Source organism: Vipera berus (genome assembly GCF_964194415.1).
Source record: "Vipera berus genome assembly, chromosome: 10".
NCBI classification, from domain to species: Eukaryota; Metazoa; Chordata; class Lepidosauria; order Squamata; family Viperidae; genus Vipera; species Vipera berus.
This window is the reverse complement of record NC_138213.1, coordinates 17,363,915-17,424,862: the sequence shown is the minus strand read 5'-3', so window position 1 is coordinate 17,424,862 and position 60,948 is coordinate 17,363,915. Positions and strand designations below refer to the sequence as shown.

General features: G+C 42.2%; 1 protein-coding gene across 4 annotated transcripts; it reads right to left on the bottom strand.

The window, feature by feature from the left end:
• Nucleotides 1-2,695: 2,695 nt before the first annotated feature.
• Nucleotides 2,696-47,706, bottom strand: CBFB (core-binding factor subunit beta). Of its 4 annotated transcripts, none has more exons than XM_081336202.1 (6): nt 47,391-47,706; nt 42,309-42,395; nt 37,447-37,563; nt 18,795-18,911; nt 14,446-14,572; nt 2,696-5,414 (listed from the first exon to the last, which is right to left on the bottom strand). In XM_081336202.1, the coding sequence occupies exons 1-6, from the start codon at nt 47,466-47,468 to the stop codon at nt 5,392-5,394; spliced, it is 549 nt and encodes a 182-aa protein (XP_081192328.1). In that variant the 5' UTR covers nt 47,469-47,706; the 3' UTR covers nt 2,696-5,391. The 4 variants fall into 4 exon arrangements, with proteins under 4 accessions (XP_081192328.1, XP_081192326.1, XP_081192329.1 ...); XM_081336200.1 differs by having other exon boundaries at nt 14,477-14,572; XM_081336203.1 differs by having other exon boundaries at nt 14,446-14,569.
• Nucleotides 47,707-60,948: the final 13,242 nt, after the last annotated feature.

Sequence of the window (60,948 nt, the reverse complement as noted above, 5' to 3'; positions counted from 1 at the left end):
CACAACATTGAAAACCTGGGACAGGAGGAAGAGCACCACCGGGCATGCAGGCTGGTGTCTTGCTCGGCTGTGGCTTGGGGGGCTCTTTTTTCAGTGCCATTGTAACTTCGAACAGTCACTAAGCGAACTGTTGTAAGTTGAGGACTACCTGTACTTCATCACTTTTTTCCTTTTTCCTTTTTTTTGGTCATCAAATTTTTGACACCTTGGTAGGCGATTGGTGGTACTTAGATGTTGCCATATCCTAAAAGTGGTACAATGGGTGAAAAGGTTGAAAAGTCCTGTCTTAGTTTATATTTAGTATCCTAGTAAGATTTATGCTGCTTAGCTAGCATCCTGTGACTAGGTTGCATGATTTATGGTGTGTTGTATCTTATGATGAATGTATTTTTATGTAATGATCATGATTTATCAGTATTGCTTGTGTGTACCCTGAGAGCTTATGCACCAGAGACCATTTCCTTGTGTGTCCAACCACACTTGGCCAATAAAGAATTCTATTCTATTCTGTTGTTTTTCTTCTGTTCTGTTCTGTTCTACTCTACTCTATTCTATTCCTTTCCGTCCTGTATTTCTATTCCATTCCATTCCATTCCATTTTATTCTGTTGTTCTGTTCTGTTCTATTCTATTCTAATTCTAAAAAAGTTAAGTGAATAATTGGTTTTTCATGCTGGTCTACTTATAAGACCATTTTGACTTTATACAAGTGGCCAATTCACCCCAATTGATCCATACACCCCATCAAATCTTTGGTCATCTCCGACTTTTTCCAGAAGAAGGAAACAAAACAGGTCCAGCCATGTTTTTCAGCTGCAACCTTCATATTGGAAGGTCACCATTATCCTTTCTCTGCCTCAGTGTATTTTTTTTAATCTTTTCATTACTTAATTAATTGCTGATATTCTTGATAGAGAATAGGCTGGTAGAACATGCAAGCAATAAATAAATAAATAGTTTTGATCTGTGGAGAGAAGGAAAACAGATTGGTTGGCGAGATTGCCAGCAACGTTACTGCACATCAGTACACATGACCACAATTGGGCCCTTCAATTTCCATTGCTAAGCAAGGCAGTTGTGAAATGAATTCTGCCCCATTTTGCCATCTTTCTCGTCACAAGTTTGCACGTGAATCACTGCAGTTGTTAAGTAACATGGTTGTTAAGTGAATCTGGCTTTCCCATTGACTTTTGCTTGTCAGGTCGCAAAAAGGGATCACATAACTCCGGGACTCTGTAATGGTCACAAATACATGCTAGTTGGTCTAACAGTTGTAAAGTCTGAAAAATGATCATAAGTCTCTCTTTTTTTTCCAGCGCTCTTACGTTTGGTCGGTAAACAAATAGCTGTAACTTGAGGACTATCCAAGTTTCTTTTTCACTAAGCAGGCCTTACGTCGGCAATACCCCTCCGCGCCCCCCCCCAGAGGAGAGAGGCGGTCCTAGAACATTTTTTTTCTCTGCAGCTCTGTGAAGATTGATAAAAGTTTGGTCCTTTGCTCTCACTAAATTCATTTTTAAATACGTGCTTGCCTGCTCTCGGCTGGTTTTGACGGTTGCTGTCATTAAAAAATAGCAGAGATGACATGAATGGTAGAACAGTTTACATTATTCAGATGTAAATTGTATTACATTGCAAGGAATTTTTTTTTAAAAAAAAGCAGCTGTGTTTACAACTCTCCAAGGACGTTTCTGCCCGTCCAAAAACCTTTCCGCGAGGTTTTTGTGAAAACTGAGTAATAAAAAAAATACCTCTGCACCTGCTTCCTCCTTGCAATCCACTCCACCTGCTTCCATTGTTCCCAACGTATCCCCGATTCCCCACCCTGACCCCTCACCAGCCATTTTGGAAGGGCGTCTACGCGACCTGCTTGTTGAAATCGTTCAAACCCCAAATGTAAAAAAAACAGCAAGGCAAAGCTAGCATCCTTTGCTGTGTGGTAGAACGGATACATCTAGCGCTGTGTCACAACCCAGGAGAGAATCGCAGGTGTATCTGTGGTCTGTTCTTGGCGTGCACCACAGCTGCAATTACCTTTGATGAAACCAGACAGTTGAGTAGTTCCATCATTGTTAGTTTAGCTGGGAATTCATTAGGTAGCCTTTGAACCCGCTCTGGAACGATTGGGACAAACTTGGAGCCTCTTCTGTTTGCGATTTTGCATATCCTGTGCCAAGTCCGAGCAGCTGGAAGTGGGCTTTTTCAGTAATTGTGTGTCACACCCACTGTTTGCATTCTTCTGTCCTGTTTTAACAATAGCTTTTTTACTGAGGTTGCAAAAGAAGCAATTTAATTAAACTTAAAGAGACCCAATAGTTCAAACTGCATTACATTTAAAAAAATTTAAATAGTAGGCATTGCAAACTTTTCTAGGAAAGCATGCACTGGAAAAGTTTCAGTAAACTGACATTTAGTTCTGAAAATAAAGTTCAGAACTAAATTCTCTATATTCCAGAAACCAATGAAAAATATATGAAATGTTACGGATGACTGAAGCAAAAATCTGAAATTTCTAATTTTACAACTGTATACTGAGAATCTGTTACATTACACTTCAGGAATATGGCTTAGAAAAGGTCAATAATTTGCCAAATGTTTCTTTTTTAAAAAGTCAGTACTTCTGATCCTAAATGTTATGATTGCCTGCATTGCTTCAGAATATCGTTATAAAGAAATAAACAGCCACTTGGTTTCACTATACAGAAGTTTATTATGAACATGACAGAGAAAAAAGACAGCAAAAGCAATGTTGATGCTTTAAGGCAACTCTTAAAAGATGTTCTATGAAGATGATGCAACTTCTGTTTAAATAGAAATTATGAAAATATCAAATTGCATCAATAACTTAATGTTTAAGTTGAACAGGTTTGCACTAAATAGTGAAGGAAAACACTTGTTGATCTTAATGCCAGCATTAAGATATAGTGGCCTCTTCTGACAATCATATCTTGCATCACAAGCCATTAAATCAGGAAATTCCTCATTAACCATAGTTTCATGTGTAATCCAAACCAAAATGAACTTCCGGTCAAGAGGAAACTAGATTGCAAAATTGTGATGTCTTTCATATTCCGCTTTATTCTCTAAATAATTGGAAATTGAAAACCATGATCAATTTTGGGTGTCTTGATTTAACTGATTCTACTGTGAACTGCCGGGAAATATGGGCAAAGCCCCTTTATCCCACCTTATTAAACCAAGCTGTGATCAATGGAATTGACCATAAGTAGCATAGTTTTAAGGAATAGGATAAAAATATTTACACACAAAGGTCAATATGCAATAATATAGTTTGCATACTTAAGGTTTTTTCCTCCCTCAAATCATATTGGAAACAACCAGATAACATCATGCTATTTGTGAGTAAAAGGGAACAGAACATTATGGATGATAACAGCAGCTAGAAATTCTTTGAAGCATTATTTCTTAAGGAAAATGTAAAAAATACACTGAAAAAAAGAGTATCAAAATTAATAAAATGAAGTGTGACAGTGATAACTCTCTGTTTGGACATCTGTCTGAGAATAGTACCAACAATCAATCGCTACAGTAAAGATAAAATCCAGGGTTGTCATGGGAAATTTCACCAGCTATTAACATAATTCTGTAGTTGTTTCATTCAGCTCCCATTATTAAAAAAATAATGCATCATAGTTATTCTACTTGGATCAGTAGAATATTTTTGGGGAAGAGGAGTATATACAAAACCGTAAAAATATAAATGCAAAAAATAACCGATAGGAAACAATTAGATGAGATGATTGCAGTTATACCATTATTACATCCTCAAAGTTAGTATGCAGAACTTTAAACTCCTGAGGTTCAAATGATGTGCAGCCTTAATTACCAGCTTTAAGGTCTCTCCTTGACCTTCCTCAATGAGAGAGGTATTCCTATGCTGGGTTACTGGTTTGTTTAACCCATAGCTGGTCATCGCTTTCATCTGCCACACCAACATACACGATTTGGAACGGTGCCGTGTCAATTTTTAAAAAGCCTAAAGACCTGAAGTAGGAAAACCTCACATTCCTGGTTTGCTGCCAGTGCTCATCTTGGCTAGCCACCTTCTTGCCCACTCACCCTCACACTAAAGTCCTTGGTGGTGTTTTGATGGTCAACTGCTGCATTACCCAATTATCAACAAACAAGCCCTTTATTTGTTGACTAAAAATACTGGAAGACCAAGGAGGTATGTTAATTTTGCAAAATATAGGCAGACCGAATCCTGCCCTGGCATTTGGCCTCTTGCCTTGGGTTTTACAGGGATGGCAGACTATTTTAAAACTGGGGGGAAAAAACCCACTGAAAATTCAGACAACTGTGATTCAACCTAAAAGGAGTATCCACACTTTTGCCAATGACCGTTATCTGCTCACTCTAACATCTAAATGAATATTGTAGACAGGTATTTCAAGTGGATTGCTTAGATAATCAGAGCAAAACTACTAGATGCAACACAAAGCACAGAATACTTCTTGAATAATAAATGGAAGAAAACAGGGCGGGGTGAATAGTGATTAAGGTTACCCAAAATCTTAACCCTATTGGAAAATATTGAATCAATGCGAAGTAAGCACACACACAAACAAAGGAATCTTGTAACCAGTATGAGATTTTGTGCATACTGAACCATTATTCCAATGTCTTGATTTCATTTAGAGAAAAACATAGTTTTAGGAGAACAATTTCAGAATTCAATTTACAGCAGAATGTGCTGACAGGTTAAGATTCCCTTAAACATTTTGCCACTGGAAATGTAAACTAAAGTTAATAGGCCACCACGGCACTTCTAAAAATAAAAACCATGTAATTCAGTAAATCAATAGACAACACTTGTGTTACTTGGTTCAGGTTGCATGATGCAAGAAGGGTGAAGTCTTTTGCAAGTTGATAAAAAAGTGCAAAAAGAGACAACCGCAAAGGGTGTGTGTCACAAGCAAGAACACTACAACAAACTTCCAACATCTCATATAAAATTAGTTTAGAAAGTTTTGGTTTCTTAAGAACTCACAAAAATTTATTTGGACCCATTCTGAAATGAACACGTGTCGGCTGAGGAACGTTTTTATGGCTGCGTAAAATTCTCTCTTTGCTAAAATAGTGCCAAGAAATCATCAGCTTGCATAGAAAAACAAGAATCTCAAATTCCCACTGGTGACATGCTTAAAGAACAGAAATACAGGTAATGCAACACAAACATAGTGCAAACCATGGCAGGCCATGATAGTTTGGCTGCCGCAGATCAGGGAAAAGGTTATATATCCTTATATATATATATCCAGTCATCACAGTTTCTGGTCTTTGAATTCCATCATTTGCCATGTTTAAAAAGCACAGCACTGCTTCTCAACGCAATTTGAGATCATCGCCACTTCCCAAGTTTGATCCAGGACTAGGGTCTTGTTGTCTTCTTGCCTGGATGAGACAAAGAGGACAGAAAGAGGGGACGGAACACAAATTAGAGATAATAGAATTTTGCAAATCAAATCAAAATGTTTTACGATGACATTTGAAACCACCACCAGGACAACTAACCACCTGAAAATGGAACGGCAGACGGTCTTGGGCTCAGAATGCTGTGTCAGTGCCCAAATTGGAAGGTTTTAAAATATCCAGTTTTAGATTTAGATGTTTATCTAGGCAACTCTTCTCTTCTTTTGCAGAGCTTGTTCCTATATTTTTACAGAGTTAGATACCCCAGGCAAGAAAACTTTAGTGCCAGAGTTCTGCTTTTTCACTTTCACCCTGATTTAGTCTCCACTAATTCCAGTTTTTCCTCACATTGGAATTTTCCATTTCACAGCTTCCATCTTTTTTGCGTTACCATTATGAAAAGCTAAAGTCATCTTGTTTTATTACCACCTTTGAAAAAAAAGGATATTTAGTGACAAGACTTTACAACCATTCATTGAGTGGCTGTTCAAAGTTACAACGGCACTGGAAAAAGTGACTGATGACCATTGCGTTGTCATGTGATCAAAATTCAGATGCTTGGCAACTGGCTCATAATCGACCATTGCCATGTCCTGAGGTCATGTGATCACTTTTTGAGATTCTTCTAACAAGCAAAGTCAATGGGGAAGCCAGATTCACTTAATAACCCGTTACTGCAGTGATTCACTTAACAACTGTGGCAAGAAAAATCGTAAAATGGAGCAAAACCCACTTAACAACTGTCTTGCTTAACCACAGAAATTTTGGGCTCAGTTGTGATCATAAGTCAAGGACTACCTGTACTACAAAGTTTGTATCTTTATGTTCAAGAAAAGTTCACTGCCATCACCATTATTCGTTATACTGGAAATCATTTTATGAGAGAAGTTAAGCTCAAATTTTCTAATTGTACAGTTACGTTAAAAATTAAACAACATGACTAACAACCTCTTGCAAGAGCTTCATACCATATACATTTAAATCAAATCTTTGCATGACAGACACAACATGAAAGCCATTACAGAAAATGTATAAGCTCATTAAAATAGAATGATAAGGCAGAAATAATAAAAAATGCACATTCACTCTTAAGTATCTCCCGGAGCAAACAAAATATCACTGTAGATATTGCTTCGTTTATTGGAACCCCACAAAACTGTCAAATCTATTGTTTGTTAAAGCAGCTCAGATAATTTCTATAAATTAAATATTGAAACATATAAATAAATCAACATAATGTGCATATACCTACACACATAAATATGACATTATTAAACTTAGCTGCATAAGGGTTTTATTTTCTTTCAATTGTTTTGAAGTTTTATTTTTTATTTAGCATTCTTAACATACACAATTAACAAAACAAGCTTTAAACTTAAAAAAAGTAGAAGAGACAACTCCAAAAGAATTAAAAAATACAAGTTAAGAAAGAAAAATAAGAAAATCCACATTTTATTTTATAAGGAACAATAGTTACTGGTTACTAATAAATTCACTAGTGTAATATGAATAATATAGAATATTATTGCAAGGCATTACAAAATATCGGCCATAATAACCCATGTTGTTACGTTCTTTGATATAAGTTATTGTCTTTTCCAAAAAAGCTTAGACCACACATTTCTGACAACCATTCCTTCATATTTTGAATAATATCACATTTGTAATTTCTTGATATGATTCTTTTACTTGCTCCCCATGCTTGATACTACCATAACTCTTGATAAACAGATTCCGGATTTATTTCATTTCAGGACTTTTGGGAAGAATTAGTGGCCTCTTTATTTAGCCATACAATAAGATTTAATCTTTGGGAGTAATTTTAACCAGCCCCAAGGCTGAAAAGAGACCTATTCATATACCAAAGGTTTTCTTTCAGATAGACAGCTGTGGTCCAATACAGAATTTCAGGTATTTAAATATATTTTACACAACTTTGGAATATTACAATTTTGCAAATCCAAAAATTGAGTGAGGTTAAGGAGATATGGTGCTGAGAAGACTCCTGTGAGTCCCTTGATCAACCCTGACTGCTCTTTAGAAGGCCAGATCCTGAAGCTGAAACTCAAATACTTTGGCCACCTAAGGAGAAGGAAGGACTCACTGGAGAAGAGCCTAATGCTGGGAAAGGTTGGGGGCAAGAGAAGAAGGGGATGACAGAGAATGAGGTGGCTGGATGGAGTCACTGAAGCAGGAGGCATGAGCTTAAATGGACTCCAGAAGATGGTAGAGGAGAGGAAGGCCTGGAGGAACGTTGTCCAAGGGGTTGCGAGGGGTCGGACATGACTTCGCAACTAACAAAGTAGAAAATCCAAATACAATATCTATGTCCGTCTGTCTATCTATGAACATCAATTAAAGTGAACCTAGGCCTATCTATTATATCAGCTTTAATGGTAAAGTCAATTACAAGCCTGTATGTTAAAGCATAGTTTAAAAAAGAAGTTATCGTGTCATTATTATCATTATTGTTGTTGTTGTTATTATTGAACCTCAACTTATATACAGCTGCTTAGTTACTTATGAACACCCTGAAAAATGCCAATAGTTCCTCATTTCCAATTAGCAAAATTGATCGCTAAGGAGCCATCCCATAATAATCTTTCCAGACAATGTTTCTCTCATGTATGGCTTCTTTCTGAAGAAGAGGCTGGACTGCTTTCTTTTTGCCTAGAATTTGCACTGAATGTAGCGCAGAGCAGATAATCTTTGCAAGTCAAGCCATCCTGTAATACATGCTTGTCTTTCAGTCAATACAGGCTAAAAAGGGCTGAGCAACAGTGAAACACTGACCGACAGTGATCAATAATAATTATATATTTATGGCATCACTATTAACATGAAAGTTCTTTTTCAAATAAAAGCATATTTTTTTTCCTAATGGAAAAAATACCGAAGAAGCTAAGACCTGCAATGGACTTTCAAAAGGCATATAAAGATTTGTCCAGCTGAGAAAAATGAATTAATGTGCCAAAGATTCAGTTTTCAGCTGAGAAATTGCCCATAGCTTACAGTTTCATGTTACTTTTTCAAGGAAAAGCTTTTGGTTTTTACTGTAATTGTATTTTCTTATGTTTTATAATCTTACAAGCTTCTTTGGTAAGACTTGTGTGTCCTGAAAAACAGGCTAAACATCTCTTAAATAAACAAAGGCTATCACAGCCTCAATTAAATGAATTGAGTTCAGTATTTCAAAACATGCAAAGCAATTTTTCCATGACCATATAGCCTGATATTAAATGTCACTTCCCCTTCTCTGTTTTCTATAGAAACCCATCTACCAAAGGGTAAGACATAATAATTTTCTTATACCGGTATTTATACTCAAGGCAACTTTTTTCTTGCCTCTAGACTACACATTTTAAAAGCTTGCTTCAATACAGAACTGCTTGAACTACGCAGAATTCTAATTTCTACAGTGTAGTCAAAGGGTTATATCATTATATAAAGATACATGTATGCTTTGGAAGTTTAATGCAAGTATATTTACTGTCTTCCCACAAGGCAAAACGGCATCTTTTGTAAAATCCCCATCATGTGGTAGGACTTGTGGTGAGACAAAGCTACCACAAGAAAAGCAGCAACAACAGCATACTGGCAATCTCCTGTCTGTGGCATTAAAGTGTATCCAGCAAACAAAATCCTTGCAATGGTTCTTGTTTGAACTGATTTATATATCAGGTTACATTGTACAAAAGGGATAAGCAAAGTAGCTAGCTTGGCCTATCTATCTTAGCTTCTGCAGCTCGTGCTGCTGCCCAAGAGGAGATAACAACACATACTACTACAAGGACTGGCATTACGATGATATATGCTTGTTTTGCTTCTCTGGTCAATGAGGAAGAGTAATCAACTAGGGAGAGCGTTTTTAAAATTATAATAACGATGTTGGGTTCCAAGTTGCATGAAAATTTAACCCCTGTAAAAGGCCTTCATTAAACGTTACACTGCATGCGCTTCTTTACTCTGAAACATCACTAAGACTTTAAAATAGTCAAGGCAGGAAGATAGATACACTTTACTTTCCATACATAAAAAGAAATTTTGTGAGTAATATTTTCCAGATGTTGCCACATGGTATGCAGCATCAATCCACATGAATCTTTTGTCTCCTGGCTGTGACTGCAAGTCTGGGTCCTGACTTCCCAGTGCTGCCGTCCTTTTAATTTCAAAATCTGCTACTGCTTGTGTTGTAGCTTTAAAACTTTCTCTCATTTGCTTTAAATATCACTGCAATTCTGATTTATTAAGGGTGATTTCCAGGAGACGGCTTCTCTTAAAATTCTCTGGTACATTTAATTGCAAGTTCTTGTGCTAAAAAAATAGCACCTCTTCTTTTCCTCCCCCCTAAAAAAAATGTTATAGAGGTTTCCATAAGATGTAGATCATTTACCTTTCCGATAAAACTGTTTTAATTGCTAAGCCGAAATTAGAAATATTTTTTTCAAATTATGTTTAAAGTGGTTAAATATTCTCATTCTGTAGTTTATATCTTCTTCCCTAACTTGACTTTGCCAAAAAAGATGCATTGGATGCATACAAATGTTGCTTGTGGGAGTATTAATGAAGCCTTCCATTGAAGCGAGTGTCACTCTGGGGCAGCTAGGACGTGTCTGAGAACGATATCCATGCCCGGCCTTCAAAACTGCCAGAGGCTAATCTAAAATAAGACCCCTGTGGAAGAGTTCTTCTAAGTTTTTGCACATGCAGAAGACTAAAGCAAATAAAAAAATCCTTTATGGGAAAGGAATTGTATAAATAAAGAATACAATCTGTGATCATTTTCATATGCTGCTAGGAGTTGGATGAATACTTCCGAAGAGCTGGCGCCTCTTTTGAGGAGTGGCAGACCAAGGAGTATAGGGATTTCCCTTTTTATTGAGCTCAAATGTGGTATCTATTAAAGTAATTTAAACTACGCAGGATTTTTTTTATATATATAAAAGAAACTTTTATGCAGACTTCGCAGCAACCCTATATGTCCATTTGTAACAATGAGACTTTTAATCTTTAAGCATTCTAATTGTACGGGTTCAGGAACCTCACAATCTGAAAAGAAGTCAGCTTCAACTTCAGCTTTATACAGCAGCCCAATTTTTCTCCGTTATCCCTGAGAACAGAGCTGAAATTCAAGGCAGCAATTTTGAATCTTTTCAAATATTCTAGAATTGTGGAATTTGAAATGTATAAACTAAGGAAAATCAAGGAAAATGTAAACAATAAAATTGCTAGCGAGCCTTACTTTCTAAACGGTGGGTTTTAATCCTGGAACAAACCAAACGGTATCTAGTGTGGAGCTGCCACTCGTGGTGTACAGACGGCCGTTGCCAACATGCGTCTCTCTTCTTTAAATTAGCATACCCCCCAAAAATCAGAAAGACGAGCAAAGCCTCCACCCAAAAAAATAATTCAGATATGGGGGCGATCCCTAAGACTGTGTAAGGGGGCAGAGGGAATAATCTGGAGGAACAGAAGGAAGAGCTGCAAGCAAGATGATAGATAGCATCTATCCAGAACATCCAGATTCAGCCATAGTTCCATTCCATACGGCATTAACCTTGTGAACTCACAAGCTTCCTCCTTCGGTTATATATTCAAGATGGACAGTGTTTAATATTTATTTGTTATGTACATGTAGGGGGTGTGGGTCTATACATATGTTGCATACAGTATGTTCAGGTGCGTGTCACGTATGTGTTCACTTTAAGAGTGGGCGACTGAATTTCATTTTTGATGTTTGCCGTTGCGCCCACAGCAAAACAAAAAAAAAAAAACAATAAAGGTTATCTTATCTCATCTCATCTCATCTCATCTTATAAAAGAAGTCTGAGTCTGGAACAGAGATGTAATTTGAGGAAGCTCTCAAGGATGACTGTCTCTAGAGATAAAAGGGGTGTGTGTGGGGGAAGAGGCACAGATTTGCAAGATGCTCTTATTATACTGGTAGTGTCCTTGGGTTATGACAGCAGTCACAACCAGGACTTCCATCACTTAGTCGTAAAGCGTGACAACAAGGGCTGCGTGGGTTGTTAATCGAGGACCGCACATGACTATGACCTGGGAAGAGACAGGAACTCAGCAGGTGAGAGTGGTGGGCAGGTAGGAGCCGCGGAGTGCAGATGGGAGGTAAACCCGGGAGCTGCTACGCAGTGTGCAGCAGTGAGGAGTGGGAGTGACTTGCGGGAACGACCTGGGACCTCCTGGCAGCTTCGCCACTGACTTTGCCTGTGAGAGGCCAGAGGAGAAGTTGCAAATGGAAATCACGGGACCCTGGGACGCTGCAACTTTGGTAACTGCACTTGAATCACGGTCATGTGGCCCTAGGGGCAGGCCATAGAATGGAATGGAATGCAATAGAATAGAACAGAATATAGAGTAGAGTAGAGGCTGATACTTGGGAAAAGAATAGAATAGACAATAGACTAGAGAATAGAATAGAATAGAATAGAACAGAAGAGAATATAGACTAGACTAGACTAGGATGGGATGGGATGGGATAGGATAGGATATATCCTGGAATGGAATACAATACAGTAGATAAAATAATGAATAGAATAGAATAGAATAGAATAGAATAGAATAGAATAGAATAGAATAGAATAGAAGCTGGAAGGGACCTTGGAGGTCATCCAGTCCAGTCCCCCACTCAAGCAGGAGACCCTATACCACCTCAGACAAGTGATTGTCCATCCTCTTCTTAAAAACCTCCAGTGATGGAGCGCTCACAACATCTGGAGGCAATGTCTTGGTCATATGACAGTTGCCACTTCCAGGCCTGGGCACAAGACCCCTTTTGTTCCGTGTCATTGTAACTCTGAATGATCTCCGACCAAGCGGTCATAACCCCATGACTACCTGTACCCTCACGATGAAAGTAACATAGGTAGCCCTCAATTTACAGCCAGTCACTTAGTGATTGTTCAAAGTTACAATGGACCTTCCTGGGGTACTTAGGATCTGGATTTGTAGTTTCAACAGCTCCCCCTAGCCCCCCATTTCCACCACCCCCAGTAGAAGCACCTGACTGTGCTCTGGTGCTCAGCAAGTAGGCCACATTTAGGGCCTTTTGCACCATCCCAGTCATAATAACTGCATCTTTCGATGTTTTTGTTCAAAATTGGCATTTACTTCCAGCTTTCGGCAAAACCCTTAGCGAACTACTGGTTTGCTTAATGATGGCAGTGTTTGCTTAACAACTATTGTGATTCACTTAACAACAGCCACGAAAAAGGCTATAAAATCAGTTCCGTTATGTGGAGGACCCCGTTTAAGATTGGGATGGGCAAGATTCATTAGAGTAATAAAGCGAGAACTACCCGTACAGGTAGTTGACCTACAACATTTCATTTAGCGACTGTTCAAAGTTACAACGGCACTGAAAAAAAAAATGAGCGTTTTTCGCACCACGGTTGTAGCATCCCCAGGGTCACGTGATCAAAATTTGGATGCCTGGCAACTGGCGGTATTTATGACTGTTGCTGTGTCCCAAGGTCACGTGATCCCCTTTTGCAACCTTCAGATGAGCAAAGCCAGATTCACTTAACAACCATGTCACTAACTTAACAATTGCAGTGGTTCACTTAACAACTGTGGCAAGAAAAGTCGTAAAATGGAGCAAAATTCCCTTAACAAATGTTTCCACTTAGCAACAGAAATTTGGGGCTCAATTGTGGTGATAAGTTGAGGACTACCTGTAGTCGTACTGAGAAAATGGGGATTGGGGTGACGGAAGGAATCGTGCTGGGAGCAGGAAGTGAGAAGAGTGAAGATAAAATGCAGTAGTCTTCCTCTGCTTCCCCATCTAGAAACCCGGAGGAAGCAAAGCATTTGGGGCCCTAGTACTATCCTAAATCTAGAGCACAACAATTTTATTCTGGGGTTGAAACAAAATTTCTCCCATTTTATGCCTACCCCTATCTCAGGGGCAGGCAACCTCGGCTCTTTTACGACTCGTGGACTTCAACTCCCAGAATTCCTGAGCCAGCGTGGCTCAGCTTGGAAACCTCTCCCTTTCCCCTCAGCATGGCTGGCTCAGGAATTCTGGGAGTTGAAGTCCACGAGTCATAAAAGAGTCAAGGTTGCCTGCCCCTGCCCTATCTTACATGTTTCTCTTATATACTCTGCTTACTTCAAATGTAAACCCACATTCCATCTGCCTTTTTAACTTGCATGTGCCAGCTGAAAAATCAAAGAAATATAAATACAGGCAGCCCTTGACTTACGGCAATTCGTTTAGTGACCGTTTCAAAATTACAAGGGCACTGGGAAAAGTGACATGTGACTGTTTTCCACCCTTACGACCATGGCAGCATCCCCATGGGCTTGGCAACTGGTTCATCTTTATGACGGTCGCAGAGTCCCGGGGCCACGTGATCACCTTTTGCATCCTTCTGACAAGCAAAGTCAACGGGGAAGGCGGTCTCACTTAACCACCGTGTTCCTAACTTAACTGCAGTGATTCACTTCACAACTGTGGCAAGAAAGATCGTAAAGTGGGGGAACATTCCCTTAAGAAACGTTTCATTTAGCAACAGGATTTTGGGGTTCAATTGTGGTCGCTAAGTCGAGGACTAACCTGCACAGCATAATACTTCTTGTTTGCTCAAATGTCATCAAATATCGTTTTGACATTAAATGATGGGAGATAATATAATTCAATGGAAAATTCCACAGGATGCTTGCTGCCCCTTCTGCGTCACAAGACTATTATATAGCACACTACCTTAGCAGACCACGGAAATTAACCGGGCAACAATTAATTCAAAATAGATGGAATTCAAACAATTAGCTAACCTAGGGACTCTTTGAGGCCAGTAACATTCCACATTTTAAAAAAAAAACACAACTCGCTTTAATAGACGGATTGACATTTGTTACAAACGTACGGGCTAAAATCCTCAAGTCTTCAACGAGAGTTCTCAAAAATCACAAAACTGAAATATCAAATATGGTAAAATAAATAAATAAATAAATAAATAAATAAAAAAATCTAGAGGTTTGGTAGAGTACTAACCAGTCACTGACAGCAGGTGTGAGACTCTCACCTCCATTTCTTCCCGATGAGACCGGTCTCTGTCTTCAAATTCTCGAGTTCTTCTCCGGGCTTCTTCGAAAGCCTGCTGTGCTAATGCATCTTCCTGCTACCAACCAGAAAGCAGAGTCAGGAGAAAAGCAGTCTTACTTGCCTTGGGATCAAACGTTTGCTGGGGCTGAAGCTGTTACATGTTTTGTGCCAGCCATGGCAGTTCCCCAAATAGGTCATCAGATGGAGCAAAGAGGCTTCTTTGCTCCCCTGCAGCAGCCCCATTGGCGAGAGAGTTTTATGGCTAGGGAGGGGCCGAGACCCCCCATAAATACCTCTGCCCAGGGGCTGCTTCTTTGTTCTGCTCCTCTTTTTCGATTTTCTCTCTTGCATGCATTCTCTATCATACAAGCATGGATGCTTCCATGCCATATAGCTCTTTTTATATAACCTATCGATGAATAAAGCTTCATAATGACTGCATCTCTGCATCCTGCCTCTTTTACTTGGAAGCACCTTAACGACCCATCGATCTCTTGTTAGAGCTGCTTCACAGAAGCCGTCACCTGGCCTAGCTCTACCCTTTGTGGGAGAAATATGCACGATGCATCGCGAAACAAGAGCGTGCCACAGAGAGTGAGATACTGCTAATGCAGATCCGTGGCCGTATGCAGCCTCGGGGTTGCGCCTCTGTTGTCTTGAGGAACAACAAATGCGGCATTTTTAAGATGGTGCACTCCCCCTCCACCCTGCCTTCAGTCATTCTGTTTCTTCTCAAGTTCAAACTGGGTGTTTTGTCAGATGGCATGGGCACAGCTCAGTTCAGTCTGAGTTGGTCAGTGGGACCAGAGGCCGGTTCTTCCAAGCCCATCCTCAGAAATTCTCGAGACAGAACTGCCCAGTGAACACATCCTGGACACCGAGAGGTTCCTTGAGGATGGGCCCCAGAATGAGTCCGAAAGCTTGGAAGAACAATCCTCTCTCCCGCTGACCCGACTCACATCGGTGGCTGCAACGTTATCCTTGGACGTGTACATTTGCCTTCGTGCACGACAGCTTAATTCCTCTACTGCAGACATGTCAAACACAAGGCCCGGGAGCCGGAGCCGGCCCGCGAAGTGGTTTCATGCGGCCCGCGAAGCCATCCTGGAAACAGTGAGGGAACGGCCCCCATTGCCTTGGCCCTGGCCCAGAGACCCTCCTTCTGCCAGAGACCCTCAGATCTGTCCCACTCCTGCCCAGGCCCCCATAGGCACCCTTGATGCGAACGATGTAGAGCTGGCCACGCCCACCCAGTAGGCCATATGCACTCTAGCCACGCCCACCATGGCCATGCCCACCCGGCCCCCTGAGGGCAACCGCAATGCTGATGCGGCCCTCAATGAAATTGAGTTTGACACCCCTGCTCTACTGTTATCGTGGCCTTGTGCGGATTCTCACAGGGTGCTTGTCCCTGCCATGCAGGCAATGAAGAACTGAAATGATTTGCAACCTGTATGTGAGAGAATCACTGTGATTTGCACCTCAGCAAAATTAAGAAATTAGGCTTGCTCTAAGTCTTGATATGACAGTTGAAAAGGTGTTATCTTGGCATCATCTCTTTATAATGTTAACCCTTGTGTAGTGCACCAGATAATACAGTAATAAACCTGGCTGTTATCAGAAGAAAAATGTCATACGGCTGGGTAAAATTGTTGATATTATTCAATCGCCAGAGGCTTTATTGATTATCACTGTCTATAATTTCAGTCTGACATTTTCAAACCAAACATGAGAATCTTCCACCGTAAGTTTTATAATCTGGAAAGCTTTTTGTTGCATAAGTCTAGTATATTTATTTTTAAAAAATATTATCAGGTTTCTGCTAACATTTCTCAATTAACTATTCTATGCTGAGGAATTACATATCCAACCATACACGACAACATGTAGTTCTGACGCTATTTTTTAAAAATATATTTATCTTTTTAGTATTACCCTGCTAATAATCAAAAGCTGCCTGTATAATTGTTGATATAAACATATTACATTTGCTCATATTCCATTAGTAATCAGATTTTCCAAACATTTACAGCTGATAATTGCTTTGGCTCCAGAAAATCCAACTATATTTTAATATGCTCTGAGTACATTAAAATTTAAATCTAAAAATTAAATGACTATATCAAAAAAAACCATTAAATTGCCTTTTATGCCTAAGGCATTTTGTGAGCCCTTAAGCTATTTTGAGAAATGATGTAAAAGAGCATCTGAGGGCCTTTGCCTAATTTAATACCAACTTCTATTAATCAATAAACATCATTGAAGGCCTCAGCAATCTGCACCGAAAGGCAACATACACACTGGATACTGGATTCTACTTTCATGTAGATCGGGCCCTTTTGGTCAATTTTTATCTGGGTACAAAACAATGCAATCCCTTTTCAATGTGCCAAGATGGAACATAACACTAACTGCCATCTGGGAATCTTGTTCCTGGCCATGGTCTCAGCAGCTGCCATTTCATGATGTAAAAAGGGATGGAGAGGACCAAAGTCGTACAGAGGTCCCAAAGTTCTCTGTAGCCATGCAGATCCCAGTATTCAGTTTTACAAATAAGAATTTTTAGTCTTTTTACAAAGTATCACCTACCACAAGAAAAATACTTAACATCCAGTAAAGCATACACTGTAACAATCTAGCAGTATTCACCAGCCCAAACCCAAATGAAATTTGTATCATTCAAACAGATATGAGCAAACTTCTACTTGCCTTCTCTTGAGCTACAAAGTCAGTACATAAGCCCCCTGCTGAAATGGTATAGGTCACAGGTCGGCAACCTGCGGCTCCGGAGCCGCATGCGGCTCTTTGAGCCGTCTCTTGCGGCTCCCAGCCGCCCGGTGCGCGCGCACCTCTTCCAACGGGCAGTGGTGCGCGCGCACCTCTCCAAATGGAGAGTGGCACCGCCCGTTTGGAGAGGTGCACGCGCACCTCCCCGAATGGGCGGAGGTGCGCGCGCACCTCCCCAAACCTTTGGGGAGGTGCGCGCGTACCTCCGCGCGAATGGGCAGCGGTGCCGCTCTTTCAGGAAGCTGCCGCGGCCCGTCTGTGAAGCTGCCGAAAGCGGCAGCTTAGCAGACGGGCCGCAGCAGCTTCCTGAAAGAGCGGCGCCCCTGCCCATTCCGAGAGGTGCGCGCGCACCTCTCCGAACGACCGGAGTTGCGCGCGCACCTCCCCAAACCTTTGGGGAGGTGCGCGCGTACCTCCGCGCGAATGGGCAGCGGTGCCGCTCTTTCAGGAAGCTGCCGCTTTCGGCAGCTTCACAAGACGGGCCGCGGCAGCTTCCTCAAAGAGCGGCACCGCTGCCCATTCGCGCGGAGGTACGCGCGCACCTCCGGTCGTTCGGAGAGGTGCGCGCGCACCTCTCGGAATGGGCAGGGGCGCCGCTCTTTGAGGAAGCTGCCACGGGCCCGTCTGCAAAGCTGCCGAAAGCGGCAGCTTTGCAGACGGGCCGTCGCCGTCGGGCAACCGGGAACCGGTTCCATCTCATTTTTAAAAAAATGGCAGCCGCGTGCGTCCGCGCATGCGCAAAAAACCTTTTTGCGCATGCGCGTGCATGGACACACGCATGCGGCTCCCTCTTTTTTTAATTTGTGATGGAACCGGTTCCCAGTGGCTCTTTTTCTTTTTTAGGTTGCCGACCCCTGGTATAGGTTCTCCTCCATGAGCAGGGGCTGGACTAGAAGACCTCTAAGGTTCTGTCCTATTCCTATTCCTACATTCTATTCTATTCTATTCTGTTCTGTTCTGTTCTATTCTATTCTATTCTATTCTATTCTATTCTATTCTATTCTATTCTATTCTATTCTACTCTACTCTACTCTACTCTATTCTACTCTACTCTACTCTACTCTACTCTACTCTAATTCTACTCTACTCTAATGACACATAAGCCAGAAAACTGTGGACCTATAATTATGAGCAATGACTGCTAAAGAAAGAAGTGAAAAAAAAAAAACCAACCTAAAGTCAAAAGAAAAAAGAATCAGGCAGATCCAAAGGTTTTGAACCTACGTCTTTACCGTAACTCCGCTGATGTTTTCAATGCATTATATCAGAGGTCTCCCAACCTGGCCACTGTTAGACTTGTGGACTTCAACTCCCAGAATTCCCCAGCTAGCGTGGGTGGCTGAGGAATTCTGCAGCTGAAATCCCCAAGTCTTAAATTGGCCAAGTTGGGAGACCCCCGCCCCCCTTTATTATATGACTCCTTCACCCTCAAGTTATAAACATATATCAAAATGCACCAAGTTTTGAAACCACAAAATAGCACGTGAGAAGCCTGTGGCTGTCTTCTTTACCTGTGCCCGTTCCTCATCAAATTCTAGGCAGCCCATGCCGTCCAGCCTTTGGAGATCTATCCAGCCTTTCCAAATAACACAAACCCCATTAAGGATCATGGGTGCTTTTAAGTAGACCTGGAAAGTGAGAAAAACAAATGCTGATAAGTGAGGAAGATGAAGCTAGGCAGAGATTTTAAACACATCACCCCATTATCTCTTTCTGTATCTTCAATTGTAATGGGTCCTACAATGGGCTTACAACATCCTCTTCTCAAAAAAATAAAAAGGCAAGATTCCAACTTTTAATACTAAAAGTCATTAGGATAAATCCTACAAAAATGGGCAAAATGTAATAATAAATTCAAACACACACAGAATCTTTTCAACACCAGGGTTCTCCAACCTTGGCAACTTTTAAGACCTGTGGATTTCCTCTCCTAGAATTCCTCAGCCAGCCAAGGTTGAAGTATTGGTACTAAGTTCTCAGATAATAGGAAATTACCTCAAGACAACAAGAAACATAACCAACAGGAATCTGAGTTTTGTTTTAAAGTTGGAACAAGGTGTTTTTCAGCTGTTTTGAACTGCCTCTACTTTTGTGCAGACCACCACAGCAATCAGACTGATAACACAAACAAAGCTTCAGCTACCACCGGTATATTAATTGAGATTCTAATTAGGAAAATAGCAGGACACAGGCAAAAAATATAAAAAAAATCAACCTTTAAAATATTCAAGCCATAGGTTTACTTTCAAATATGTACAATATGGTAACAGGAAAAACAGACATTCAAATACATTTTGTGATCTGTATTTTCCCCACATCTTAAGTCCTGCATAAAAAAACAAAAATCCGTATTATTTTGCACAATTGTTGTTGTTGTTAGCTGCGAAGTCGTGTCCGACCCATCACGACCCCCATGGACAATGTTCCTCCAGGCCTTCCTGTCCTCTACCATCTTCTGGAGTCCATTTAAGCTCATGCCTGCTGCTTCAGTGACTCCATCCAGCCACCTCCTTCTCTGTCGTCCCCTTCTTCTATTGCCCTCAATCTTTCCCAGCATTAGGCTCTTCTCCAGTGAGTCCTTCCTTCTCCTTAGGTGGCCAAAGTATTTTGAGTTTCAACTTCAGGATCTGGCCTTCTAAAGAGCAGTCAGGGTTGATCTCCTCTAGGACTGACCGGTTTGATCACCTTGGAGTCCAAGGGACTCGCAGGAGTCTTCTCCAGCACCATAGTTCAAAGGCCTCCATTCTTTGGCGCTCAGCCTTTCTTATGGTCCAACTTTCACTGCCATACATTGAAACTGGAAAGACCATAGCCTTGACTATACGCACTTTTGTTGACAGGGTGATGTCTCTGCTTTTTAGTGTGCTGTCCAGATTTGCCGTGGCTTTCCTCTCCAGGAGCAAGCGTCTTTTAATTTCTTGGCTACAGTCCCCATCTGCAGTGATCTTGGAGCCCAGGAAAATAAAATCTGTCACTACCTCCATTTCTTCCCCATCTATTTGCCAGGAATTGAGAGGGCCGGATGCCATGATCTTGGTTTTCTTAATGTTAAGTTTCAACCCAACTTTTGCACTCTCCTTCTTCACCCGCAAAAAGAGGCTCTTTAGTTCTTCATTTTGCACAATACATTTAATTAAGAAAGAACCCACCAAGAGTGAAAAACTATTAAATAAGAACAGACTGGTCAGCGTTTATAGCAGTAACAGCTTTTATAAAGTGTTTAGATCATAACAATTGTATTGAAAAAAGTGTATCCTTTTAAAAGTGCTGGCACAATAAATATTGTTCCTGGAAACAGTTTTGTAAAAAAAAAAGTTGTTAAGAGCTCTTCACCATGAGACCTTTCTGGAACTGAATTAAATTACCCCAGGTTTCATTTGAGAAGAAAATTCTGAGTCACTCAATATAAGTGCCCCTTGTTTAATAATCACTTCAATAAGTGCTGAGTGAGTGAGAGTTACAACAGGTTTGGCTGTAGCAGTGTCCTGTAGTCAAGTGATTGTGATTCTTGCCAGCTTCCCACAAGCAAAGTCAATGGGGAAGCCAGCAGGAAATCACAATCATGTGAGTTCCTTGCTTAAAGACAATAACCAGGGATTACTGGAACTGATGTCACTAAGCAGTACAGTCGTGTGATGTCATGCTTCAAAATGCATTGCTTTAAAGGCATACATTCTGATCCTAATTATCAAGCAAGATTACCCGTAAAATCTATTGGAATCATGAAAGATTTTTTGGTCTTTAGTTTAGTTTTTTTTTAAAATAATTCATCGGATATAGGCATACTTCCTCAGGGCTTGGTGATACAAGAAGATTCTTTTTTGCAAGTTGTATTTCATTTGGCTGATTCAGAATGAAAATAACCAGTATTAATTCTCATCCCCCCACCCCTGCAACTCATTTTATGATTGCCAAAATTTAGGGAGAAACTGAGCAAAGAGCTATAGAAGCGAGATATCTGCTCAGTTTTACTTAACTCCATTTAAATGCTTGTTTTTCCAAAAACAACCTAGACGGCTCACGTTTCTTTCTTTCTTCAGAATTTTGTTTTTCAGACCACCCCCAGCAAAAAAATTCAAGAGCTATCTATCTAGAGCCTGTGGGTGTCACATCAGATCCATCCCTGTGATAGCAACTGCACTACCAATAACTAGAATTTTATCATGGGGGAAAAAAACATGATGAAAATCCGGAGATTGCAAACAGGTTATCTTAAGACAGGTTATCTTAAACAGGATGCAGGGCTGAGAGGAGCTCTATCAGAGACCCACATCAAAATCAGGTTAACAAATCCAAGTCCTCCTTTAACCCATTAATGCCTTTGAAACAGCACAAGAATTATTGCACGAATCTGAATTAAGAGGGGTATGGTATTGCACTGATTACAGCTTATTTGTTGTGGGCGGAAATAAAAGTCCCTGTTTCCCATTAAGTTGTTTCCCAACAGTTGCAAACAAACAGTTTGCAGAATGAATTGTGCTTGGTTTTTTTTTTTTGGTGTTTTTTTGTCTGTTTGAAACTGAACCTACTAGTAGGAGCTTCTGTCTTCAATAATGAGATTCCAGTACAGTTTTCCATTTTAAAAATGCCTCTCTCCAGAGGGCGCTTATTAAAGAAAGCTGAAGATGACACTATGACTAAAGAACTTTTGCACTCCGCATCAGCAAGGCTTTTTAAGGGGAATGGGGTGGAGGAAGGAACAAACAGTGAAGCCGCAAAATGATAACGCTTCTGGGACAACAGTGTCTTTTTAAAAGTAGGAGTCTCAAAATCAACCCAACCTCATAATGTTTTGACTGAAATGAGTGTTCAGAGCTTAGAACAGACATGTCAAACACAAGGCCCGGGGGCTGGATCCGGCCCATGAAGTGGTTTCATGCGGCCCGCGAAGCCATCCTGGGAAAAAGTGAGGTAACGGCCCCCTCTGCCTTGGCCCTGGCCCAGAGACCCTCCTTCTGCCAGAGACCCTCAGATCTGTCCCACTCCTGCCCAGGCCCCCATAGGCACCCTTGATGCCAACGATGTAGAGCTGGCCACGCCCACCCAGTAGGCCATACACACTCTGGCCACGCCCACCCAGTAGGCCATGCCCACCCTGGCCATACCCACCCGGCCCCTTGAGGGCAACCTCAACACTGATGCGGCCCTCAATGAAATTGAGTTTGACACCCCTGGCTTAGAACCAAACGGTGGTCTGGAGTTTTGTTCCCAATGTGGAATAAAATAAGGCATTCGTCTTCCTTTTTCTTTTTTTCCAAAAATCTTTCAAGATGAAAAATCATTAGTATTAGCATTAGCCTATAAAACAGCAGACACAGGTTTCATCCACATCTTATTGTCAGAAAGTATTTGAGGAGAATTGGAGGTGAAGGAAGATCAGTTAAAAGTTTTAAAAAGTTAGAACCATTTGAGACTTGGGGTGGTGGTGGTGAAGATCACTGCTCACTTGGCAGGTGACTTTGCCGCTGCTTTAAATTGTTTACAGTAAGAAAGTTATTCGTGAGTAAGCAGTGCAATGATGTCTCATGAATTGGGCTCTTTTTTAGAGGGAGACTGCCAAATGTAAATTGTGCAATCAGCGTGTCCGTTAGAAAGCAAGAATATGGGGAGAACAGGGGCGTGCAGAATGGGTGAGAAATATGTGTGATGACAATTCTGCTCCAGCCTCAGAACTAAACTTGGTTGGTTCAAGTAGTTTTGTTCCAAGTCACAGAACATAAAACCCCCAACAAGCAAATTTGATTCAAACAAACATTCTGCCACCCTCACTTATATTCTGTAGCAAAACACCGAATCTGTCAAAAGTGCTGCTCTGAGCAAAAACAATTTCTTTCCTATTTCATGCACACACTGCCAGGGAAGTCTGTTTCTGCCATTCTATTTTATAGGCTGAATCTGTCACATCTTTTCTGTATTCAGCTCAATGGATATTTGTGCAGTAAGGCTCTAAAAACATGTTTTATCACTTTATTACTGCTTGAATCTTCTGCTACAGGACTTTTAAAAGCATTTCTCTTGCTATTTTTTTTCTAGTTTTGGATATGTACATTTACAGGTAGTCTTCACTTAAGAACAGGTTGCTTAATGACCATTGGAAATTACCACAGTACACCCCCCCCAAAAAAAATACTTTTGACTACACTTAAAGTTACAATTATTGTACACCCTGCAGTCACATGATCACATTTCAGGTGCTTGGCTTGCATTTATGTTGGACTGCAGAGCCCTGCCATCACGTGACCATAATTTGCAATGCTTTTGCCCAGTTTCTGGCACTTTTCGCTGGTTTCTGGCAAAAGGTACCCATGCGGGAGAATGGATTGGCTTAACAACCTTGTGTTCCATTGAACAACTGCAGTAACCATTTTACAACTGTCATAAAAATGGTTATAAATGCAGTTTAGTGACAGCAATTCCAGGTTCAGTTTTGTTCATTTTTAACATGAGGGCTTCCCTGTAGTGTGGACTCCCACACAACTTTTGTGACTGCATGATGAAATTTCCCCCTATTTCATGTACATTCATGTCTATAAGCCAAGACACTTGGTACAAATAACCATTACCTGTAATACTTTTTACACATTTTTGTGGGATTTAAACTATTAAATGAGAGTTTATCTCACTTTTCAACATAACCCAGGCCGGCAAAACTGAATTACAATGATAAAAAAAGCCCGCAAATATGCTTGGTACTCCAGCAGTTGGGCATTATGCATTATTTATTTACCAAATTCATACGTGACCAATTTCACTGAACTTACAAAGCATTACAGCAATGGAAATATCCCTAGCACGTGCAGCACTCTCAACAGTAAAGCATCCCACACAAATATAAAATTTCGAACAATCAAGAGTAAATCACGAAAACACCTACAGAATAATGAAACAAGCAGAGTAACACCTTACTATCGTCAACACACTAATAATCTCTATTACACAATTCGGTGACGGTTACACCATATCCTGCTGATCAGTTAACAAGGTAGCAATAGACAATCTTCAGCTCTTAAAATGCTTCTAAAATTATGTTTCCAATATTTTCCAGAAGCCACCACAGTAAGGGCATATTTAATACTCAAATGGAAGCTGTTCCATAATGCTGGTGGTATCTGGCTCCCTGCTGTAATCCTGAATTTATTTTAGAATAGGCTTTTTAAAAAAAATTCCCTTCCAACCAAACTGTTTCCCAATGTACAGGCAAGTCCCACAGCCCCGTGTTCTGACATTTTTCTTCCAAGTATGTAAATGAATATTCCCCCCCCCCCCCCCCCCCCGGTCAGAGAAAGAAGCCTACGTTTGCAGCTTGGAAGAAACTGCTGCTATTGCTGAAGCCGTTTGACCACATTTCCTTTTTAGAGATAAAATTGGTTTCCTCTTCATTGCTAGCTCTCTTTGGGTTTTATAGCTGTCATATCCTCTTTACAATCAGTTCCAACTTTTAAAATAAACCAGTGACCAAGTAAAATTACCTAAGTGGAGACCAAAGTCTTTTGAATGATTCGAACACTTTAGCCAGGAATCTTGATCAAGGAATATGCTGCTTTTCACTCATGCCACCTGCAAGTGGCACCAGGAAACCAAGATGCCTCTATTGACCGAGTTGTTACTTTACGCCCAAATAATGATGTTTGTTTTCTTCTCTCCTAAATTGCTTGAAGCCTTGGATCCTAGTGGAGGAGATGCTAAACAAATCTACACCAGCTGGGAGGAAGATCCAAGGACAAATTGCTCACGTCTGATAGCTCAGAATTCCGAAGAACTCCGATTAAGGCTATGTATAAACAATGCGTGCTATTTCACAGTCAGGCAAAGTAGCAGCCGAAATTTTATCTCATGAAAATTCATCTTGGGAACATTATTAACGCTAGGCTATATACAGAAATAACGTTTATATTTCAAGCTGCATCTGTTTTAAAAACGATACCTGTGATACACACATATACATTTTTTTCTAGTAAAATACAAAGAAAGTTCAAATGCAAAACTGCTTAAAATGAGCTTAGTACGTACATAAAATCTGAAATCCATTTTCAGCTGGAGCCTCCTGTTGCACCTTTAGTCAAGATTTACAAGGAAGGTTCCACTTGCCTTACTTTAAGTTAACACTACTACGAATCTGTGTAATATTAAATGCACGTGTACTGGAGAGCTAGAGCAGAAATTTGGGACAAGGGCCTACAAAATCTTCTCTCTCTGCCTTTTCCCAGGTAAAAGGGAGCTAGAATGGGCTACAGCAAATTATTCTTTCCTGGAAGCCTGGCATTCAAATATACAATAGCTGATCTTTTTTTCTAGTATTCAAATTGTTAAGAGGGAAAGCTATTTTAGCTTTGAGGTGACATAAAAAACCCTCATTATTTATCAACTTGTTTTCCATCATTAATGCAAATTTACATATAAGCAGTAAAGTAAAGTAAAGGTTCCCCCGCACATGCGTGCTAGTCGTTTCCGACTCTACGGGCCGGTGCTCATCTCCGTTTCAAAGCCGAAGAGCCAGCGCTTGTCCGAGGACGTCTCCGTGGTCATGTGGCCAGCATGACCAGATGCCAAAGGCGCATGGAACGCTGTTACCTTCCCACCGTAGTGGTCCCTATTCTTCTACTTGCATTTTTTACGTGCTTTCGAAGTGCTAGGTTGGCAGAAGCTGGGACGAGTAACAGGCGCTCACTCTGTTACGCGGCACTCAGGATTCGACCCGCCGAACTGCCGACCTTCTGATCGACAAAGTTCAGCATCCTAATCCACTGAGCCACCGCGTCCCATATAAGTAGTACAGACACTAATTTTAGACGTACGAGTTTAATACACAACTTTTCACTGGGACTCTTTACAAAAGTATCTTGAAAGAAACATCATGACTCAATGCCCGACAGTGAGCAGTCAATAGTGATGGTTAGAAGCTTATGCGTTAACAAGCAGCTGCTTTGAACAGAAGTGAAAGTCTACTGCAAGCCAAGTCAGCAATTTGAAATTGTAGCACCTTGGATAACACATCAATTTCGCTAACTATCTGCTGGAGCCTATTTTCGGTGGTAAGATATTAAAATGTATAAAGGAAATGTTATGAATTACAGAAGTTTTAACTCCAATAATGATTTTCACAATATCCAAGAATATGAACTGTATCTTTATTGATGCTCCTGATTTCTGAGGAAACGAGCATGTTTTAGTGTCACAAAAGCATCCTAATGTTTCTCAGATGGCAACTTTCTATCTTTGAGCTGCCCACCACCAATGGACTCTCAAATCCATGAAACACATATCCTATGACACTCTATCAACTGCATTTTATGGTATGAAGCTTACACACAAATGCACAAGAACATTTACATCCTGATATGTAATTTAGCACTCGGGCCCAGTATTAAAGGTAAAGGTAAAGGTTCCCCTGCACACATGTGCTAGTCGTTTCCGACTCTAGGGGCCGGTGCTCATCTCCGTTTCAAAGCCGAAGAGCCAGCGCTTGTCCGAGGACGTCTCCGTGGTCATGTGGCCGGCATGACTAGACGCCAAAGGCGCACAGAACGCTGTTACCTTCCCACCGTAGTTGTCCCTATTTTTCTACTTGCATTTTTACGTGCTTTCGAACTGCTAGGTTGGCAGAAGCTGGGATGAGTAACAGGCGCTCACTCTGCTACGCGGCACTCGGGATTCGACCCGCCAAACTGCCGACCTTCTGATTGACAAGCTCAGCGTCCTAACCCACTGAGCCACCGCCTCCCTTATTACTAAGGGACTAAGTATTACTAAGCTACTATTACTAATGTAAGCTTCTATAGAAAGCCAGTTCAGACTATATGTATTCTAAAGTTGTCAAAAATCTTTTTTTTTCTCCTTTTTAAAAAGACAACTGAATCATTCCTAACTCAACTGAATGCATGTAACTGACCAACTGCCAGCCATCAGTTAGTGAGTCAGCACTGTCACAGCCACCACATGGAAACCGTAAAATAGTAAGAACATCCCACTGCATTGGAATTTGTTTTCAGTCATATTCCCAGCAACTATATCTATCATGCATTCTTACAGAATAGACTCAGGTGAGTCACTGCTCAAATATCATCCTATACACTTCTCCTATTCACAGAACTACAGTTAACAGTCTGTCTGCTTATTAGATACGGCAACGAAGCCTGAATGTTTATCTCAACTGACTCTGAATCATCTTACTAAACTAGACAAATGAAATGGCATTCTCATGTTGTAGTTTTACTAAGCACCATTAAGTAGAACAAAATAGTGCTGCAGTGGCAACAAAGAACGGCTTGTATTTTATCAGCTTCTCTGAAAACTTTGCTGCAATCTGACCGACGTGCTTAGGAGAAATCTTTCAAATGGCTGACAAGTATTCTTTGTGATAATAAACAGCAACTTTAGAAAAAATAAATAACAGTTTATCCTTATAATTACAACAGCAGCAGTGTTAAGGGTAATATATATTCCACGTCTACCTAGAAGTCACACCTGGAAATCTTTGCCAAGCAACAGCATACTGGATCACTTTGATCTGTGACTGGCCAAACGGTGTTCTCTACTGTTTACATCACAAACATTCCAAAGCAAAACCCAACATCAATTACGCAGAAGGGCAACCTGCCACCACTGTTTTAAAAGGGACAGACATACCCTTCGAAAACCTACCAGGTCTCTAATTACAAACACTCCTTTCTCAAGCTGTCTAGCCTTTAAAATATAAACACTGCAACTGAGGTGATAAAATACCTCAAAAGAATAGGGGGCTAATTACCGTGGTCCTGTCCGGTGACTTACAAGCAGCAAAGTAGCTCTTAAACACACTTTTCGGAATAGGTTGGCCTTCAGTTTAACACGTTTAAACTTAAAACGGGCCAAGTGTTCGAAGAATTTGTGTGTGTGTGTGTATCCATGATAGGAAACAAACCTGTCTAGCTTGACTACCTGTCTCCCATAGCATCTGCCTGAGCAGTTCAATATGGCAGGCCTTGTACTCCAGTTTCCATCAGTGAAACCATGAATGAAACTGAGCTTTAATTATGCTCTAGGACAGGGGTCCCCAACCCTCAGTCCGTGGACCAATACCGGGCCACGGCACGCCAGCAACCGGTCGGCACAAACAAGCAAAAGCCCCATCTGCAGGATGCAGGCAGCACACGAAACCACGCACCCTCCGGTCCGCGGAAAAACCTCTCTCCACGGAACCGGTCCCTGGTGCCCAAAAGGTTGGGGACCTCTGCTCTAGTAGTCCCTTCACTCAGCATGAAAACGTTAAGAACTATATTGCTAGTTGTGCAAAGCCAAATACCTACCTTGTCCATAACTTGGTTGCTTCCAAGGTGGAAATCCAAAGCTATAACCTAGGTACAACATATACCTAACATTTTCCTTAATACTTGGCTTTTCAGAGGTATACTTCTCCTGGTATATGTATCGTGTGACCATGATGATTAGTAGCACCCACCAGTACTAGTGCCTTCCTCTATGAATCTACCTAAGCGGTTCTTAATGTCGCTTTTACGGTTAAGCTGTGTAAAGAGGAACGAGAGCTGCCCAGCAAACTACAGAAATTCAAGTCTCTTATGCCTCCGTTTGTAATACACGTAAGTCCTCAACGTACGACCACAACTGAGCCCATCATTTTTGTTAAGTGAGACGCTTGTTAAGTGAGTTTTGCCATTTTATGACTTTCTTGCCACAGTTGTTAAGTGAATCACTGCAGTTGTTAAGTAACACGGTTGTTAAGTGAATCTCGCTTCCCCATTGACTTTGCTCATCAGAAGGTCCTAAAAAGGATGCTGCAACCGTCATAAGTATGAACCAGTTGCCAAGCATCTGAATTTTTGATCATGTGACCATGGCCATAAGTCACTTTAGTCAGTGCCACTGCAACTTTGAACGGTCACTACATGAACTGTTGTAAGTCGAGGACTACCTGTAATGAACCCAAGGAAAGGTGTGGTTCTTGTTTCTGTGTAAAATGTTCTCCCAAATGTAGTGGGAGATCTTGCTTTTTGGGGGTTTTGTAATGCCAAAGGCAACAACTTCTCTTCAACCTTATTGCCACCAAGCCCTGTCACTACTGCCGTTTTGCAAGAGCACAAATATTATCATTCCTATTTCCCTTTCCCCTGTAATTTTTCTCTTCCTCATTGTTTTTAAGCTGTAATTTGCTTCCTTTTGTCTCTTTTTCAAATGCTTATTTATTTATTCGCTCTGATTTGTATGGTCGCCCGTCTCATCTAAGCAACTCCGGATGGCTTAGGATTGCCGGCGGGTGATCCCCAGGGGGACGGCGTTCTCTGTGGGCGCGCCTGCCCTATGGAATCAACTGCCAACGGAACTTCGGACTGCCCCTGACCTTCGTTCGTTTCGCCGGGACCTAAAAACCTGGCTCTTTGAGCTATCTGGCCTGGACTGAGGGGTTTTAATGATTTTAATTTGTGATTTTGACTTTTTGGGGCTATACTTAATTTAATTTTATTTTAATTTTATATTGTATTGTTTTTAAATTCTGCCCTGTAAACCGCCCTGAGTCCTTCGGGAATAGGGCGGTATATAAACCAAACAAACAAACAAACAAACAAACAAACAAACAAACAAACAAACAAACAAATAAATAAATAAATGGCTCCTAACAGGTTAGAAACAATCCAGTAGAACAGGTTCAAACTCAATAGACTGTACAAATGTATTAAAATGGTCTGTTTCATACTAATTCATACTTGTAATTCAATGTATTCTGCCTCGTATTAGGTAAGATTACATATTTTTGCACCATCTAATTTTCTGCTCCTTGATGTCTTTTAGAGGTGGCCTAAAGATATGACTTTTGAAGTGAAATATAAAGACAGTTAAGTACATATGGACACATTAGCATAGAGGAATCAATGGGGCCCTTGGTACTCTCTGAGCTTGGTTGTTCTCTTGTAGACATTTCATTACTGTACTAGGTAACATCATGAGTGCATCAGTAGAAGGGTCACTACTGTAAGGTGAATCACAGTCTAGAATGAGATGAGGGAAATTTGGCCATCACTAATTATGGATCATTAACAAAAAATTAAACACAGTATGGTTCCTCTTGTGCCAAAGCAAGCTCAAAGTAGGAAGTCTATGTTCAAAGTAGTTTAGCAGGAACAATAAAAAGAAATTAAGACGAAGTTAGGTTCAATTTTCATTCATTTCTATTCATCAGACATGTTGAATTAGGCTCAAGATTTAAGATTAGGAATTTGGGTAACTTCACAAAAATTAGGCGGATACAAATATAATGTCCACAAATGGATTTGCTTCCAATTTGATGGGAAATAATATACCGTATATACGATAAATATTGGTATAATGCAATAAAGTTGGGTCATTATAGGTGGGCTGGAAGTCCCAGCAGTGGTGACGGCAAACTCAGACCTTTATAAAGAATATAAATGCATCAAATTGAAGAATCATGTCCACTGACGTGAAGCTGGCATTTTATTTCAATGTTTTATTTCAAAATACATACACAGAAAAGCATCAAAAGAAGCTGGACCACCACGGCGAGGTCTTTTCTTTTTATCTTCATAGGGAAAGCAAAATTTAATTCAAAGGTTCGTGTCCTGTAATCATAATTATTACAATGTACAACTTATTTTTGAATGCGTGTGTAAGACTGATGGAAGGCGGCTGAAAACAGAAGACGTAGCATTATGCTGGTCTTCACAGCAAATTATTATAATGTGGCAACCAGCAAAGAAACATCAGTTTCTATGAATGGTTTAACACAGCAATGTAATTAAACCCTATTAAAATTACTTCCTTTATCTGTAAATAAATGATACTCTATGACCCAATGAAATGAGGAGGGGGGGAATGAATGAATAAAAGTCTACAAATGAATTGCAGTGTTTTCCCTTAAGCACTTATTCATGGTAAGACCACCATGATTGCCAGCTGGCATTCTGCCACACATCTGGACAACAAACCTCACAGGAATAACCAATATACTGCTCAGCTTTGGAACAGTGTCAATCAAGTGACAGCAGTTTACAAGAAGTGAAAGACCAACTTCTATTCTACCGTCTGAAGAGGCAGCAGATGGGGTCCTCCCTTGTCATTTTGAGAACGAGGGTTTACGAAGTCAGCAAGGCTTAAAAACAATTAAGGAAAAAGTTGTTGCAACAAGAGCAGGGGAGCTTTTTTCCTACCAGGAGAAGAATAGCGACCTGTAATGGCAACAGATAAGGGACGCAGTGGCTCAGTGGGCTAGGTCGAATCCCGAGTGCCGCATAGCAGAGTGAGCGCCTGTAACTCGTCCCAGCTTCTGCCAACCTAGCAGTTCGAAAGCACGTAAAAAGGCAAGTAGAAAAATAGGAACCACTCCGGTGGGAAGGTAACAGCGTTCCGTGAGCCTTTGGTGTCTCGTTATGCCGGCCACATGACCACGGAGACGTCCTCGGACAAGCGCTGGCTCTTCGGCTTTGAAATGGAGATGAGCACCGGCCCCTAGAGTCGGAAACGACTAGCACGCACGTGCGGGGGAACCTTTACCTTTACCTTTAATGGCAACAGATGATGAAGCCGCTGACATTTTTCTCCCATCGCTCCTTCCTCCTGCGTAACAAACAGAAGAAACAAGACTGCTCTTGCTGAATTAATATCCATAATATCCCGCTGGGATGAAATTAGGAAAGACCCAAGTACAGCTGTTAGACTACAACTGCCTACTTCTTTTGGATGATGTTACTCAATTTCACTCTGAGCGCACAAGAGGCTTCCAACAATCCTATTAAATCTCAACAGTGCGGTGTGATGTTCCAGTGCAATGGGGAAAAAAGGGCTTCGGAATGTGCAGAGAATAAAAGCAGCACCTGTCTCTGATTCATTGCAGCAGCCACATATGTTTCCAGATTTGCAGAGTTGCTGCTGGGAGGCTTTCACAGCAGCCACCCCCCTCCTGGAAATGGTGCAGTTGCTTTAATGAGTCACATATCGATCCTACATCTGTGCCCCTACACAGTCTGAACCACTTAGTCCAATCTGAAGCATACAGAAGCCTAATCACAAAATACTTTGCCCCAGCGTGCACATTTGGATGCAAACATATGTAGGTATAAACTTGCCAAACTCTTTTGTTTATTTATCTGGATTTCCCACATACGGACTAAACAGAACAGGAGCTAGATAAAACTCAGATCTCTTAAAATATCGGAAGTGTTTTAGGCTACCCTTGGGGAAGACCACTGAGCCCATACGAGCCCTGGCAAAACAGGAATTTTCGGCTCACTCTCTCTACAACCTCCATCCTGGCTGGAAGTGATGAAAGGAAAACGTGACACAGTGCCTGAACGACTCTTAGAAATCGTCCTGAATCTCGTGGTCACTGGTAGTGAAAAGTGGCTGAGTTATCAAGGAGGGTCAGGATTGATCTTACTTGTAGGACTCATCCCAGGATATGACTCACTGCCCAACCCAGCCTTGCTCCCACTCTCCACTCTCAAAAAAGACAGGTGATCCACGTGTCCTTTGCTGGCGTTTCAAGTGTGCTAACCTGGTCCAATGCACTCCTCCTCCCGTGGCTAAGCCACAGAAGCCTCATTCCACACACAATAGTCTCTACTTTCCAAAGAGGTTTACCAGGGCTTACGGCCATTCCTGCGTTCCAAATTTGGCAGTTCTCGACTTAAAACCATTCGTTTAGTGATTGTTCAAAGTTGCAACAGCAGCGAAAAAAGATCATTTTTCACACTTACAACCGCTGCAGCATCCTCACGATCATGGCTACGTGATCGGAATCTGGCCATGTGTCAAATGACTCATGACAGCTGCAGCGTCCCGGGTTCATGTGATCACCATCTGCTACCTTCTGACAAGCAAAGTCCGTGGGGAAGCCAGATTCATTTCACAACTGCATTACTAACTTAACTGCTGTGACTTACTTAGCAACTGTGGCAAGGTCGTAAAATGGGGCCAAACTCACTTAACTGTCTTGCTTAGCAACAGAAAATTTGGGGTTTAATTATGATCATATGTTGGGGACTACCTTCTCACTTGCAGCCACTGCTGTCACCGATGCCGCACCTATTGCCATGGTGCTGTATGTCCTCAACAAGCTACCTAAAATAAATACATGAACATGAGATACATAATTATTTTTTCCCTGACTCATCGTGGCCTGAAGCTTTACTTTGTATAATATGATCTTGCCGTAATGGAATGACAAAGTGACAATAATGGAAACTGTTTGCTACCGTGTATGTTGTAATAGTTGTAAAACCGATTCTACAATCTTTTTTGGCAGTGGATATTAAACAAACACCAGGGTAATTAAGTCAGTAGTTTGTTATGGGAGCAGTTTTGCTGAAAATCAGAAGTGCCAGTTTTGAGCAAAACCATCATAAAAAATGCAGTCACGTGAACACGGGATGCTACAAATGACTGTAAATTGATCACATGCCTGCAGAGGGGGCCCCACCATCACAATTTTGAATCTGGGTTGTAAGTCCCCTTTTTCAGGTCGGTTGTAACTCTGAACAGTTGCTAAGTAACAAATCATTAGCTGAGGAGTACTGGCATTACCAAAGATCATATAAACCAGGGTTCTCCAATCTTGGCAATTTTATGACTTGTGGACTTCAACTCCCAGGGCTGGCTGAGGAATTCTGGGAGTTGAAGTCCACAAATCGTAAAGTTGCCAAGGCTGGAGAACCCTGATATAAACAGCATAGTCCCCAGGAAATGAATATTTATAACATGTCCGTCTTACAGGCTTTTATCCAATAGGATAGCTCTTACTCTGAGAGCTGTTATTTTCCCCAAGGGTAACAAGCAGCCATGTACAAGATGCCAATTTTACCGGATCAACCGTAAAAAGCAAAAGGAAGTACTGATGTTTTAAGGCCGTTGCTGTCCTAGTCGCCTTTTTCTCACCAGCTGTTTCCCTTTTAGTACAGACAACCTGCCACAGGAAGCTGATCAGTTAGTCTTGATGTTATCTTTGGTACCTGAACACTTAGTGAAACTATGGCAGGATCATATCGTACAAAGTAAAGCTTCAGGCCATGATGAGTCAGAAGAAAAATAATTATTTATCTCATGTTCATGTATTTATTTTGGGTATCTTGTAGCAGCCCCAGCAGCAATTTTCATATAGTGTACTTATCAACAGAAAAATTGTAATGAATCTACTCCAGTTCGCACCATCTAAATATTTAGAAGTTTCACCACTTAACATACCTAATGCAATAATAGTTCAGCCGCCGCAAATGTTTTCACCAAAAGTGGATGAGGAACTGCTGGATTGAAAGTTTCAGGACAGAGACACAACTGAGGTGTTTCCTACATTGTTTTATGATAAAATGCTTAGAATATATCCATTGTGCATCTACAATTGCAAGCTAATTTTTTAATTAAGAAGGAATTCTTTTCTGACGCTGATAGGTGAACATTTTAAATTTATATACATAAATTCTACGTATGGGACAAAATTAACTATTCTAGCACCAAGTGCTTTAATGTACCACTTTTGTTAAAATGAACAATTCCATTCATTAAGCTAAGTGTCACGTTTAGAAAGCCTACTGCACATAGCTAAATGAACAATATAACTTTAGCGAACAGTTAAGTCTTTATTGTTCTTTATGCTAGAATAATTGCTTGTTGCTTGATCCGTACTAAGGGCACAGTGCACAAAAATAGGAAAATTGTATTCACTGAATTATTTCTCACTCTCATGCATACATACACACCTTAAGGAACACTTTCACATGTAATAGAAGGTAAAGGTAACTTTTGAGAATTCCATTGTCAGAAGACATACTTAATGTTCTATGAGTTTACGAGTGCCATGCATAATTACTATAGTTTTTATAAAACCTGCTGATATCGACTATTAATTCAAATAAGTAACATCTTAACGTCAGTTGGAAATCACATAAACCAGAGATAAATATCAAAAGGGCAATTATACTGCAATGCATGTTTTTAGCTGCTTTCTTCTTTCACAAAGCAAATGATATTGTATAAATAACATCAAAATCTGAATAACAGACGTGGCACTACGATTGTCCCAATATATTTATTAAGAATAATATAGCTTAATATTTCATTACTAATATTATAGCTTAATATTTCATTTGTTAAACCATGGAAGAAAAGTAATAGTAATCAGAGCTTCTTTGTAGTTTATTCTCTTCTACTGAGATTAAAACAAAGTTAAAAAAACAAATCCCACAACAAATTAAATGAACAACTGCAAAGTAAGTTCAGGTTTATAAGTAATGTATCTCCAAACTTTAACATGGCCAATTTAAAAGTTTATTTCAAAAGTGGTACTCTTAAGAAGACTAGTTTTTTTAAAGAAAACTTTTATTCAACAAAATGTTCTTAAAATATTAATTACAATCACAAAAATTGGTAGTTACACAGGTAGACAAGGATTTCTCAGAAATACAACCCATAATATGCAGTTTGGCTCCAGAATCCTAAAAATGCAATCCGCCACCAAACCAAAGCCTGTTAGTTGTGCTTTGCCAGCAACCAAAGCAGAATTTGGGGCTAAAAAAAATTAAGGGGAGGTTTTCCATGTAAAAATTCAACCCAAATTGAATATACCAGGGAAAAGTGAAAGTAGAAGTGATTGTCAATTTCTGCTTGCCACTATAGTATTTTGGTTCCCTGACCGTGACAGACCCAAATTATGGAAAACGGCATGAAAATAGCAACGGCATGACAATAGCAACACAAGGCTCCATGGGATTTGGGTACGCTGCAAAGGATTGCATAGAAAAACCAGCAAACTTAATTATGTGTGTTTGCAACAAATTAAACATTGTGAGAAATATGTCGCTGGATGCCCCTCCCCTACTTAAGATTTTTTTCTGACCAATAATTATACTTGTTTAGAGGTGAAGTTAAAATGAGAAGCTTGAAGAAAAAGGGACACATTTTTAAACTGGGTGTGCAAAACATTCTGACCTGTTCCAATAATTTAAGTGCATTTGTAAGAACGGAGCATTTTCAGAATACAAGGAACAGGATGAAATGTTAAATGATGGAACACTGTGTATAAGAAAATAGCTATTTGTGTTGCTATATAATTCCTTTTAGAGGTCTATGTATAGAAAAAAAATCAGGTTACTACAAGATTTTTCTTCTGATTTTTTTTATAAAAAAGGATTGGTGAAATAGAACAATATACAGCTATTAAAGAAGCGCCCATGGTCTGGAGAATTATAAGCAAATTTATCTTTTACATTTTACATTACTCAATAATGAAGAGCATAATTTATTTTGTTCTTATACTAGGGTGAAAGTAGATTTCAAATACATCCGGTGCAGATTTTGTGAATTTCAATAGGCAAAATATAGTAATGTTAGGCAAAAGTAGACCAAAGCAATTTGGGGATTCTAAAAATACACATGGAATTAATTCAGGGTGAGATTATTTTAACTGACTACTTTTGAAAGAAAAACAAATATTATCTGTGTTTTCTAATATGTACCCTTTTCTACAAGGATTTCCTGTATCTATGTAGATGAACTGCCATATGTTAAGTTGACTATCAACTGAAATCATCTGAATGCTGAATTGGAATCTGACTGTTCTGAATGCTGTCAGAATGTAGATAAAAGATTACATTTCATGAAGCAACATTTTCCCTTTTCTTTAAAAGAGATATTATTTCATGGAAATGCAACACAATTTTCTCTTCTTTCTTTTCCAACACCCAATGCTTTTTAATTTCTCCATACCCTAACACATCATTGCTATCTGTTGACATCCAACCAAAATCTTTGTATACCATGTGTATTTCACCATTTAGCAAAAGGCGTATTACACAGGGTTATAGAGGAAAACATAGCAGCTCTTAAGGATAATATTGTGCATACAAGTTTTAAACAAGTTTCAATAATGAAAACAAATATCTAAAGGCCACCACACTTCTAATAGGCAGAAAAATATTCTTTATAAACAGGCAGAAATTTATCTACAGTATTGTTACTGAAACGGCAATTTGGGGCTTCAGAATATTTTGCAGACAGCACGGACAATGTGCTGGAAATAGCAGAGTTTCAGGCAACTACGGTAATCTCCATAAAAATGGATATGTGTATGACAGTAGCACATTCATTCCATGTAATGCTTAAAGTTTGTTTTAAAACCTCTAGAAGACAGATCTAGATGGCTGCCATCTATCCTTTTGTCCTTACCTTGCCTCCCTCTCTTTCAAAGTCAACATATTCTCGGGTTGGTGTTTGCCGCTGCTCCCCCTGCCAGCTGGCCGGAAAAAACTGGAGAGACAGATTGGTTCCTGTGGCCACAAAAGCCTTTTAGAAAAATCAATACAAACAGGATCAGGGAGCAAGACATTACATAAATTATGCAAGCAGTCATTTATTTTTACATCGGTTTATGTCTTAAAGCTGAACTGCACAGAGGATACTCAAAAGTCCCAAACATGGACTCATCGTTTTTCTTAAGGACTGAGTTACAGACATCTGATTTCATTTTGACAATATTTGCTACAGGTTGCTGGAAAAATAAGATACTTATATGGAATCAATACTTTTTATTATAAATTGTTCTTGGAGACGTTACAATTCCAAGTACCGTCTGAAACTCCTGCATGAGTTTTTAGCCCTCAAATGTTTTGTAAGGTACATTTTCCCCGCTCCTGGTAATTTTATAAAAAAGCGCTTTCAGTTTTAGTTACATTTATTTACCTTTGCTTTACTACTCAGAATCGTGTGGGGAGCTTAGTGTAGTACAGCAAGGCTAAGCGTTCTTTACTGAAACTTTGTCAATTTCAAATTCTTTCCATCACTCGCACAAATAGAGGAACACAAGACCGGTGTATCTATTGCACAAGCTGACTAGAGGAACTGCAAGGGAGGAAAATGACTGCAGATATTGAAAGTAACATTTTCATTCAAACCTTACTTCAGACATGCTGCAGAAATATTAATTAACCCCTTTCTACTGAAGTCAAGAATTTGTAAATTCAACTGTATGCATCTCTTCAAAAAACCGAAAGCTCGGAGCAAAGCAAACTGTGTGCCAAAGGGAACCAAGCAAATACAAAGAGTTTCAAAATGTACATAATGATGCTTTGGGAATCAATTCAGGAATAAAACAAGACTTTGTAAGGGAGCAAACCCATTGCCAGAATAACTCTTCTAACAGCAAAGTCAGGTGATTGTGTATCTGTATTAAATCAACATGATTCCAGGAAATAAGGCAACAAATCAGTCACCTCCCTTGAGATACAATCCTTAAGGGGTATTTTAGGTATTAATATCACAGATGAGATGAGGACAAAGAAGAAATCCCATTCATATTTTTTTTCCAAAATGTACAAAATATATTGCACATGCAGAAAACAGAAAGCTAGAGAGACCTTTACATCATTTGAATTTATCATTAAGTCAGATCTCCTCCCCTTTGCGGGGTTTTTTTTTAAAAAAAGATTTGTTTCCAATCTGAATTATATTTTTCATTTTTGCATTTCTGGAAATGTAGGAGCAAGGGTCAGAAATACTGTGTGTTAACTGTAGCCATGGACAATATAGTCAAGCCTTGCACTGCAGAAGTACGTCTATGCTCAGATGAATATAGCAATGGTGGAGGGATTTAACTAAAGTTCTTGCATGAGGAAAAGGCACCACTTTGATGGCCAGGGGCTAACAAGTAACTGGGATGGGGAGACTTATGGGAGAGATTCAGGACAAACAGTGGGTATGAAATAAATAAATAAATAAATGTTATAAATAAACCACAAACAGTGGGCATGAAATAAATGGACATTTTCATGAATGTAGAAAGTTTTGCAAGGGACTTTAAAAAGATGATGGTAATTCTATGTTAAGGAATACATTTTCGTTTTCATACATCTCTTGCCAAATTACAGTAGGAAATGACAGGAGCTCCAGGAATTGGGGAAAAAAAGAGACACATATTTCCTAGAGCTCATAAACTACATGTAATTCTTCCACGCTTTAAACTGTATGGTAATTAAATGATAATGTCCAAAGCTAGTTTAAAGTTTCAAACCTGAACTTTTGGCATTATGTAATATGGTACACAAAGGTTTTGGGTGGGTGAGAAGGAAAAGGGTCACAGACAGTACAAGCCTCATGGTTTAGGCTGATAAAAGTCTGAAATGGGAAGTTCTTTTTTCCCCCCTGGAACTGGAATTTCCTACTTAGGGCTGAATTTATACCACATCCTTTTGTTATAGGTACATAATGACAGAATCAAAATACAGTTCAGAGAACCCCACTGTGTTAAGAAGACTACATTTGTAAGACATGTGGAATAAAGATAAATCTCCTTATGATCTCTGTTAAAAATGGAGGAAGGCCACAAGTGAAATAATGCCTCAGAAATAATATATTTAAATTTGTCTGCAGTGTAGGTGGTGAAGTGAGACTCAAATGTTACTTTCTTGCAACCTACAAAGGTTATCAGCATATTCGTTGATGTTAATTTTTTAGACACAAGGTTTATAGTAAACAAACTATCTGTATTACCAATTTTGCATTAAAAACACATGAATGAGCTGCTAAATGAATATAAGTAACCACATGTGGTCTTGAGATTTGTCCATAAAATAAATTAAAATATTCAACAACCATTCACAGAGATGGCATTCTTCCAGATTATCTTATCAAAACAGTTGTCTCAGAACTCTGTAACAACTTTAAGAGACTTAAAATTTGAGATTGTGACTGCTGGGAAAGATAGCATTTACACAGGAACAAATCAGTCATTTTTATTTGTAACAAAAATAGTAAACTAGTTGTTGGGAACTTGTCTTTTTGTGCTATTATGGTTTGAAAAACTACCCGCATTCAAACTCAGTTCAATTAAAAGAATTCAAACAGTGTATCATAAAACTTTCTTGACAACAGCCAATGAACAATCTTCTTAGGTACTTCAAATGATACAATGTTTGTGATTAAACAGATTTTATTCTGATAGATAGGACTAATTTTTACACTATCATAAAATTCTAGGTATATTGTTTGCCTTAATAGTTGAACATAATCTACCATCTTTTTACTTTTTAAAATATATACTTTAAAAAGGTAAAGGTTCCCCCGCACATGCGTGCTAGTCGTTTCCGACTCTAGGGGCCGGTGCTCATCTCCGTTTCAAAGCGAAAGAGCCAGCGCTTGTCCGAGGACGTTTCTGTGGTCACGTGGCCGGCATGACTAGACGCCAAAGGCGCACGGAACGCTGTTACCTTCCCACCGGAGTGGTCCCTATTTTTCTACTTGCATTTTTTGTGCTTTCGAACTGCTAGGTTGGCAGAAGCTGGGACGAGTAACAGGCGCTCACTCTGTTACGCGGCACTCGGGATTCGGCCCGCCAAACTGCCGACCTTCTGATCGACAAGCTCAGCGTCCTAACCCACTGAGCCACCGCGTCCCTTATATATACTTTATGTAAGTTTTAATATAACTGACAAACAAAATACAGTCTATGTATGAATGTTCCATAATACCACTTGTTCTGGAACTAAAAGAAACTATGGATCCAAATGAGAAATGTATGCACTTCAGGCCAATTCTTAATGTACTGTTTTAACAATAGTAGTTTCTATTTATATTCAAAGTCTAAACTACAATTAGATTAACTAGAGTTTGTCAGGTTCAGATGAAACAGGTGGAGTTAATTAAAAAAAACATACAGCTCTTCTGTAAGTTTGGACCTTGATAATAGTGAGAGTATAGTGTATAAACTTTAGGCTCTGTCATAATATGCCATACTTTATTATGCTAAATTAAGTGTAGACAGCATGCAACTAATTCATTCAGGACAAATATTACTGTACAGACCATGTAAACCTGTAGAAGGTAGCCTTATTGCTATATAAGACAGACCTTATGAGGAGGCCAATCTGCAATGGGAAAAAATACCATTAAACTGAACAAGTCCCATGCATTTTACTGAATAACAATTCAGCAAAAGTTAGTTTAATTATGATTTGTGAAAGATAAAAAACTTCCATAAGGTATATGCTGTCAGGATGTTCAAGAGTTTCACTTACAAGTATCTATGTCAGCCTTCAACATAAAGTATACAATTATCCTCTTTGCTTTTTTAAAAGCACACCTGAAGATCTCAATGGATACAAAAAATCCATGTAACTAAATATTACATATCATGTTACTATATAATAAAATAGGTCACAATTAAAAAGCAGAAACTAAAATCAAGCAATGAATTTCATGCAGTTCTTTCAAAGAATCAACATTATGTCCAATTACATGACTGAACAATGTACTTTTTAGCATCCAATAATCCCGAGCCTTGAGAAATCTCTTTTCCTGTAACCAAGTTTGAATTTATCTCTTTGAAAGCCCCCTTTTCAGTCTTTCCTCCTTAGCAATAGTTAATGATGAAGGGTTTTCCTCCTATAAAGTTATCAGCATTTTTGATAGCATATGAACTTTTTACTTAGTTTAGACTTCTACAATTTTTACTCTATTGTAATTGAATCTAGACAGAGATTCACATTTTTTTAAAACTGTTAAAAAGTGTCAATTAAGCACATGCTTTTCTAAACCACCTCAAGTGCCTAGAGTAAAGTATGAGTAAACAGATAAACACCATGCCTTGCTTAAATAAATGAATGACACAGAAGAAAAAAAATGCAAATAGCCAGTGTTTTTCTAGTTTATATGAACTGGAAGGAAAATTGAAGGATATTTTTCTGTTTTATATGTAACAACTACCAGTATTATAAAACAACTCTTAAGAAGAGGTAACACGTTGATTAACTTTGTACTGTGTAGTATGCAGTTTAAATTATAAATTTGGAGTTAATTAATTCACATTCTATATTATTTCAAATGTTTAGTTACGTAATCTTATGTAATTACCTCACATTTTGCAGCAAGCAAAAGATGAAAGGCATAGAGAGAGAGAAAGAACAATGCTAACAGTTCAGAGCTAGCATAAGAAATGGGCTAGATTCCTAAAAAATCTGCAGTTTATCCTGAGTCACCAAGCAGTTCAAATTGAAGACACAAGTACCTCAAATAAAAATATAAATGCATAAACTTACTATCTCAGATCGTCCATCCCGGCATGCATTCTGAAACCTGGCCTGTCTTTCTTCATGCGGTCTATCCCTGAAGCCAGTATATTTAATCTGCAACGAGCAGGAACTAAATCAAAATCTGAATCATGGCTGTTTTACAGTACCAACAAAGAGATAAGGGCGAGCCTGCAGAGATGATGGTTAGAATGCGAATATGTATGTGTGTGAATATCAGTACAGTATGCCACCACCCATTCCCAACTTTAAATTACCCCCCCCCCTTTTTTTTACAGATTTCCCAACTTTTTATTTTACCACTTTCGTATTCAAGTGCTGTAGCAAACTGGAAAAGGCAAAGAGTCGGGAGGAAAAATATCAACGTGGTTGCCTAAGAAGCAAAGAAATACATGAAAAGAGGCCTGCCCTTCTAAAGTTACAGAATTTTGCAGTCAGTGGATGGGATTATGGCCATAAAAAACAAAATCCCAGCCATCTTCGTAGGAAGATCATAAAGCATAAACATAATTGACAGCAGAACATCAGACATAAATGAAGAGATATACTAAACTTTTTTCCAGTTAATCAGTCTATTTACAATAAATATCCTTCGCAGTAACCTAACAGATGATAGATTACTGATTTCATATTTTATATATAAGATTAGTGCAAATGCACATCCACATAAAACTTATATTTCAATAATATGCAGCTTGAACTGCATGTGGTGTCTCAGGCAAAGGAAATATTCCATGTGTCTACCATTCAAATGGGGAAAGGCCTGTCTCCGGTAGCAGAAATGAAGAGCATAACTGTTTTAATGGTGTTGGTAGGATGTGAGGTAATAAATGCCAGAGATGAGTAGGATGCCAAGAACAGAAAATGAAAAAAAGAGAAACAGGAGCTGCATGAGTGCATAAAATCAGGAATATACTAGAGAAAAATGTGTCCATATGGACGCTGGGGCACATTCACAACATGACACCTTAAGACAGTGATGGCAAACCTTTTAGAGACTGAGTGCCCAAACCGCAACCCAAAACACACTTATTTATTGCAAAGTGCCAGGGCCGCATCAGCATTGTGCTGCCCTCAGGGGGAGCAGGGAGGCACCTCTGAGTGCCGCCTCTAGCATGCAAGAACTGGGGGCACAAAAATGGCTAGTGAGTATCACGCAGACACTCGCCCCGCCCCATTTGCAGCATGTGTGTGCTCACGTCCCCGTGCACGCATGCACGCATGTAAAATGCTTCCCCCTCCCTTTTCTTCCAGTCCGCCAATCGACAATGGTTGGTGACCTCTGCTCCACCACTTCTACTCGAGCTGGCTAGTCAGCGACTTCACCTCCTTTGTGCTGGGTGGGGCTCCTGCTCTGAGTGGCAGTGGCAGCCTGATGGACCTGCTGCTGGTGACGGTGGCGCGCGTGCCAACAGAGAGGGCTCTGAGTGCCACCTCTGGCACGCGTGCCATAGGTTCGCCACCACTGCCTTAAGAAATATTGTAGGAAAGTTCCCACGATATATTTTTGTTGTTATAAATGTTAAAATAGTAAGTATCCAGCTCTCGTGCTAGAAAGTGAATTTTTACTAATTCTAGTTAATTTAAATTTAACAACTTCAGCATTTGATATATTTTAAACTGTCAATTTTCACATTTAACATATAGGAATAAAAATGTCTGAAATATGTGGTGCTTACTAGTGCTGATTACCCCCACTATATACATAGGATCATCTTCATCTGAGCTTTATCTGGAATAAATGTTAGCTGTTTGGACCATATTCAAGCAGGAAACATACTAACACTACAGAGCTTTATCTTACTTAATATACACCAAAGTTATATAAAAAAGTGGTTAGATTTATACGAGGACACAACCACTGGATCCCTTTTTATCTTTCTTCAGGAATCATTCTTAACCATTCCTTGAATGATACAAAAGGATTCCAAAAGCATAATTTGCTGTGCTAAGATCAGAAATGGAATCAAAACACGGGCACTTAACTCTTAATCCTTGCATTCAACCATAGCTCTAGTACATATAATATCAAGACAATTAAGGTGGATTTTACGCCATTCTTCCATTGTGCGCTGTTATAATCATATTCATTGAAATTACAATTGTACACCTATTTAGAATAGAGTAAAACTCAATGAAAACAGCAGAGCTTGCTTTCAAATTAACATTTGTAGAAGTGTACTGTTACCATCTTATAAAATAGTTGTCTCATCAATTATACTGAGTCATAACCAACCTGACTGTAAAGCAGATCTTTTTTTCAACATCCATGAAAAGTAATCAGTACAGAAGACAAAGGTAACCATTCCTCAACTTTCCAACTAATCAACAGCAATGCAATTTTTTTTTAATGGAATGGGGGAGGGGGAGAAGTAATTTTTTTTCTTTCTGAACCGGGCCAGATCAGTTGTATGTACAAAACAGGAACAGGAAGAAGCTTCACATCCCTAAATTCAGTAAGGATCCCCTTTATTTTTGTTTTTTACCCTTGAGGCTCATGCTATCACGTCTGCAACTTTAAGAATTCTCCTGCATGGGGGCAGGGAGGAGAGTGGGGTTACTTCCAAGTAAAAATACTTGGAAACGGGGCTGAAATCTTATACATGATGGGTTTTATTTCAGTTTATAATTTAAACCTTCCCTAACTTCAGAACCTGGGTAGGGCACCAAACACTATCTATCATTTGCAGGCTGCACAGGATTGGCTAGACTGATTGGGGATGATGGGAGCTGAAGCAGTACACATCTGGAGGGCATCAATTCCCTGGAGTACAAATGAATGAGACGGGCTGTAGCTTCTGAGAGATGATGGGGGCTGCACAGATACAGAATGGCAACCTGTTCATTCAAAAGCACCCAAAGCTTCCTCAACTGAAGAAAAAAGTAGGATAAAAATACTTCTTTAAAAAAAACGAGGTAGATACTTGCACACAGCTTTTGCCCCTGCAAAAATGCAAAGGAAGACCAAAAGTTCCCTGCCCTTAGCTCATTTCCAGAAGGGTAGCCATTATTAGCTCTTTTTCAGCAAAAAAAGCACATTTCTGCACTTCCCAGATCAACCCCTTTATTATCTGGTGGAGCGGACTTCGATCCTAAAGTTCCTAAACTGATAACCCTTACAGGATGAGGGCTGAAGCTCAGTTCCATCTTTACCCTGCAGATGAGAACACAGCTTCAGTTGGACAGCTGCCTGCCTGGGGAAGGAAGGCTTATTTCCAAATCAAGGCTTGGGGAAAAAGAGGGTTTTTTTCCAGTCTCTGGGACTCATGTATTCAGATGTGGGTGTCTCCAAAGGCATGACATTCCCCTGCCACTCTCTGCATATGGCTCATCCGCCAAATGTGGTAGCTTTGCAAATCGGGAAGGCGCCGGATTAGGGAAAGACTAAGGCAAGGCAGGTTATCTAGCAGCAGAGCTTGTTGGCAGCTGTGGATGATGGGAGTTCAATCCCAACCCAACCCAACAGCTTGAGGCTGGCTGGCAGGGTTACAGGGCTAAAAGCTGAAGACTGGTTTGGGATGAAAGGGGAGGATGGGAAGAGGACTGGTGTTTGGATCACAAAATGAAGACAGGCTGGGAATGATGGGAGCGGAAGTCCAACATAGCTGGAGAGGGCCAAGAGCCTTGGTGGAGCAGTGGGCTAATGCCTCCTTAAGTAACACCAGCTGCCTGCAATTAGTGCAGGTTGGCGTCCCACCAGGCTCATGGTTGACTCAGCCTTCCATCCTTCCGAGGTAGGTAAAATGAGGACCCAGATTGTTGGGGGCAATTAAGCTGACTTTGTAATAATGCCGCTGGGGGGGGCGGGGCGAAAGCCCTAATAAGCAGGCATATACATAGAATGAAGGCTATTGCTAAGCACATTGATTTGTGCTTCTTAGATTGTAAGCCGCCCTGAGTCTTCGGAGAAGGGCGGGATATAAATGGGATTAAAAAAAAACTTGGGAAGAGGGGGGAGAAGACAAGAGGAAGACTGGCTGGGGATGATGGTGATCAAGATCTTATTTGTCTGCAAATCCCCCACTGGGGGAAGATGAGATGGCTTTAGATTGTAAGACGCCCTAAGTCTTCGGAGAAGGGCGGGATATAAATGGGATTTAAAAAAAAAAAGAAGATAACTGGCTGAGGATAATGGAAGTCCAGAGCGCACCAGTTTGGGGAGAGAAAGGAGAAGCTGGGGGCCAGGAGAAGCACCGGAAATCTGGCTGGACACGATGAGTGCATGAAAAACCAAAAACCTGGAAAGGGGGGGGGAAAGGGGGTAGTTGGTGTGTCAAAGAAAAACTGGCTAGGAAAGACAGAAGTCAAAACCGAATCGGGGAAGTGGGATCCCAGGGCAAAGAAGGAAGGCTGGCTGGGGACGATGGGAATCCAAACCAAATCCATTGGTAGCTCTCTGCAAATCGGGAAGGATGGGATTCCAAGCCAGCAATTGCAGCCAAGATGGGTGGAACGAATGCCAGATGGAACGTGAGCTGGGGATGATGGGATTCCAAATCCAGCAAAGTGGGGTCTGGGACTACAGAGGGAAGGCTGGCGTGGGATGATGGGATTCCAAGCCAGCCACCGAAGCAGAGATGAGTGGAATGAATGGGCCAACAAAGGGAATGCTGGTGGGGGATGATGGGATTCCAAACTTAGGGACAGGGGGAAGTGGAGTCCGGGGCTAGAGAAAGCTACCTGTGGATGATGGGAACGAAAACCCAACGACTAGGGGAGAGATGGAACGAAGGATCACTGAAGGCTAGCTGGGGATGATGGGAATCCCGAACCCAGAAGCTGGAGGCAAGTAGGATCCGGCACACAGGAGGGGGAAGGCTGGCTGGGGATGATGGGGATTCCGAACTCAACGACCGAGATAGAAGTACCACCGAAGGAAAGCTGGCTGGGGATGATGGGGCTCCCAAACCCCGAAACCGGAGGAAAGAGGGAACCCGGCACGCAGAGAGAAGGCTGGCTGGGGATGATGGGGATTCCGAACCCGGCACCTGAGGCCAGCGGGGCTCCCGCGGACCCGGAGGGAAGCCTGGCTGGGGATGATGGGCGCGGGGAAGGCAGCGCCGCCGCCCCACTTCCGCCCCGCCGCCTCACCTCGCACTCCCGGCTCAGCTTCCTGAAGAACTCCTCGTTCTCGAACTTGCTCCGCTGGTCCGGGACGACGCGCGGCATGGTGCGCGGAAGGCGCCGCGGCCAGCCAGCCAGCCGGCCGGCCGGCGACCAACAAAACGCGTCCCGCCGCCGGCTACCCTGCGCGCCCGGGACAAGCCGGCTGGCGGCCAGACAGGTAGCCGGAGAGCGCGGGAGAAGGAGGAGCCCGCTCGGCCGGCCAACGGTCGCCGCTGCTGCCGCCGCCGCCGCCGCTGAGGCGTCTCGGAGCCTCTGAGGGGAGCCGAGGGGGCGGAGGCGCCGCGCGCCAGAGGAGCGAGCGAACCAGCCAGCGCTCCCCGCTGCGCCTGCGCGGCCCCGCCCACCCGCCTTGCTCCCCCCACCCCACGCCTCCCATTAAGGAAGGGGAAGAAAAGGTAGAGGACGCGGCCGAGGGAGCCGCGCCGAAGGGCTGCCCGCGGGGAGGGGCGGCGCGCATGCGCGGAGGTGGAGGGGCGAGGCGGAGAGGCGCGCGCTCAGGGCGGGATGCGCATCTCGCCGTGGTCTCCTTTCTCGGTGGGGGGAGGGAGGGAGGGAGGGGGGCCCGACAGCTTTCGGGGGTCCCGCGGGTTTAGAAGGGACCTTTCCAAGCGGGGGAGGGGAGTGGGGAGCCCACTTTTCTTCCGAGTTGCCCGGACTTTCGGTCGGGATCTTCGCACCGAGCGAGTCAACCGGATGGGAGGAGAGGCGGCCGCTTGTGTAGGTTGTGCAACGTGCTAAAAACTTTGGCTGAGTTGGTTTGGGTTCGTTCGAGGACGCGTTGTGGAAATCGAGGAGGGGTGTGTGTGTGTGTGGGGGGGGTGTTTTGAAGTTACCGGGCAAAGGTAGCGTCGCTCGGACCAGGAGTTAAACGTGCTTAAGCAGATCAGTGAAAGTGTCTTGGGAATGCATTCACACGTGCTATGCGTGACTAGCGTGCACCTCGCCTTTGGGAGCGCAGCTGTAATTGCATTGGCCCTTTCTCGGTCTCAAAAAGGGCCTGGCTGCGGAGGATGGGGGTGGGTGGGTGTGGGGAACTCCACAAGGTCGTTGGAGAAAGGTGGTCGCTTGGCACCGACCTCGTCTTGTTCAAATTAATTTTCTTAAAAGTTGTAAAAAAAAATGGACGATTATTCCCACGGACGTCCTCCCTCCGATATTCCCCCTTCCGCAAGATGGGGCTGACGTCAAAGCCCCTCCGGAGTTTGGGACTCCGATTCCCATCGCCCGCACCACGGAACAACAGCTCGCGCACGGGGGTAGCTTTTTACAGGTAGTCCTCGACTTACGACCGCAACGGAGCCCAACGTTTCTACTGTTAAGTGAGACAAGTGTTAAGTGAGTTTTGCCCCATTTTACGACCTTTCTTGCTACGGTGGTTAAGTGAATCACTGCAGTTGATAAAAGTTAGTAACATGTTTGTTAAGTGAATCTGGCTTCCCCACTGACTTTGCTTATCGGGTCACCAAAGGGGATCATGTGACCCCGGGGGAGGGGGGAAACTGGGACCGACCGTCTTAAATATGAGTCATTTGCCAAGCGTCTGAATTTGGGTCGCATGGCTGCAGGGTTGCTGCACTGGTCATAAAGTCTGGAAAAACAGGTCCAAGTCGACTTTTTTTCCAATCCCGTCGTAACTTTGAACGGTCACTAAATGAACTGTTGTAAGTCGAGGACTGCTTGTAATGGCGAGGGGGGCGGGAGGCAAACGGACTCCTGCTTTCTGGAATCCCAAGTCCCGGGGTGGGGCTCCTTGCTTGCAAAGAGGCAGCCCCTCCACCGGGCCCTCCTCCTCGTGAGTAAGCGGACGCCCGTCGGGCAGAGGCATCGAAGCGCGAGCCGGCCCTTTGCTGCTTTGCTTCGCCGTCGAAAGCCAGATAAGTCGCCGTAAATCCAGAACGAGGGAAATCTACGACCGGCGGGAATCCGATCCGGAATTTTGACGCGCCTTTTGCAACCTCGCGGAGACCGGATCCTCCCAGTGAACGAGAGACCCCCCCTCCTCCTCCCCGGGGAATGAATGCCCTTTTGCTGCGTGACGTGCTTAGGATCGGGCTGCTCGGCGTGGCCCCTTCATATCTTCCCCCTTCGGATCGGTGGGGGCTGGTTTGCGAAAAAGGGGCGAGCCTGCGGGGAGGGGACGGAAAAGCTATCGGATCCACGCTGGGGCGGCTCTGCTGGCGGGGGAGCAATCCTAAATCCGTGGGGGTGGAAACGGAGACAAGAGGATCGAGTTTGCAGACGGCCGCGGAGGTCGGGTGGGTCCCGGGCTGGCCCGCCCGTTGCAAAAGTAGGGGAAAAAAAGCAGAAAGCGGAGAGTGGGATCGTCGGAAGCCCTCCGAGCCCCGCTCTTGCGCCCTACCCCGCGCGCAACCCTGCACGTCCTGCTTGCTCCCTTTCTGCCTCTTTGCACGCGCGCACACACTCACTCGCTCGCCTCGTCTGATGGATTTCCTGTTTCCTGCTTTTGCAGCGAGCGAGCAATTCGCGTTCTGCTTCTGCTGGCTTCTTAGGCCAGCGTTTTCCAACCTTAGGAACTTGAAGATGCGTGGACTTCAACTCCCAGAATTCTGGGAGTTGAAGTCCACGCATCTTCAAGTTCCTAAGGTTGGGAAACGCTGTCTTAGGCGGCTCGACTGTGCTTCCTAGGGGTTGCCTCGGGTGCCCTGGTTGTGGGAAAACAGCAGCGTGCAAAGCCGGGCAGGAGCAAAGAGGCAGGCACCTGGGCTTCTCTGAAGTGGAAATGTGCAGGATCCTTTTGGGGCACATTCAACAGGGCCTGCTGGAGAAGACTCCTGCGAGTCCCTTGGGCTGCAAGGCGATCAAACCGGTCAGTCCTAGAGGAGATCAACCCTGACTGCTCTTTAGAAGGCCAGATCCTGAAGCTGAAACTCAAATACTTTGGCCACCTAAGGAGAAGGAAGGACTCACTGGAGAAGAGCCTAATGCTGGGAAAGGTTGAGGGCAAGAGAAGAAGGGGACGACAGAGAATGAGGTGGCTGGATGGAGTCACTGAAGCAGAAGGCGTGAGCTTAAAGGGACTCCAGAAGATGGTAGAGGACAGGAAGGCCTGGAGGAACGTTGTCCATAGGGTCGCGATGGGTCGGACATGACTTCGCAGCTAACAACAACAGGGCCTGCGGCTTCAGCCACAAGATTTGGGGGTATCCTTAAATGCAGAGGGTACAAATAGTCCTCTACTTATGACTACAAGGTTCAGAATTTCTGTCGCTAAACAAGACAGTCCTTAAGTGAGTTGCACCTGATTTTATGACCTTTTGGCCATGGCTGTTAAGTGAATCACCTGGTGGTTGCTTAAGCCACAGGATTTGGGACTGTCGTTGAACGTGGAGGGTACAGATAGTCCTCTACTTATGACCACAAGAAGTTCAGAATTTCTGTCGCTAAGCAAGACAGTCCTTAAGTGAGTTGCACCTGATTTTATGACATTTTGGCCATGGCTGTTAAGTGAATCACCTGGTGGTTGCTTAAGCCACAGGATTTGGGACTGTCGTTGAACGTGGAGGGTACAGATAGTCCTCTACTTACGACCACAACAGGTTCAGAATTTCTGTGGCTAAGCAAGGCAGTCCTTAAGTGAGTTGCACCTGATTTTATGACCGTTTGGCCACAGTGGTTAAGTGAGTCACCTGATCGTTAAGCAAAACCAACTTCCTCCCTTGACTTTGCTGGAAGCCAGCTGGGAAGATCGCCAGTGGTGATCATGTGACCCCAGCAGGGTTCAACCGTCATAAATATACACCAGTTGCCGAGCATTCGAGTTTTGATCACATGATTCGGGACACCGCGGGCCTCATAAATGTGAGGGCTTGCTGTAAGTCCCCTCCCTTTTTTAGTGCCGTTGCAACTTTGGTCACTAAACAAATGATTATAAGTTGTGTATTTGCAGGAAACCAAGGTCAGTTCGTCAGACGCTGCAAAGTAGGGGTGTATGTGTCCCACATAGCGAAAGACGAACAAGCCGATCTCGTCTCGGCCGCCTTGTGAGTTGTGCGAGCCCAGTCTCTGAACTTTACTTGAGGGTTCAGAGTGTCATTCGATCTCCCTCAAGTTGGGCGATTTGATCAAACTGCAGTTCGGCTCTGCCTGGGTAATTGTCTTGTGTGAACAAAGCCTCCACTGTCTATTGTGTTTGCCTCAACAGACCACAGTTATCCCTCTGGAAATTGGCAAACGTGGCTGTGTTTGTACGACATGCTTGATTGCTGAATTAACCCATTGTCTGGGTACACACAAGCCCCTGAACACTTAAAAGGTAAAGGTAAAGGTTTCCCCGCACATGCGTGCTAGTCGCTTTTCCGAGGACGTGTCCATGGTCATGTGGCCGGCATGACTGGACGCCAAAGGTGCAGGGAACGCTGTTACCTTCCCACCGTGGTGGTCCCTATTTTTCTACTTGAATTTTAACGTGCTTTTGAACTGCTAGCTTGGCAGAAGCTGGGACGAGTAACTGGCACTCGGGATTCGACCCGCCAAACTGCCGACCTTCTGATCGACAAGCTCTGTGTCCTAACCCACTGAGCCACCGCGTCCCTGAACACTTAAGCCAACAAAATGCCTGGAGTTCACTGGTTAAGCTAACTAAGATTAATGTGCAAAAGCTGCAGGGTTCTTAGACCTGGTTTGCCCCTTTGAGGATGGCGGGGATTCTAAATTTTCCGCAGAAAAGGGAGTCAGTTCATGATTTCACTCTTTTATCAACCCAGATGGGTTGACAGGAGAATGTGGGCATTTTACCTTTCATTTTTAGAATAGAACAGAATAGAATAGAGTTGGAAGGGACCTTGGAGGTCTTCTAGTCCAGCCCCCTGCTGAAGCAGGGGAACCTGTGCCGTCTCAGACAAGTGACTGTCCAGAACAGACATGTCAAACACAAGGCCCGGGGGCCGCATCCGGCCCGCAAAGTGGGTTCATGCGGCCCGCAAAGCCATCCTGGAAACAGTGAGGGAACGGCCCCCACTGCCTTGGCCCTGGCCCAGAGACCCTCCTCCTGCCAGAGACCCTCAGATCTGTCCCACTCCTGCCCAGGCCCCCATAGGCACCCTTGATGAGAACGATGTAGAGCTGGCCACGCCCACCCAGTAGGCCATACGCACTCTAGCCACGCCCACCCAGTAGGCCACACGCACTAGCCACGCCCACCCAGTAGGCCACGCCCACCCTGGCCATGCCCACCCGGCCCCCTGAGGGCAACCGCAATGCTGATGCGGCCCTCAATGAAATTTGAATTTGACACCCCTGGTCCAGAAGTTCTGGAGGCTTTGCAAGAAGTGAGAAAATGTAAATAAATCTTAAAACTTCTTGATTCTCCAAGAATGGCTATCCTGAATATCCCAACTCACACAGCTCAATTACACTTGTGTAGGAAATCACATCCAGAAAAACAAAAAAAAACATACTTTCTCTATTCTAGCGTGAGCTTTCCTAGGCAAGAATCTGCTTGTTTAGTTGAGAAGATCAGAGAAAAATGATGGACAATTAGGAGAATATTGGTATTTACTCTTCAAATGTTCTTTTGAAGGCTTTGCAGGAAGTGAGTCAATGTTAAATTGTAGCCTCACAAAATCTCAACAATTACCGATCAAACTCATTCACTGAGTTAACTAAGCTGATTTTACCCATCTGGAAGAAAATGGAAAATATAATAGGAAACCTAATTAGGACGGTTAAATATGCTAAAGATGAATCTGAGAAGAGTTGTAATTGTTGTAATTATCTAAAGATGGATATGCACTTGAAGACTGCAGTTTTTTAGTGTCTATGAAGATTCTCAGTCATCCAGGTCATAGCTGTATCAAAAGTTATTTTTGAAAAAAGGCAACCAGACAGACTTTTTTTTTTAGGAAGAAGAATTAAAAATTGCAGTGAAAAAGGATCGGGGGAAACATACATTTCTATCCTGTCTGTCTGGAAAAGTCAGGCCTGTTTTTTAGAGTTAAATTTGAAATGGAGATCTAATGCATCTTGACTTCAGAATGCTAGTACCCCCACTGCTTTCTGATTCATCTTTTTTTAAACTGTCTGCTCCGATTGTAAATGTTCCTGACTGTGTTTGAGTGGAGGTTATTCTACACTAAACACAACCAGATTTTGTCCAAAGGAAGAAACAGCAGCCATCACTTTAAAGCGAACAGAGAGATAAATTGATCCTGCGTTCTCCTTCCTCCTCCATCTCAGCATCCCTCCCTTTTATGTAAGGTGACAGCACTTTCCTGTAGAAAAATGAACAATAAAATTCTCACACTTTCCTAGCCTTCGGCATATGCAGTTAAAAGATTCAGTAGGAGCAGTAGGGAAAGATCTTCTGCCAAAGAGTCACCACCAAAGGCTAATTCATTTTTTAAAAATAAAATAAAAAAGGTGTACATTTTTCATTTGTAACAAGTATACATGCCAAAGTCCTTTGCAGAAAAGATGATCTTATGCTACACAGCACTGGTAATTGAGCAAGTAGCCTAAAATGCAGCCATTTCCTGTATTCTTACCGTTCAACTATGTAGCCCAATCATTCTGCCACTGGACTATTTTTAATTTTTGTACTCCTATTTATAATATCGGCTTCAGAGTCAGAATTGGGGAAAGTTTCCAAAGCAAAACAAAAACGACTCCCCCCCCCCAAAAAAAAAGATTTTTAAATTAAAGTTCAAAAAGTTTAAACCTTTTCTTTAAAGTTAAAAAGTTTTAAATGGAAGTTTAAAAAGTTTAAACATTTTTATAGTTTCAAACTGATCATATCCCTGATCCTCTGGTAAAACACTTCCAAATAGCCAGGAAATACAACAAAAGACGTGGATGGGTTCAACTCCAGGGAAAACATCTTTTACTTGTCATCCATAGAGATTTTGAAACAGTTAAAATAAAATGGGAGGGATGAATCAGGGTCTCTGGGATTATAATGAAGGGAAAACAAACCAAGATAAGAAGGGACCATGTTGGCTTTCTTCACCCAACACATCTGTGTCCTGGCTAAATGCAAACTGACTTATCCAATTAACTCCAAGAATCCCAATAATAGAACAGAATCAGCAAAGGAGAATGTCTGTAGCTCAGGGTTGAACTGAGGGGTCCTTGGTGCTTGCTTGTTTTCTTGCAGATGTTTCATTACCAAACTATGAAACAACATCTGTGCTAGAAGGGAGTGGGTTTTGCGAGGAGGAGGAGGAGGGCTGTGGGATCCTTGGTGCTCTCTCAGCTCGCTTGTTTTCTTGCAGACGTTTCATGACCCAACCAGGGAACATCATCAAACTCAACATGTTGAGTGGCACCACTTTGCCTGGATTGTTGCACTGATGATGTTACCTAGTTTGGGTCATGAAACGTCTGCAAGGAAACAACCGAGCTCAGAGACCAACATGTACCTCACAGTCCTCCTCCTCCTCCTCTTCCTCCTCCTAAAACTGATGGTGTTACCTAGTTTGGTTAGGCTTCCCAACTGGGGGTGCAAGACAATATTTCCGGGGGTGCAAAAACTTGGCTTTTCAAAATTATAGCGTATATGCATAATTCATTGCTGTTATTTCAAACTTTTTAAAGGGGTGTGAGAATATCAGAAGCATTCCAAGGGTGCGGGGTATAGAAAAGGTTGGGAGCCGCTGGGCTAGAATAGTTGTAGCTCAGGATTGAACTGTGATGTCTTTTGTGTTCTCCGAATTTGATTGCTTTCATGCAGACATTTCATTACCCAACTACCGTAGGTAGCATCACCAGTACACTGATTATGTTACGTAGTTGGCCCTGAAACATCTACCTGAAAATAACCAAGCTCAGAGAGCACCAAGGAGTCTTAAGAAGTTAGGTTAACTTCCTAATAGCTCCAACTGATGGACTGGTCAATCTGCCAAAGTTGGACAAGATCTAAGGAGCTCCTGGGTGCATCCAAGCGTTCAGGAACTTTATCTCAGTGGGCATCTAGGTTTCTACCTGGCACCTTTGTGGAATGTGAAAAAGGAGGAAGAAACGAGTGTCAGCGGCCCAAGTCTGTGGTGGTGCTGAGCTTAGTCTCCTCATCACCGATCTTGGTGATCATTTGGCTGAAGGAGAGCCTGGCAAGGATTCACTCGTCCATCCTTCTCCCTCTGCAGGCTAGGTGCCACCAGATGGTAGGTCTGAAATGAGAGCTTCATCTGTGGCCAGAGACGCAGGGCGTTGTCCTGACTAAAAAAGTTCCTCCATCTTCAATTAAAAAATGTTAGACCATGCCAGGCAAGTGGCTGTCCAGTCTCTTCTTGAGGACCTCCAGCGATGAAGCATTCACAACTTCTGGAAGGGCTTGGCTTGCCTTCAGAAGTTGTGGGTGCTTCATCACCGGAAATTTTTCGGGAAGAGACAAGACAGCCACTTGTCTAGAATGTATAGGGTGGGGCTAGGCAACCTTGGCTCTTTTGTGACTCATGGACTTCAGCTCCCAGAATTCCTGAGCCAGCCATGCTGAGGGGAAAGGGAGAGGTTTCCATGCTTAGCCATGCTGGTTCAGGAATTCTGGGAGTTGAAGTCCACGAGTCACAAAAGAGCCAAGGTTGCCTACCCCTGGTATAGGGTCTCCTGCTTGAGCAGGGGGTTGGACTAGAAGACCTCCAAGGTCCCTTCCACTCTATTCTGATTGATTGATCTCCCATCTCCTAGCTGGGAGAAATTTGGGGGTGGGGGTAAAACTCTGGGTGTTGGTTTCCGCCTGTTGGTTCTCCGAGGGAATATCTCCTTTCGTCATCCTTGCATCTTTGTCGGACACACATGGAACTGGCTTTTGTGAAGTCCGAGTCTCCAATCGGTGGCTCCTGCCTTAGAACCACGGGGGTGGGGGGTGGGGTGAAAGCATTTGGCAACCTGCTTTTCAGCCTCCACTTCCATTGTAGTCAAGATATCGCATCCCATTTAGTGGAAGCAATTAGGTTATTTTAAACAACGAATACAGACACGTTGAACTTTGATCTATAGAAGAATGGGTGTTTAAAGTTTCGAATCTTGCAGAAATGTCTAAGATTTCTGCTTATTTGAAAGATCATTCAGTTTGGAGGAGATGGATAAATTATATTCAGAACAAATATGGGACTAAAAAGTTCCATTTAGCTTATGAGTAGATTTTAGTGGGATATTGTTATTGGTACTTTGTAGTTATGTTAAAGGGGAGTTAAAGCACATTATGAATTTGGTTAATTGTATATTATGCATAATTTTTATTTAGAATATGATTATTGTAACTGTAATCCTGTATTTAGCTCTGGGAAGTGGGGGGGGGGAAATGGGCGGGTTTGGGGTGGGGGGGATTTGGGGATATATTGTAAAATTTTGTTTTTGTAAAACTCTTTAATAATAATAAAAAGATATCGCATCCCATTTAGTGGAAGCAATTAGGTTATTTTAAACAACGAATACAGACACGTTGAACTTTGATCTGTGAAGAGCATTTACCGGAGACCTGCCAAGTCATCCATCATCCTGGCAATGCAGCCAGGTCTTTATTGCCAGTAATCCTTCATCAGCCTCTCTTGATTCCAGCCGCTTTACAGCATCTATTAAAACATAACATCGTTCCTCCATCAGGTCTGCCGTCTTGATGCCAGTACAGCTTACCACCACACCCGAGCCCAAACTTTACGTGGCTGAGAGAAAAATTTGTTCAGTGTGTTCTCTTCTCCCCCCCCCCGCTCCCGTTTATGACTTTACTTGCTGTGGTTCTTAAGTGGATCGGTGCAGTTAGTGACACGGTTGCTAAGCGAATCTGGCTTCCCCCATTGACTTTGCTTGTCAGAAGGTCGCAAAAGGGGATCACATGAACCCAGGACCCTGCGACCGTCATAAATGTGAGTCAGTTGCCAAGCGTCTGAATTTTGATCATGTGACCAAGGGGAATGCTGCAACAGTCTTAAATGTGACAGAAGACAAAAAATCGTCTGTCACTTTTCTCAGTTCAAATGGTCACTAAATGGGACCTAAATCTGTTATCAAAAATACCAAGTTCCTACATGGTAGTTCCTTCTTTGCAACGCTTACCTCTTCTGACCTGTTTAGCTCACCTCTGAATGCTGTCAGCTTGCAAGCCAGCATCACTGGGTTTCTCGTAATGCTCGCCATTTCTAAACCCTTTGTATAGCCGGCAGGAAGGAAGTTGCTACTTCCTCTCTCATTTCCGTTTTCTTCGTTGTTGCCGGAGTTAAAAAGTAAACAAGAACAAAATATTCCGGATTGGGATTGCGACAAACCGTCCCATCTCCACTTGTTTCTGCTCTAGTTTCAGGGTAGATGGGAAGCTCGGAGGATGATAGAATATTTCTGGATTGATCGGTTGATTAGTCTTGTGTCATCAAGGTGTTGTTGAACTTAGGAGAATTTGTCCCCCCAGCCCAGAAGAATTTCAATTGAGAATTCATGGTTGCTGTACAGGTATTCCTGGGCTTACAACCATTCATTTAGCGACCGTTCAAAAGTTACAACAGCATTGAAAAGGGGGACTTACAGCTCACCCTCGCGCTTAGGACAGTTGCAGCATCCCCCAAGGTCATGTGATCAAAATTTGGGCACTTGGAAAGCGGCACGTATTTACAATGGTTGCAGCCTTCCAGCGTCACATCATCCCCATTTGAAACTTTCCCAGCCAGCTTCCAACAAGCCGCCTCAATGGAGGAAGTCGGATTCACTTAACAAGGACATGATTCACATAACAACTGCAGGATTTGTTTCAACTGTGGTGAAAAAATAGCTTTAAAATCAGATGCCACCCGCTAAACAATCACCTTGCTTAGAAATGGAAATTCTGTGTCGTTTTGTAACTCAGTCCATTCACCTTGCTGCTTGCTGGTCGTTATCTTTCCCTCCATCCTTCCCAGCGTTACAGATGTCTCCACGGTGCTGGGTCTTGCCTTGATAGACTTGTGTGGCAATGGTTCCCAACCTTCACGGCTCGGCAGCCAGGCTGGGGACGGGGAGAGGGGAATGGGATCATGTGCGTGGCATGCACGCAGCTCAGCGCTGCGAGCACATGCACCAACCCGCTGTCTAGATTCCGACTGACGAACCCAACTGAGCAAAGCACTGTCGAGACGATCCAATCTCTTAATGCAAAACTTTATTGAGTACATCATTTCGGCACAGATGAGAGTAAAACCAGCTCTGGTTATTTCCCGCACAAACCACTATAATTGAAGTACAGATTTCTCCCTCCCTCCCCCCTATTAGTGCAGGTCACATTGTTCATTCAAGTGTCAAAATATTGTTATGAGAAAGTGTCTCTGGGGGTTGGCAAACACCTCCTGAAATGTCCTTGGTTCACACGGGCTGACTTCTTGATGTCTGGAGCCTCCATCCCATCTCCCCCTCTCCTTCCCATTAGTGCGCTGGCAAGCTGAGAAGCAATAATGGTGGCAACATCGTACGCCAGCTTTGAGCTCGTGCAGCCCTGTTCAAAATAGGCCATGGACTTGTAGTGGGCTGCGGACTGGGAGTTGGGGACCCCTCTTGTAGAGTGTTTACATTCTTTCAATTCAGTATCAACTCTTAGCAAGTACATGAATAGATTTTGCACGATAGCAGCATTCTAATATTTGAACGGCTGCCACAAAGAAGGGGTCAACCTATTCTCCAAAGCACTTGAAGGCAGGACAAGAAACAATGGATGGAAACTAATCAAGGAGAGAAGCAACCTGGAATTAAGGAGAAACTTCCTAACAGTGAGCACAATTAACTAATGGAGCGGCTTGTCATCAGATGATGGGAGGTTTTTAAGAAGAGACTGGACAACCGTTTTCTTTAGAATGGTATAAGGTCTTCTGCTTGGACAAGGGATTGGACTAGAAGGCCTTCCAGCTCTGGTGCTCTTTAAAACTCTCAACGGCAGTCTGTCCATAATGTGGTCTTTCAGGTCTTCCAAAAAATAAGCCCTTCACCGCTGTAACTGAGTCCGTTGACATTGCTGCTGCTCGTCCTCTTTTTTTCCCCCTCTTTCCCTCCACTTTTGGTAGTGTTACAGCCTTTTTTTTCCAAAGAGGCCGACCAATCAGTCAATCAGAATAAAGCTGGAAGGGACCTGAGAGGTCTTCTAGTCCAACCCCCTGCTCAAGCCGGAGACCAGCTCTTCACAGAACACGTACAAAGTAGAATAAATTTCAGCCTGATCGTTTGTGCCTGGAATGAGAACGTTGATGGGGTGGATTCCCCCCACCCCCAATGATTCATTGGTTTGCTTTCTCGCCTCTCTGGAATCCTCAGACCTCCAGCATCAAAGTTTAAAGCCGTCAGTGCTGTTCCTATCTTTCTTCAGAGAGCAGATATATTTTTTTTTTGATATTTTTTTTTAGCAGCTCTCCATCTCAGTCTCGGAAAAAAAGTCCTTCAGACACACACACACACACACACACACACACACACAAACACACACACGGTCATCAGTTTCGATGGACCGGGTTGCCTGTGGATAGCTAATTTCATCTTCCTTGCAGAGATCTCTCTTCCCCTGCTGGAGCCCTATTGGCTGGCTTAACCCAATTAAGTTTAACCTTGGAGCCAAAGGTGCTTTCCCCCCCCCCCCACACCAGGCAAATGGACTTTCTTGTTTTTCTTTGAAGGCGTTTCACTCCTCAAGAGCGGAAGAGGCTTCTTGGATGAGGAGCGAAACATCTTGAGAGGAAAGCAAGAAAGTCCAGTTGCCTCCGGGGAAAAAACACCTTTGGGATAACTATGACCTTGGGTGACTGAGCATCTCCCATAGACCTCTAACCTGGAAGTAAAATTGGGTTGGGAGGATTCTGTTGTTCCAGGAAGCACTCTCTCTCTGCAGTTGTGTAAACCAAGAAACCATCGCATGACGGCGTAAGGTGGCGTTCGGCTTAAGCAGAGCGTGCTAGCTGAGTACAGGCTTTGTTATTTGTTAACTCTGGTCTAGAATTAAGCCTGTTGTGTGAACGCATATGTATGTACAAGGGCCGGACGTAAAGGGGGTGGGAGTCATCTTGTGGGAATTACCACTAGGTGGCAGTGTTCTATGGTTTCCCTATTTCAGTTTTGGAATTTCCTGATTTTTTTTGTTTTGTTCTATTTTCAACGTAAGGCAAATCAGCATTGTGCAAGGCTGCTCCTACCATTATTAGGCAGAGTAAAAAAATAATCCTTCTTGTAACTGATTTTGATCTTTGGGATCTTTGCTATTTCATCTTCTGTTAGTCGTCTCCCCCCCCGCCCCCAAGTTGGGCAAAAGCATTTATAGAAATCTTTTCAAAAGTTTTGGAACTATACCCCTTCCCTGAGGAGTGGGTGACTGCCTGATTTCAGGCATCCAACCAAATCAGTGTCTTGAGAGGACGTGCCATAGGCATTGGTTAGCGCCTATGAGCCTCTGACTGTGGCCCATAATACAGATAGTCCTCAATTTGCCACCACAATAAAGCCCAAAATTTCAGGTTAAGTGAACTTGTTAAGTGAGTTTTCCCCATTTTACGACCTTTCCTGACAACGTCGTTAAGTGAATCACTGTAACAAGTTAGTTACACAGTTGTAAAGTGAAACCGGCTTCCCC

Coding starts and splice junctions, on each gene's coding strand:
- CBFB (XM_081336200.1), bottom strand. CDS start 47,468: ATGCCGCGCGTCGTCCCGGACCAGCGGAGCAAGTTCGAGAACGAGGAG. Junction 42,396..47,390: donor AGCTGAGCCGGGAGTGCGAG/GTGAGGCGGCGG, acceptor TGCTCGTTGCAG/ATTAAATATACTGGCTTCAG. Junction 5,415..14,476: donor CTCATCGGGAAGAAATGGAG/GTGAGAGTCTCA, acceptor TGTCTCATCCAG/GCAAGAAGACAACAAGACCC.